The 72,089-nt window shown below is 36.1% G+C and overlaps 2 protein-coding genes and 3 pseudogenes across 2 annotated transcripts; 1 reads left to right on the top strand and 4 right to left on the bottom strand.

Annotated features, from left to right (window-relative positions):
* Positions 1-13,793: 13,793 nt before the first annotated feature.
* Positions 13,794-14,496, bottom strand: LOC124993422 (adenylate kinase 4, mitochondrial-like; annotated as a pseudogene).
* A 438-nt stretch (positions 14,497-14,934) lies between these two features.
* On the top strand, positions 14,935-15,691 carry LOC124993800 (cardiolipin synthase (CMP-forming)-like; annotated as a pseudogene).
* A 3,475-nt stretch (positions 15,692-19,166) lies between these two features.
* On the bottom strand, positions 19,167-20,093 carry LOC124993019 (olfactory receptor 5H8-like). The gene has a single exon (XM_047564497.1). The coding sequence runs from the start codon at positions 20,091-20,093 to the stop codon at positions 19,167-19,169; it is 927 nt and encodes a 308-aa protein (XP_047420453.1).
* A 7,584-nt stretch (positions 20,094-27,677) lies between these two features.
* On the bottom strand, positions 27,678-36,561 carry LOC124993713 (sarcolemmal membrane-associated protein-like; annotated as a pseudogene).
* Positions 36,562-62,468: 25,907 nt separating this feature from the next.
* Positions 62,469-63,401, bottom strand: LOC124993017 (olfactory receptor 5AC1-like). Its single transcript, XM_047564495.1, has one exon. It carries the CDS (start codon positions 63,390-63,392, stop codon positions 62,469-62,471), a length of 924 nt encoding a protein of 307 aa, XP_047420451.1. The 5' UTR covers positions 63,393-63,401.
* Between the last annotated feature and the right edge of the window lie 8,688 nt (positions 63,402-72,089).

Here is a 72,089-nt window from a genome sequence, read left to right on the forward strand (position 1 = left end):
AGAATAGCTAAAGCAATCCTCAGTAGAAAGAGCGAAGCAGGAAGTATCGCAATACAAGATCTTCAACTCTACTACAAAGCAATAGTAACAAAAACGGCATGGTATTGGTACCAAAATAGACAGGTAGATCAATGGTACAGAATAGAGGACATGGACACAAACCCAAATAACTACAATTTTGTCATACTAGACCAAGGGTCCAAAAATATGCAATGGAGAAATGATAGCCTCTTCAACAAATGGTGCTGGGAAAACTGGAAAACCATATGCAACAGAATGAAATTAAACCCCTATCTCTCACCTGCACAAAACTCAACTCAAAATGGATCAAGGACCTCAGAATCAGACCAGAGACCCTGCATCTTATAGAAGAAAATGTAGGTTCAAATCTTCAACTTGTTGGCTTAGGATCAGACTTCCTTAACAGGACTCCCATAGCACAAGAAATAAAAGCAAGAATCAACAACTGGGATAGATTCAAACTAAAAAGCTTTCTCTCAGCAAAGGAAACTATCAGCAATGTGAAGAAAGAGCCTACAGAGTGGGAGAATATCTTTGCCACTCATACTTCAGATGGAGCGCTAATTTCCAGAATCTATAAGGAACTCAAAAAACTCTACACCAAGAATACAAATACTCCAATCAACAAATGGGCTAAGGAAATGAACAGACACTTCACAGAAGAAGATGTACAAGTAATCAACAGATATATGAAAAAATGTTCAACATCTCTAGTAAGAAGGGAAATGCAAATCAAAACCACCCTAAGATTTCATCTCACCCCAATTAGAATGGCGATTATCAAGAACACAAGCAACAACAGGTGTTGGCGAGGATGTGGGGAAAAAGGAACACTCATACATTGCTTGGTGGGGTTGCAAATTAGTGCAGCCACTCTGGAAAGCAGTATGGAGATTCCTCAGAAAGCTTGGAATGGAACCACCATTTGACCCAGCTATCCCACTCCTTGGCCTATACCCAAAGGACTTAAAATCCACATACTACAGAGATACAGTCACATCAATGTTCATTGCTGCTCAATTCACCATAGCCAGATTGTGGAACCAACCTAGATGTCCTTCAGTTGATGAATAGTTAAAGAAACTGTGTTATATATATTCACTGGAATATTATTCCACAATAAAGAATGATAAAATTATGGCATTTGCAGGCAAATGGATGAAATTGGAGAATATCATGCTAAGTGAGATAAGCCAATCTCAAAAAAGTAAAGGACAAATGATCTCGCTGATAAGCGGATGAGGACATATAATGGGGAGTGGGAGGGGTTAGCATTAGCGTTAGGGTTAGGTTTAGGGTTAGGGATATGGAGTGTGGTAAGAATGAAGTAAAGAAGGACTGTATAGAGGGAAAAGAGGGATGGGAGGGGTGGGGGGGAAGGGAAAAAAATAATGAATCAAACATCTTTGTCTTATGTAAACGTATGATTACACAAATGGTATGCCTTGACTCCATGTACAAATGGAGAAACAACATGTATCCCATTTGTATACAATAATAATTTTTAAAAAAGAAAAAAAAAACCCTAGTCTTCAAAAGACACAATCTAGAAAATAACTACCTTCAAGAAATGCTTGAAATAATAAGAGTGAGAAAAATATATATGTGTTCAAATGTTCATGGACCATTCAGCACACAAGAGTTTAAAAAAAGAGAGAGAGGCACAGGATGGAAAATTAAAGGACTGTTTCCATTGCAATGATTGAACAATTATCTACAATATTATATGCTGGTTGTCAGTTCCCATTTGTCTTTATTGCCATTTTTTCTTGAGGTATATATTGCATGCAAGGGTATTATCCAGGTGCAGTCAGGTCCTTCTTTTTGTGGAACTTGTCATTGTTGCCAGGTCTCAGCTTCCCTTCTAATAGTATGAGTTGGGACAGGTTGGAGGGTGCTGTCCACTCCACTCAGAGTGAGGGATCACAGTAGAGTTCTGTGAAAGGGGTTCCAAGAGACAGAACTCCTAGAGGTAGGGTTTGAGTCTAGCTAGACCCCTGGTGCTTTCTGGGATGATGTTTGGTGAAGTTTTTAAATCATCATACCTCCAAAGCCCAGTTGCCTCTGGTTTTTACTATGCATCTGTACCACTTGAATCTCCCCTGGGTTCCACTTAAGTGGCAAAGGAGCCTGTCCTTTGCCTGCCCCCACTTCCATGGCTCTTGTATCTCAGCCACCTGTGCTCTTTCAAAGTGCACACACACCTCCCTCACCCTATCAAGTCCTCTGTCGTACCCAGCTGGTACTGAGAACCATGAGACTCAAAGTGTGAAAGACACCCAGGATCTCTCGGGTTTGAGTGTCTTGAGTTCCCCTGGATACAATACTCTGCACACCAGAATTTCACCTGATTTTCTAGTCACACTTTGGTTCACGTGGTGGGCCACTACTAGGTCAGGTTTTCTGACCCAGTTGGAATTACACAAGTCTAGGTGCTTATGTTTGAACCCACACCTGTAAGCCACCATAGAACAGTGGAAAATGACGGTGATGACCTTGCTCTCTGTACATCACTGGGAGACACAAAGCATCCCTCTCCCATGAAAGTAAAATGCTTCACCCACTGGATCATCTCAACAATGTCTCCAATCACTATCCTCTCTGCTTCAAGATGCAACTTGATGCCACATGAAATGCAAACTCTCTTTGTATTTCTCTACAACCTGCCTGTGGTAGATCTGCATCAGCAACTTCCAGTGCTAACAGTGGGTTTTTCTTTTCTTTATTTTTAAAAATTTTATTCTATGGAAACTTCTGGGCCATTCTGAGAATCCAATATTAAATCCCAGTAGGATTTCTTTTTTTTTTTTTTTCTTTTTTTTTTTAACTGACCTGAAAGGAATGCTCTTTGTCCTCTTTTCCTTGTCCCCTGCCTTCAAGCAGTTTGGAATGTAACCTTCTCTACCTGGTCATTTTTTCTTGAACAGGTTTTTGATTGCTGCTGCGATTGCCTGAGAACATCAGACTCATACAAACTTTGTAGGATTCTGACACTAATCTCACTAGGCTTAAATCACCAGGTTAGCAGGATTGCACTCCTTGCTGAGTTCAGGGGGAGAAGCTGGACTTCTAGAAGCCATTCACACCTTTGTCTCCTTCCTCCATCTCCAAAGCATTGGTGCTTGTATTTGTGCCTTCTTCTGTCATACACCTTTTCTTGACAATGACTCTCTGTCACCCTCTTCCACTTCTCTAAAACCTCTTGTGCCCACTCAGATAATCCAGGTTAATGTCTCTCTTTTTATGCATAAATGTGAATCAATTTATGAATGTACAGTGAAAATTGAATCATGGAAGTCAAAATACTTGGAAACCATGATCTAAATAGCTATGGTTTCATGTCCAATCAGCTGCAGATATTTAGGTAGTTTTCTTAGTCCCAATTTTGGGGTGGAGCTATGTTTATGATTAGGGAATGGAGGGTATACCAGAAAACATGAATATTCATTAGAATGTAAGTGCGAAAACATTTAGAAAAATATATAGAAATGTACATTTTTTTCCACGTGGAATAGTTCATTGTTAGTCACATGCACACTTTTCTTAAAGGAAGCATGCAACAGTAATTTATATTTATGTGCATGAAAGTGAATCTCTTTATATTATGCAGTGAAAAATGAATCATGAAAGCAAAATGCCCATAAACATCCACCTAAGTATTATGGTTTCAAGCACAATCAGCTACAGGTGTTGGGGTAAGTGTAGGTTTATCACAGAATTTTTCTTGGGGCTAGAACTAAGGTTAAGGAATGAAAAGATAATCAGGAAACATGAATATTCATAAATATATTCAAGTGAAAATATGTAGGAAACATGCAAATGTACACTTTTTTTGCCAAGGTGAATAGTTCAATGTTGTTCATAAGAAAACATTATTTTTATATTTAAGTGATGGAATGATGAAGATTTGGACCTGATTTTTCTTCTATTAGGTTCAGGGTTTCTGGTCTAATTCCTAGGTCCTTGATCCACTTTGAGTTGATCTTTGTGCAGGGGGTGAGAGATAGGGATTTAATTTCATTTTGCTGCATATGAATTTCCAGTTTTCTCAGCCCCATTTGTTGAAGAAACTATCTTTTCTCCAATGTATATTTTTGATGCCTTTGTCTAGTATGAGATTACTGTATTTATGTGGGTTTCTCTGTATCCTCTATTCTGTACCATTGATCTACATGCCTATTTTGATGCCAATACCATGCCACTTTTGTTATCATAGTTCTGTAGTATAGTTTAAAGTCAGTATTGTGATGCCTCCTGCTTCACTCTTCTTGCTAAGCATTGTTTTGGCTATTCTGGGTCTCTTATTTTTACAAGTGAATTTCATAATTGCTTTTTCTATTTCTATGAGTAATGTCAGTAGGATTTTAATTTGAACTGCATTAAATCTGTATAATGCTTTTGGTACTATGGCCATTTTAATTACCTCCACCAACTAAATAGTAGGCTCCAAAGGAGAGTTTGCCATTTTCCTCATATTTGCATCCTCAGAGCCTAGCATGTCTCTTTTTTTCACAGCTTTATTGAGATGTAATTTATCTCCCATAAATTCACCCTTTTAAAATGTCCAAGTCAATGAATTTTAGTAAATTCATAGTTGTGCAACCATCACCATAGTTTAATTGTAGAATATTTTCATCACCCTTAAAAGAAACCCCATACTCATTAGGCAGCAGTCCCTTCTCACCCCTCCCTCCCTCAAGACCCTGGAAAACATTAATTCACTTTATGTCTTCATGGATTCACCTATTCTGGCCAATATATATAAATGGAGCCATAGAGCATGTAGCCTTTGTGTCTGTTATTCACTTAGCATGATATTTCCAGGACCTCATTCCTTTTAAAACTGAATAATATTTCATTGTATAGATAAACAACATTTTTGTTCATCACTTTATTTTATGGACACATGGGTTTTTCTAGCTTTCTCACTGTAAAGAATCATGCCACACTAATATTTATGTAAAAGTGTTTGTGTGGACATGTGTTTTCAATTCCTTTGAGAATAGATTTGCTGGGTCATACTGACCCTACGCTTAACATTTTAAGAAACTGTCAGACTGTTTTTCAAAATGGCTGCAGCATTTTTCAGTCTCACAAATATTACATGAAGGTGTTAATTTTTCTATAACATTACCAATACTTGTTTTCTTTATAAATTTTAGTCATCCTAGTGTTTCTAAAGTGGTATCTCATTGTGGGTGTGATTTGCATTTCATTTAATTATAATAAATAGTTATATAATGAAAAACATAGGTATATACATACATATATACATATATATATGATAACTGTTTCTCTGGACAGCCCTAATACAAAATTCCATGTTCATTAAATTTAGTGATTTGTTTTATCCTCTTCAATAGTATAGGGAAATAGCATGATGTAATTATTAGCTATTGTCTTCAAATAACTCTCACGTATAGATACTTTCTCAAAATTATTAAACTGTGTAATTTTGACAACTGGATCATATGCTATACAGAGAATGAGACTGAGGGTCCAAATATTGATCAACAATGATAATATTTTAGAAATTCATAAAGATCTCTCTTTAATATACTGAAATGTGCTCATAGAGTTTGATTGACTCTCACTGCCCTCAATATTCCTTTGAAAGAAAAAAATTATAAAATATCTGACAATACTTTCTCTTGAAACATGTCATGCCCTTTCAATCCCTCATGCACCTACCCAAAATATGGAAGAAAATACAAAGAAAAGAGTACAAACTTAGAATATCTGCACAGTGCTGATGAATTAGAGAATGTGTGGTGTTGGAAAGTATAGTTGGACAGGTCCTTAATATATTTGATATTATAAGATTTTTTTAGCTGATTTTTTTAATGGTAAAATAATATTTTTATTTCTAGACTACATGGCCACCCCATAGACTGCATCTTTGGAATAGGGGTGGGGGGGACTGTTTGTTTTCCCATCATTGTAAAGCTGTCAGACTTAATCTAGATACAGCTACTGCAATATTTTCCTCAATCCCACAAGGCTCTGTTCCCTTTAAAGACTATTTATAAATCTGCTTGGATCACTCACAGGAGAAAAACACTGTCACCATCAATATTTAGCAGCATGTTCAAAATTCATTTTGTTGTCTTGAATAAAAAGCTTAACTATTCTATCAGTCCAGTAATTCCATATGGTCTTATTTCTTCTATACACAAAATATGATCTTTCAACATTTCTGTAGGTTAGTTTTTGAGGATTACAAAAGATTTGATGGCAGGTGGGGGGGTAATTTTTTCACAATAAAAGGAGCAGAGCAAGCCCATGAGAATCAGATCAGCATTTAAATAAGACCCTCTGCATTGCTCAGTTCCTGATGCATGAAGAGATTCAAAGTAGTCCCTATCTCTCAGTTCATAGAGAAATTTGAGAGGGATAAATGCAGCAACTACCTGCATTATTTAATAATTTATATTTAATGTCCTAGGAAGAGAGAAAACAGATGTAAGAAAACAAAGTTGGTAGATAACAAATCCTTTCATTCCAGGATGTCTGTCAGCACAGGAGGAACTCCATGGAGCATGGCAGAACATGGATGAAAGCCATTACTCTTAGCATAAAAAACGAATTGTGGACACAGTCACTCAAGAGAGAAGCAACCACTAAGAGCAATAAAGCTTTAATTCCGAGTTTCAAGATGGTGGACTAGAGGGCGGCTGCATTTCATGTTGCTCCAGGACGCAGGATTCAAAAGAGGAGATAGGGAGAGACTTGGGACCAACTCAAAGCCGCTGGGTGAGTCTCTCCCATTTGGGAGGCATCACAGATGGGGCGGTAGTCCCGGAACGCAGGGAACTTTGTGAAGTAGAGTTGCTTGGCGAGACACCCCTCCCCCCGCTGGAGCGGTAAACATGGAAAACTGGGATCATCGTAGAGGAGGTGGCTCAGCACAGTGCTTGGACTCGGAGCAACCACTGGGGCTCCGGGCGGCTGCCTGAGGAGGAGCTGCATGGCGAGCTGTTTGGACTCAGAGCGATAGCTTCTGAACACCGGGGGGTTACCCGGAGGAAGAGGAGAAGCACGGCAGGTCGCTTGATCTAAGAGTGACTGCATAAGAGCCACAGGCGGTTGCCAGAGGAGGAGGTGAGTGGTGAGTTGTTTGGACTCAAAGCGACCGCTCCTGAACATCGGTGGCCTGCCTGGAGGAGGAGCATGGTGGGTCACTTGGTCTCCGAGCGACCACTCCTGAATACCCAGGGGGCTACCCCAAGGAGAAGGAGGAACAGGGTGGGTCACTTGGACTCAGAGTGACTGCCTAGGGCTACAGGCGGTTGGCGGGAGGAGGAGACATGAAGTGGACTCCTAGTGACTGCGTCAGAAACCAGGTGGCTGTCGGGAGAAGGAGGTGTGTGGTGGGTCTCTGGGTCTCGGAGCGATTATACGGGGCTCCAGGTGGTGGCTCAGAGGAGGGGCCGCATAGCCAGGCGATTAGGTGCAGAGCAGGGTCCCAGGACCTAGGCGGCTTCTTGCTGGAAGAGCCCCATGAGACACGACTAGGGGCAGAGCGAAGGTTCCAGGACTGCGGGCAGATTCTCTGAGGAGAGGCAGCCTAAGGAGACTCGTCTGCAAAGGGTGAGGCTCCCAGTCCCAGGAGGTAGGTTCGGGCCCCTGGGAATGTTGCAGAGGAAGACAGCCCTGCCCAGGTGGTAGTTGTAGATTGAGGGGAACATCTAGGAGGGGAACTGACCAGCGAGACCTCCCCACCGGGTGAGTCTTCCCTGCTGGGTGAGGATTTCCCACAAGGACGGTAAAATCAGAGACACAGGAACAAACAGGCCATGCCTCAGCCCCCAGCCTAGTTCCCCTTTGGATGACCATTGGTCAACAAGTGGAAGCACCTCTGCCCACTAACAGGGAAAATACCCCACCTGAGGGTCACCAACCCTAGAGAGGCAGCTTCCTTGTGGAGCGTCGCATTATCAACTTCCTCCAAGACTGCAGGCTACTGAAGGATGAGAGGGGATATACTAGCAATCTTCAGGGATATTATAAGTCAATAGAGGAAATCTGCAATATCTTAATGACACACTGATTCCTGAACAATATGAGAACACAAGGGAAGAAAATGCCCCAAACAAATCTAGATGTTACATCAATAAAATCCAATGACAGCATGACAGATGAAATGACAGAAAGGGAGTTCAGAATGTACATAATTAAAATGATCAGGGAAGCAAATGATGAGATGAAAGAGCAAATGCAGGCATTGAATGATGAGATGAAAGAGCAAATGCAGGCATTGAATGATGAGATGAAAGAGCAAATGCAGGCATTGAATGATAGCACCAATCGACAGTTAAAAGAGCAAATTCAGAAAGCAAAAGATCATTTCAATAAAGAGTTAGAGATATTGAAAAAAAAAAAAAAACAGAAATCCTTGAAATGAAGGAAACAATAAACCACATTAAGAACTCCATAGAAAGCACAACAAATAGGATAGAACACCTGGAAGATAGAACCTCAGATATTGAAGACAAAATATTTAACCTCGAAAACAAAGTTGAACAAACAGAGAAGATGATAAGAAATCATGAACAGAATCTCCAAGAACTATGGGATATCATGAAAAATTTGAGAATTATTGGGATTGAGGAAGGCTTAGAGAAACAAACCAAAGGAATGAACAATCTATTCAATGAAATAATATCAGAAAATTTCCCAAATCTGCAGAATGAAATGGAAAATCAAGTTCAAGAGGCTTATAGGACTCCAAATACACAGAATTACAAGAGACCCACACCAAGGCACATTATAATGAAAATACCTAACATACAAAATAAAGACAGAATTGTAAAGGCTGTGAGAGAAAAGAACCAAATTACATTCAGGGGGAAACCAATACGGATATCAGCAGATTTTTCAATCCAGACCCTAAAAGCTAGAAGGGCCTCGAACAACATTTTTCAAGCTCTGAAAGAAAATGGATGCCAACCAAGAATCTTATACCCAGCAAAACTTACCTTCAAATTTGATGATGAAATAAAATCATTCCATGATAAACAAAAGCTAAAAGAATTTACAAAAAGAAAGCCAGCATTACAGAACATTCTCAGCAAAATATTCCATGAGGAAGAGATAAAAAATCAAAGAAGCAAATCAGCAAAGGGAGGAATTATCCTAAAGGAACTGTCAAATAAAGGAGGAACCAAGTTGTGTCAAAAAAATAAATAAATAAATAAAATTTAAAAAATGAACCAAATGACCGGGAACACAAATGATATCTCAATAATAACCCTGAATGTTAATGGCCTGAATTCATCAATCAAAAGACATAGACTGGCAGATTGGATTAAAAAGAAAGATCCAATAATATGTTGCCTGCAAGAGACTCACCTCATAGAAATAGATACCCATACACTAAAGGTGAAAGGACGGGGAAAAACATACCATGCACATGGACTCAGTAAAAAAGCTGGAGTATCCATCCTCATTTCAGATAATGTGAACTTCAAGCCAAAGTTAGTCATAAGGGATAAAGAAGGACATTTCATACTGCTTAAGGGAAACATAAATCAGCAAGATATAACAATCATAAACATCTATGCCCCAAACAGTGGCTCATCCATGTATGTTAAACAAATCCTTCTCAATTTTAGAAACCAAATAGACCTTAACACAATAATACTAGGTGATTTTAACATGTCTCTCTCACCACTGGACAGATCTTCCAAACAAAAATTGAACAAAGAAACCATAGATCTCGATAACACAATCAATAATTTAGACTTAACAGACATTTATAGAATATACCATCCAACCAAGAGCGAATACACTTTCTTCTCAGCAGCACATGGATCCTTCTCTAAAATAGACCATATATTATGCCACAAAGCTAATGTTAGCAAATACAAGAAGATAGTGACACTACCTTGTATTCTATCAAATCATAATGGATTGAAGTTAGAAAAAAATGAAAGAGTAAAAAACAGAAATTACTCCAACACCTGGAGATTAAACAATATGCTATTATATGATGAATGGATAACAGAAGATATTAGGAAGGAAATTAAAAAATTCTTAGCGGTAAATGAGAACAAAGAAACATCATATCAAAATCTCTGGGATACTATGAAAGCAGTACTTAGAGGAAAATTTATTTCATGGAGCACATTTAATAAAAGAAGTAAAACTCAACAAATAAACAACATAACACTACAGCTCAAAGCCCTAGAAACAGAACAACAGACCAACACGAAATGTAGTAGAAGACAGGAAATAGTTAAACTCAGAGCTGAAATCAATAAAATTGAAACAAAAGAAACAATACAAAAAATTGACAAAATAAATAGTTGGTTCTTCGAAAAAATAAACAAAATTGATAAACCTTTAGCCACACTAACAAAGAGAAGATGAGAGAAAACCCAAATCACCAAAATTCGGAATGAACAAGGAAATATCACAACAGACACGACTGAAATACAAAACATAATTAGAAGCTATTTTGAAAATCTATACTCCAACAAAATAGAAAATTTCGAAGACATCAACAGGTTTCTAGAGACATATGAATTGCCTAAACTAAATGAGGAGGACATACACAATTTAAATAGACCAATTTCAAGTAATGAAATAGAAGAAGTCATCAAAAGCCTACCAACAAAGAAAAGTCCAGGACCAGATGGGTTCTCAGCCGAGTTCTACAAAACCTTTAAAGAAGAGCTCATTTCAATACTTCTCAAACTATTCCATGAAATAGAAGAGGAGGGAACCCTCCCAAACTCATTCTATGAAGCCAATATCACCCTGATACCTAAATCAGACAGAGACACATCGAGGAAAGAAAATTTCAGACCAATATCCTTAATGAACATTGATGCAAAAATTCTCAACAAAATTTTAGCAAATCACATACAAAAACATATTAAAAAGATAGTGCACCATGATCAAGTGGGTTTCATCCCAGGGATGCAAGGTTGGTTCAACATCAGGAAATCAAAGTAATTCACCATATCAATAGATTTAAGTCAAGAATCACATGATTATTTCGATAGATGCAGAAAAAGCATTTGATAAAATACAGCACCCCTTCATGCTGAAAACACTAGAAAAAAATAGGGATAGTGGGAACATTCCTTAACATTGTAAAGGCCATCTACGCTAAGCCCATGGCTAATATTATTCTAAATGGTGAAAAACTGAAAGCATTCCCTCTAAAAACTGGAAAAAGGCAGGGATGCCCTCTTTCACCACTTCTATTCAATATCGTCCTTGAAACTCTAGCCAGAACAATTAGACAGACCAAAGGAATTAAAGGGATACAAATAGGAAAAGAAGAACTCAAACTATCCCTATTTGCTGATGATATGATTGTATACTTAGAGGAACCAGGAAATTCCACCAGAAAACTTTTAGATCTCATAAGTGAATTCAGTAAAGTAGCGGGATATAAGATCAATGCACATAAATCTAAGGCATTTTTATACATAAGCAATGAATCTTCAGAAAGAGAAATTAGGAAAACTACCCCATTCACAATAGCATCGAAAAAAATAAAATACTTGAGAATCAATCTCACAAAAGAGGTGAAAGACCTCTACAATGAGAACTACAGAACACTAAAGAAAGAAATTAAAGAAAACCTCAGAAGATGGAAAGATCTCCCATGTTCTTGGATAGGAAGAATTAATATTGTCAAAATGGCCATACTACCAAAAGTGCTATACAGATTCAATGCAATTCCAATTAAAATCCCAATGATGTACCTTACAGAAATAGAGCAAGCGATTATGAAATTCATCTGGAAGAATAAAAAACCCAGAATAGCTAAAGCAATCCTCAGTAGAAAGAGTGAAGCAGGGGGTATCGCAATACCCAATCTTCAACTCTACTACAAAGCAATAGTAACAAAAATGGCATGGTATTGGTACCAAAATAGAAAGGTGGATCAATGGTACAGAATAGAGGACACGGACACAAACCCAAATAAATACAATTTTCTCATACTAGACCAAGGGTCCAAAAATATGCAATGGAGAAAAGATAACCTCTTCAACAAAGGGTGCTGGGAGAATTGGAAATCCATATGCAACAGAATGAAACTAAACCCATATCTCTCACCATGCGCGAAACTAAACTCAAAATGGATTAAGGACCTCGGAATCAGACCAGAGACCGTGCATCTTATAGAGAAAAAGTAGGTCCAGAGCTTCAACATGTTGGCTTAGGACCAGACTTTCTCAACAGGACTCCCATAGCACAAGAAATAAAAGCAAGAATCAACAACTGGGATAGATTCAAACTAAAAAGCTTTCTCTTAGCAAAGGAATCTATCAGCAATGCGAAGAAAGAGCCTACAGAGTGGGAGAAAGTCTTTGCCAATCATACTTCAGATAAAGCACTAATCTCCAGAATCTATAAAGAACTCAAAAAACTCTACACAAAGAATGCAAATAATCCAATCGACAAATGGGCTAAGGGAAATGAATAGACACTTCACAGAAGAAGATGTACAAGTAATCAACAAACATATGGAAAAATGTACAACATCTCTAGTAATAAGGGAAATGCAAATCAAAACCACCCTAAGATTCCATCTCACCCCAATTAGAATGGCGATTATCAAGAATACAAGCAACAACAGGTGTTGGCAAGGATGTGGGGAGAAAGGTACACTCATACTTTGCTTGGTGGGGCTGCAAATTAGTGCAGGCACTCTGGAAAGCAGTGTGGAGATTCCTTAGAAAACTTGGCATGGAACCACCATTTGACCCAGCTATCCCACTCCTTGGCCTATATACCCAAAGGACTTAAAATTAGCATATTACAGAGATACAGCCACATCAATGTTCATAGCTGCTCAGTTCACAATAGCCAGATTGTGGAACCAACCTAAATGTCCTTCAATTGATGAATGGATAAAGAAAATGTGGTATATATATACAATGGAGTATTACTCAGCCATAAAGAATGATAAAATTATGGCATTTGCAGGCAAATGGATGAAACTGGAGAATATCATGCTAAGTGAGATAAGCCAATCTCAAAATACCAGAGGACGAATGATATCGCTAATAAGTGGATGATGACACATAATGGGGGGTGGGAGGGGTTAGTGTTAGGGTTAGAGTTAGGGTTAGGGAGGGGGGCAAGAATGGAGGAAGGAAGGACTGTATAGAGGGAAAAGGGGGGTGGGAGGGGTGGGGGAGAGTGAAAAAATAACAGAATGAATCAAACAGCATTACCCTATGTAGATTTATGATTACACAAATGGCATGCCTTTACGCCATGTACAAACAGAGAAACAACATGTATCCCATTTGTTTACAATAAAATAAAAAAAAAAAAGCTTTAATTCCACTGTTACCAGGGGGAACAAAGCTGAGAACTGTGGCAAAGACCAGATTAGAGCCCTCACATTCTCAGGTTTATTGGTTCTGTGTTTCAATACAGTCTTTGAAGGGGCGGGGAGAAACAGAGACCACCATCATCCCATGCAAAAATAAATAAATAAATAAAGGCTATTATAGCAACAGCTTGGCTGTCCAAACCCAGCTAGAGTGTAGGATAGACACCTGAAATCCAGCCTGCACTTGCTTGCTTGTGAAGGGCTTGACAGGTCAAGTCGCCTTCTTTTGAAAGACAGGAGGGCCTCTTCATGAGCTCTTTCTACTCACTAGTTTTCCTATCAGTTCGCCATTTAAACAGAAAAGATGCTGTAAGCTATCTCAGCTGACTTCTAATTTGGACAAAGCATCAATGCTACACACACGATTGAATGAATGACCAAATCTTCCTGGCTCTTCCACTGGGCAGGCTCAGTAGGCTTTTTTGGACTGAATGGGTATGATCTTATTGGAGAACAGTGTGTAAACATAAGGCCAGATTTTGTTAGTCTCCGTCCCAGAAAATTGGTGGAGCACACCCCCCCCCCCCCCCCCCCCCCCCCCCCCCCCCCCGCGCTCTTGTATAGTTCGATGACTGGTTTGACTGCATCTTTGTACCGTCTTAGCCTGGCAGCAACCGCTTCAGGCTTATCATCCTCCTGCTGGACTAGTGGCTCACCAGTGATGTCATCAATTCCATGCATATGAGGTGGTTGAAGTCCAAGTTATAGACCCTTCCACTAGGAGGGTGAATCCAACGTGGACTGAGAGGATCTTTAAGTGTTTCAAATGGAATGTTCAGACTGATCACTAGATCCAGGTCACAGATTTTGTCAAGGGCTTCAGTCTGTACTAATGTCCTTGGAAAATCATCCAGTAGCCAGTGTTGGCCGCTCCTGAGCTCCAGCTCTGACATCATTAGGAGTGTGATCACATGGTCTAGAACCAAAAGACCTTTCTCCAGGTACTGCCTTGCCACGTCACCAAATTCCGTGTTGGCTTTGAGGTTCTCCCGCAATAAGTGGTCACTGGAGAGATGCTGGAGGCCAAGGTTCTGGGCGATCCTCTGGCACATGGTGCCCTTGCCCGAGCCAGGCGGCCCTAGGATGACCGCGTGCAGGAGTTTGGAAGCCATGGCCTTCGCGAGGAGTTAGGTGGCCCAACAGGCATCCCAGACAGCGGCCCTGGAGGCAGCCCCGGGAACTTTGTTTCTTGGCCCCTGCCTCAGGCATCCTCTGCTCACGCGGGGACTTTAGCTGCATATTTAAAACAATTCTCAAAGTTTGATCTCACCTCAAAGGCATGAACATTGCTGAATCAGACACTTTAGAGATAAGAGTAAATCATTCTGTGTTTGCACAACTCTCTACATTATTCTGATGCACACAAAATAATTGAGACTCACAGTTTCAAAAGTGTCCCACACAAACACTCTCAAAACATCAATCGAGTTTGGAAGCAGCACCGGCCATGCTTCCCTGGCATTGCGGGGTCTCTATGGAGAAGCAGCTGGCCGGTGACCCCGGCTGCAGATCTCTCACCGCCTCTGTCTCCGCGGCACGGCTGCAGGGCCATGCTGGCCTCCCACTGGGCGCGTGGCTCGTGGGGAGCCCTGCGTGTGGCCACCTGGGTACTAGCTGTGCGGCCGGGTGAGGGGCGCTACCGCCGGGCCCTGCTGCCGGAGCTGCCAGGCTGAGCGCTGCTCGCTGCGCCCGGCCACGCTTGCCCTACGGCTGCCTGGAACCTGGCGAGCCCTGGACCTGCAGCAGGAGGGGACGCCGCCGCGGAGGCGAGCGCCGCCAGTCCGTATGAAAATCCATGGACAAACCCAAATATGTTATCAATGACAAGAATTGGCTTGGCCCCAGTTTGGGGATATTTGATTATTGAAGAAGATTTTAATGTTGCACTAGGAGTTTTTGCTTTAGCTGGGCTAACTGATTTGTTCCACTTACTTATATGATAATTTCAAGAGCCGTAATGTTGATGATTGCTGCTGTTTTTTATGTCAGATATAGAACTCTTCCAACACCGCGAACACTTAACTATTTCAATCCTTGTTATGCTACTGCAGGGTTAAAACCAGCATTCATCAGCAAGGTGAACACAGCAGTGCAGTTAATCTTGGTGGAAGCTTCTTTGGCAGCTCCAGTTTTCAATTATGCTGATAGCATTTATCTTCAGGTGCTTTGGTATTTTACAACTTTCACCACAGGCACATCAGCTTACAGTTATTATCATTATGGTCAGAAAACTGTTCAGGTGATAAAAGGCAGATGAGAGTCACTCATCACCATTAGCAGTGAAGCAATATACATCATCGGTGGCAATGCCAGTGAAAAACTATAGGATTTTCCCTATTTTTGGTGTTCAGCTTGTAAAAGGACTTGTCAGAACAAACCATGTCATCAAAATTGAAGTAATGTGCATTGAAAATAAGCTTGATCATGGGCATATGCAGAATTTCCAATGTATTTTTAAATATAAATAAAACTATAATTTAGAATTTTTAATCTTAAGATTCTTGATTATAAGAGATGAATTATTCCAATTATTGTCAGTCCTTTTTAATGTTTTTTAAAAATTCAGTTCAGAGCATGGAAACTGAAGTGTTGACAACTGTTTCTAGAACTTACATTGCTTTTAAAGCTGTAGTGAGTTCCCTGGGATTAAATACATATCTTATACAATTTGGCTATTCATTTTTATGTTTGATTTTTTTAGATCTGTGTACATTAACAGTTCATGAGGTTAATATTTGATCATTTATGATAATGAGAATAAAGTTAGCCTAGCTGTGAATGAAGTAAAGTTGTAAAGAGATATAAATGTGGTAAGTTTTGAAAATAAATAAGATCAAACAAAATAGAAGGTGTTGAAGCTCATGTTCAGTAGTCTTCCAACCTCTCAGGTGTCTAATAGTTTATGTATCAGGATAACAAGTAACAAAGACAGTTGAAATATGAGAACTTGTCCATTAGCCCTTTCATCTAAAAGCAGTGAGTTACATCATGCCTTCTAATTGTGTTTCTAACGTAACAATATTTGTATGATATTGGAACTATACTCATATACTGTGTAAATCATATGAAACTATATTTTTCAAAGGTTTTTTAAACTTTGGGAAATCTTTTGTTAAGATGTTAAAGAAGTAAAAGCTGGAAAAAAAACTGTACCTTCAAAAAAAACATAAATCAGTTAGGTTTGTATGCTGCCTGTACTCATATGCAAGAAATTCATGAATATGGCTCTGCCATATCTGGTTCAAAATCTAGATTTTGGGGAGAAGTTTATTTTGATTAATGTTTACTTGAGTTTGCTTAAATCTTAAAACTGTTTTTGTATGCTATAATTTTGCCCATAGTCTCCTGAACAGTAGTAGATTTTGCATGATGAGAGATGTAGCTATATAGAGAGAGAACTCTCAATTATTTTCAACATCCAAGGTAAAAAATGAAAGGATCATCACAATAAAGTCCTTTTACTTTTGTTTTCAGAATATCCATAAAATGATTTTAATCCAATATGAACAATATTCCATTCATCTAGCTGAATTTTGCTGAATGATGTCATCTTTTACATCTAAATGTATTAAGTTTTATGCGTGTCTTTTCATAATTTAAGGCAAAAGCCAAATGTTGAATATCTTGTCAAAAACCAGGAGTTGGAATAGTGTGGATTTTAATTCACTCTTAGTTGTTTACTGAAATAGCAAACATAGTGCCCATAAACTAGGAATAAATATACAACAGAATTGGGGATGGGATCACACCCAGGAACTAGTGATTTAGGTAAATTTCTGAAGGCATAAAGTAGTGGGATTACTTTGAAAAAGAGAGGAATCAGGAGACCTGAAATGTGCAATAGAATACTGCACAGGAATTCTTAGTTGGTGACAGGTTCATAACCATTTGTCCCTTACTCACCTAAAACAAAAGACTTGACAGGTCACATACCCTGCCCATGTATTCATCTTTAATATCTACCTTCTCCTCAAAGGAAAAAGCAAATTATAACAATAATCCTTACTGGTAGCAGAAGAAATAGAGTTGATAGTATTATCAGCTTTGTTTTTCTGGTATAACAGTAACTATACAAGCAAAACACTAGGTAATTCATAGAAAACCATCAAAACAATGGGAATATAATACAGCATTACAAATAAACAAGCTACACATATGCAATGACATGGGTACTCTGGGCAGGAAAGGAACAATAGCTTAAAGGTGATCGACTCCCTTATTTCCTGGGATTTGGTGGTATCTCTCCAGGAAACAAAAACAATGAATGCACTCTACTTTTGGGGTGTGGGCCTCCAGAAATACCAAACAATGACACTTAGTTTAAACACTTCTATGGGTTGTGTCATTTCAACCAAACATATAACTGGAATTTTATCATAGTCTATTCCAGGACTCAATCCAAGTGATAAAAACATATGTACTTCATTTTTAATGCACAATGCTTCATTTGTGAAGGAACATGAATTAACATAGAGCAGTCATTCCAGGCTCAAGGTTTTCCATGGATTCATTTTAAGACTGGGAAAGAGTGATGTATATTGTGATGCATATTTCTGAATTCTATGCATTTGTGCATTAACTTCATTTTAATTTTAAAAAATTTCACAAATACTTATTTAGGTTTTCTCACATGTAAGCCACTGTGCTATGCATGCAATAACGTAAAAAGAAGTAGATCTACAAATTGTAATCTATGAAGATCTTTGGGGCCCCCAATCATTTATCCAGGGGTGATTTTTGCCTAAGAATAAACAAACTGCTACATGTTTCCAGTGAGTGAACCATATACTCATTTAGGTAATCTGGAAATACTCCATGGAAGCTTTACATTAGAGATAGATCTAGGCACTATGGTACCACATTATCTTACCTTTATTAGATAGTTGCTAATATGCATTTAGAGCCTACTGTGTGAACTACAAATTTAAGTAATCTAAGTGTTATTGAATTTTTTCACACTTTGACATTTTGGGGCAGATTAAAATATTTCCTTACTATTCTGACACTTTTTTTAACCTTGACCGCACATAATTAATTCCTGAATCTATAACTTTTCTGAAATAGGAAGGGTCTTCAGATTGTTCAGAAAATAACAAACACTGCAAGAAAATTCCTTAGAAGGCAGATGAGACACAGAGGCAACTCACCTATTCCTTTTACCCAGAGAAGCACAATGAGCTAAGAACATCTTCTTATTGTTTATCCCTATCTTATCTGTTCTGATTCTCTTTTCGTTTTTCAGATTATATTCTATTTTTATCTGTGTAATATGTGAGTTGAATAGTTCCAAGAAATAAAAATTACCTTTTTACCTAAAAATTGGAATAAAAGACATTTTGATGGCTGGTACATTTGCTGAGATTTTCTTCTACCCTTCAAACATCAATCTGCCACCATTGTGGAATAACTGTGGCAAGAATTCCAAGCTATACAGCACTACTCTCTGTAAAAAGTCTTATATTCATGTCCTCTAGAGTATAACCACACATTTTTAATACTTCATGTGTTTATAATGTGGCAACATAGAAGCCTGTATATTTTATCACTCGTTTCTGCTTTAATTATTTGATGGTGATATAAAAATTGATTAAATTCCTTAAATGCTTAAGAATAGTATATAAAAATGTTTTAAGGAGCAAAGTAGGCACAAACCTTAATTCATTAACATTCTAGGAAGACTAAAATTTCAAAAACCTTTCAACACCATTGAAGACATCCACAATTGGACTCCATTATTTTTGTAACTGTTTTAATAAAAGGAGAACTGATACTAACATTAGAGCTAAACATTCCTTTTGAACATTTTTGTTATTGAATCTATGACCTGCTTGTTTCTCAGGCTGTATATGATGGGGTTTAGCACAGGAATTATGATACTGTAAAATATAGAGAAGAACATATCTTGATCATCTGCTTGTGAAGATGCAGGATGCACATACATGAAGAGAAGAGGGACATAGTATAAAGTCACAGAAAAGATATGGGCTCCACAGGTGGAGAAGGCTTTTCTCATGCCCTTTTCAGATTTCTTTCTCAAAATTGTAAAGAGAACTAGTGTATAAGAAACGAAAATAGTCACAATGCTGAATACTTGAATTGAACCAGAGAAAATAAAAAGCATTAGATAATTGATAGAAGGATCAGTACAAGAAATCTTCAACAATTGTATAACCTCACAGAAAAAGTGATGGACTATATTGGAATTGCAGAAGGTTAATCTGAATAAGAAGCTTTCATGAAGTAGTGAATGTAAAAAGCCACCTACAAATGACAAAACTAGTAGCCAAATGCACAGTCTATTGGTCATAATCACAGGATACAGTAAAGGTTGACATATAGCTACATAGCGATCATAAGCCATTGCTGCTAAGAGGAAACACTCTGTGGTTACACTGCTTGCAAATGAGAAAAATTGTACCATGCATTCAGTGAGAGATATGTTGCTCTTTTCTAAGAAGTCGAGCAGCATCTTTGGAGTCACTGTGGATGATATCCAAGCATCCACAAAGGCTAAATGCCCGAGCAGAAAGTACATGGGGATGTGAAGGTGAGGATCCTTCCAGATAAGGGAAATCAGACCAAGGTTCCCCACCATGGTGATGAGGTAGATCACAAAGAATACCAGGAACAGGGCGATTTTCCACTCTTCTCGGTGTGGAAGTCCTGTGAGAATAAACTCCGTCAGCAATGTTGCATTTTCTTTTCCCATATCTTCTTGGACCTTATCTGAAATGAAATGCAGTGAACATGAAGAACAAGCAAAAACATTCACAAAGAATTTTAAAGAGAAATATGCAGTATAAGTCTAGAATAAAACATAACTATGTAGCCCCAGCACTCTCACATGTTGGCACAGAAACTGACTTTCTTATTAAGACTCATAAAGTGGAAAGAGTAAAATTAAAAATAAATAAATGGGATGGCATCAAATTAAAAAGCTTCCTCACAGCAAAGGAAACAATCAAGAATGTGAAGAGAGAAACTTCAAATGAGAAAATCTATTCCAATGCTCCTCAGGGCATTAATATTCAAGATATACAATGAGCTCAAAAAACTTAATACCACACATACAAATCACCCAACCAATAAATGGGTCAATGAACTAAACAGACTCTTCTCAAAGAAGAAATTTGAAGGGTCAATAAATGGATGAAAAAAAGTTCACCATCTCCAGCCATTAGAGAAATGCAAATTAAAACTACACTGAGATTCCATCTCACTCCAGTCAGAATGACAATTATGAAGAATACAACTAACAATGAATATTGGTGAGGATGTGAGGGAAAAGGTACACTCATACATTGTTGATGGGACTGCATATTAGTACAACCACTCTGGAAAGAAGTATGGAGATTCCTCAAAAAAATAAAAAGGGAAACAATATATGACCCAGCTCTCCCTCTTCTTGGTATACATAGTATGGTGTTGCAGCCACAGCAAAGTTTATAGCAGCACAATTCACAATAGCTAACCTATGGAAATCAACTTAAGTTAGGTGCCCCTCAAGAGTTAACTGAATAGAAATATATGTGTGGTATATATACACAATGGAATATTAGTAAGTATAAAGAAGAATGACTTCATGACATTTGCTGGCAAATGGTTAGAATTGGAGACTATCATGCTAAGTGAAATAAGCTAGTCCCAAAAAATCAAAGGTCAAATGTTTTATCTGATACATAGGAGTTAATGCAAAATAAGGTGTGTGGGGTATGCGGGAAAGGATAAAAGAAAGAAAAGAAGTAAGAGCAGAGGAGTCAACAAAGGGGAATGAAATGAATGGTGGGCAGAAGGGATAGGGAAAGTCAGTTGAACGAATCTGGCCTAAGTTTCCTATGCACATAAATGAATATGTTACAGAGAATTCCACCATTATGTACATCCACAGATACTAATTTAAAAAAAAAAACTGTAAGTATAAACTGAGGAATGGGATATCTGGGTCACATGGTGGTTCTATTCCAAGTTTCTGAGGAATCTCCATATTACTTTCCACAGTTGTTGCACCAATTAGCACTCCCATCAGAAATGAATGAGTGTACCTTTTTCAACACATCCTTACCATTTATTTTTGCTTGTATTCTTGATAATTATCATTCTGACTGGAGTGAGATAAAACTTTAGAATAGTTTTGATTTTCATTTCTCTAGTTGTTAGAGATACTGAACATCCTTTCATATATTTGTTGATCAATTGTATATGATGCATCAAAATGCATTCTACTGTCATGTGTAACTAATTAGAACAAATTAAAAATATAAGTAAATAGCATAAATATCAATAGGGTACAGGGAAGAGGACAGGGGATGGGAGGAAGGGAGGGAAAGGGGAAGTACTGGGCACTGAATCAGAATAATTTATATTCCAGGCTTTTATAATTATGCATTGTATATTCTATTGCTATGTATAACTAAAAAGAACGAGTGATAAAAGGAAAAAATCATAAACATTTAAGAAATCCTTTCCTTTCTACATACAAGAAAATCATTTTTGAAATACAAAGAGTGAAAAATTGTAATTAGTTCATTTCAATAAATGTATCTGAAATAACATTTTCAGAGAAATTTAAATGCTTTCTAAACTTTTAACAAATTTATTAGGAACTATTGAATGTAGCTGGGAGTTCTGTGTCCTGGACATGGTTCAGGATCTAGAAAAAAATTGGTTTGAAGGTTGATCATAAATTAAATTGAATGCCATTGGAAGCAATTTGAGCTTTATTCTTCCCACAATGTATCTGTACTAGGATATTTTAAGATGTGGAATGAGGTCATAAATATTTTCGAAATAAATTCAGCGTTTCTTAGTATATAATGTGGCCATAAACAATGGACCCTGAAGTCAGGAATTCTACTTTGGAAGCTATTGCTACTGTCCAGAGAACACCAAAGCAAATAACACATTTCATTGAACCACATGAGTGTTTTTACAGAACATAGATTATGAGACATTACTGCAGACACTGAGTTAGTGATTAAAAAATCAGTTAAGAATCTATGCTTTAAAAATGTTCCTCTGATGATGCAAACCTAAGTGTATTGTCTGTTCCACGTGTGTACTGATTAGAAGAATGAAGAACAGATTCAAAAGTATTCAGGATGTAGAATCACCAGAACTCCATTACATTTTAGGTACTAAAGTGTAGTCAGTGAAGGAGAGAGCTGTGAATTGGCATCTAGGTAGGCAATCATAAAAAAAAAAAAAGATAACCTAAGTTCATTGACAAATTCATGAAAGAAGCATCCTCTCAACACCAGGTGATATATACCTACTGATATGGTTCCATTGTATACTAATTGAAGTAATGACCTGGTAGTCAAAGTCAAAATTATGGGAAATCTACTCACCAGAATATGTACACAAAGAAATGGCAAGAAGGAAGAAAATGTACAGAGGAAGGTATATTAAAGAGGTTATAATGTGGATAGATGTCACTTTTTACATGGCCACTTCCAAACCCCTTTTCCCACCACATGAATCTTTCCAGTGAGCAGTCTATTTTATATCCCAGAAGCCCAAATGGCCAGAAACCTACTTTACCATTACCCTATTCCCTAGTACGGGGTGACTCAGTCTAGATTTACCCAGTGAAATCCACAGGTATATGATTTGGAATATGGAAAGAAAAAGTATATGGCAAAAGAGAATTTGAGCTACAAAGTCAACAATATCAAGACTCCAGCAAAAACATCCTGCATCTACAGCAATGGCAAAGCAGTGTGAGTTTTAACATCTGTGGTCTATACTGGTAAGAGTGAGAGGTTCAGAGAGAGTTGGAACATGTTTTTTGCTATTGATTGTCTGACTGGTGTCCCTCTGATCCTGACCATTTGTCAACATGACTGTTCCAATCTCTAGCAATTCTTCCATGGAGCCTATTTTCATTTAATATAAACTCATTTCTTTTCCCAACTCAGAAACCTGAATTAAAGGACAGAAAAATTAGTGAACAGGAAAAAATACTAAACAGACAGATGTAAGAAGTAAGGGAAAATGGGAAAGCTGGGAATTATGCACATAAAGTGTAGAAAGATAATCAAGAAAAAATAAGTGAAGAATTGAGCTAAAAACCATAATAAACAATCTAGCAAGAGAAGGAATTAACAGATAATTTTGTGTGGAAATTAAGAAATTCTTAACAAATTTAGAACAGTTTTTGTTATATGATAGAATTAAGTTCAGACAACTAAAGTGCATAGGAAGCAAGTAGAACAACAGTGAAGAAAATGAGTGAGGTCATTCTAAGTGATTGGAGAACAGTCAGCATTTTCATCCTATATGCAAATATACTTTCCTATACACCATTTCTACAGAAGTTTTAAAAGAGAGAAAAGAGGAAGGAAAGAAGAGGAGATTTTTAACAGTATAAGTAGAATAAGAATTTCAGGTGAGTGAAAAGAAGGTAAGAGGAAAAAAGAAAAAGAATATAACTGAGATATATGTGTGCAAGTGTAAAATCCCACTATTGTATACAATCATAATGCACCTATTAAAAAGAAAAAATTTAAAACTATCAATTTTATAACATCAGAGAAGGGAGAGGAAGTATCTAACAAAGGCTGAACATGAAATAAAGGGAAAGGTTCAGAGATTTGTGGGAGGGTGTTTGTCTTTTCTCTGGAATTAATTCAAAGTTGTCAACCAAGGGAAGCTTGTCTTTCTTCTATTCAAAATGCCAGTTTTTTTTTTTTTCCCATAGAATTTGAGTACAAAAGAGAGATGTGATTTTAAACATTGCTAGAAAATTGGGTTTTTCATAAATATACTAGTATTATAAAATTTAAAAATTGCTTTATATTTAAATATGAGCATAAGATGACAGTTATAATTTAATGATTAAAAACATTTAATTAAATACTAGCTTCATGCCCAGAGAGTAGATTTTAGATATTCTCACCACCAATACTTACAGAAAAGTAACTCTATGATATGATTGAATACTGCCTTGCTTCACTTGGTCAATCACTTCACTACACACATGTATATGAAAACATCATGTGGTAAAAATCAAATATACACAATAAAATATTTGAAGTTTCTTAATCTTTGTTGTTACAGGGTGAAATAAACTTTCTCTAGAAATCCCACTCCTTTAAATTGAGAGCATTTTGGTCTCCCACCAGCGATTTTAGTAGTACATAAAGTGAGCATCTATAGGATCCTTGAAAAGGCAATATAAATAAAAAGTATCAATAATTACAGTATAAATGTACTTTGATTTGGAGTAGAATACTTTCCATGCAATTCCTTGTCACTCAATAATTCAAAATGATCAAATTCAATTATTGGGTGGGTATTTCTTAAATCACAAATGTTGAAAATATCATCATATTTCCTAAATACATATAAAGTACTCAACAAAATTTGTCACAAGCTGGTGATGGCTAAGAACTAATATTTAAGTGACACCTTGAATATTTTAATAAAAATGCATGATGAAGTAAACCCTATGGGTCATTTTATTAGTATTTTTAAAAATATTTCTTATATAAGAATCAGTAACATTATTTAAAGTTCCAGATCATGATATAAAGTCATTATTTTTTATTAACTAGATAATAAACATGTTACTGTAGAGAAGAAATCAGTCTTACAACATTTTTGCTTCTCCAAAAGTCAGCATAAATTTAAATATGAAAGAGTGCACTGTTTTCCATTTTTGACCCAGCTTTTTGTTATCTTTCAAATCCAATCCAAACTGTTACAAGTTACCCAGATTTTTACCTTTCCTATAAAGAATTGTAAAACTACAGATAACATTTCAGTCTTACAGATAACATTTCAGTCTTACCGATAAATTCAGACTGTGAAGTTCCTTTAAAAGTATTAAGTTTTGTAAAGAAAGAAAAAAAAAAGACAACACAAAATAGAAAATAATGAGTATAACATTTCTTTGCCTAATCATTCATTTCAGAGGTTTAATTTCACAACCTCAATAAAATTCTATTTTTGTAAGTTTACTTGCACACAAAAGTCAGCTAGTTATATAACTCTGTATTTTTTTTCCACAAGTACAAGAAGTGAAGATCTTTAAGTCCCTTAAGACTACCAGAGGGTTCCCTGTAGGACCAGTGAAGTTGTACTACTGTACGCTGTGGATTTGAGTATGTATGCTCCATAGGCCTAAGAATGCTATAATCATAAACATCAGGCATTATAAACAGTTCTAATTTTAATTTAAAAATTGCACTTTCTATATTTTACCTGACAGAGGATACTTAAAACATGTTTACAGAAACTACAGTTTATTTATAAGAAGTATCATTCTGAGTTCTTTGATTAGTATGTTTCAGTCTGAACTCATCAGAACATCATTTTAACAAGAGCAAGAATTGGATTCCCTTCAAGAGCCAACCTCAGATAAACTGCAGCTTAAATTTCAAACACATGCCTAGCTTCCCCCACTTTAATCTGCAACTTATTAGACAATTGTTAGAATGAGTAACTAGGAAAACAAAATATAAGTACTTCAATTGGATTTGATCCACATCTTGCTTCCCAAACAGCAATGACAATGAATTTCTTAGAAATATTTTTTAAATGCATAATTTGTTTAAGAAGTTCTGAGTTGGGGCTCTGAAATCTTTATTTCTTACAAGATGATGACAGTGTATGCTTGCCAATTATATGACCTTCATCATTTTAGGACCTAGTTCATGAGAGGGACTTGATCATTATATAAACAAATAATTGTAAATTGGTTGATATACAAAGGGAGAAGTAACAAAGAGGCAGGTGGTGCCAGGGAAGTCAACATCCTTCAAATTTTCAAGGACTGGGCTGTAAACTGTTCTTTTCTCAGTTTCAAAGGAAAGCAATTCATGGATTATGAGTATAGTAATCTCTAAATGTATTGAATTATGAAAATTTTGTTTCATTGATTATTGTAAACAAAATCTTCTAAATGTGATCTCAAACCAAGAGAGCTGACATTACTGAATTGGATAATAGATGAAACCGGTTTACAGGTTTTCACAAGCTCTCCAGGTGATTCTAATGCCCAATAATTTGTGCAACCACATTTTTTTTCACTGGGAAGTAATTTTATTAAATCATGCACATCACATATTTTGGTGCAAATAATTAAATCTGTACTCCAGAAATTCTATTGTAACTTATATCTTTACAAAATATATTTCAATTATTTACTTTAAAAAATGTAATTCTGAAGTTAAGCATTTCAGAACAATATTTGCAATAACCTATATACAAGAGGTACTGGGTAACACTGGCATGTTAGCATTCTGTGGTGGAGTGGCTTCCAGCAACAGAAAATGATGAACTATATGAGAGTATTTTCTACAAGTAATTTGTGACTAATGCCTCCATAAACCTAGTGATCTTCCCAACAGCAATCCCAAATAGCTTAAAATATAAACTTTAAGTATAAACAATAACTGGAAAACATCACAAGGCAAATTATATCCTAAACTCCTCTTTCGATATTTGTCTAGACCTGTGTTGTTCACAGAACACTCAGGACTATTCACTGACATTCCCTGACAGTCTTTATTAACTGAAAATTTTAACTATGTGACACTTTAGGATATTCTATAACCTAAATAGACATTATTGACATAACAATGGTGCTGCACAAAACCATAGCTAACCTTTGATTTCTGTGTTTTTAATTTGTAATACCAAGCAGTGTTTAGGTGCTTCACTGTGCGAAGAACACTATCAATTCTGGGAACAGTGCTTCTAATGAACAGAAAGTTCCAATTAATAACAAGAAAAAGAAAATAATCACTTGCATACCCAACCAGGAATCCTGTAGCTAAGTAACAGCTCACCTTGAACATGAATTAGCTCTGAAACATCATAACCAAACTGTCAATAAAAGCTTATCTGAGACATAATTCTTTCTTAAATGAAACATGCTTGGAGGAACAGATGATCCTCCTTGGGTAGTTATCAAATCAGAAAAATTAATTATCTGGCCCTCAGAATTTGGAGTAAGATACCCCCATAAATCTAATGGTATAAAAAATTTGTTGTAATAGGAAGCCTACTTTAGGCTGCCATAATATTCAGAATCTCAACATAACTTATTTAAAAATCACATGAAAAATTGCAAGCAAATTATTGTTTATGGTAGCATAAAGTTATAATTTTATATTCTCTCTATAGACAGGTACATTTTACATAATTTAAATAAATGACCCTACAGTCATACTCTTGTACTTCTGCAGTTTTAAGAGGCAAAAAAGAAGAAAATGGTTCTGTTTGTGCCCAGCATGAGTGTGATACCAGCTTCTAGAGGGAGGATGGTGTGTGGACTCAAGAAACGCTCTCATGGAGAAGCTCCGGCCAGACCTAAACAGGAAAGCAGGAGTAGGCCGATGAATACAGCTGGGACGGTTGAAATATGGAAGGATTATTTCCTTTCTCTCCCACCAGCTTCAGGTCGTCTGTACATTGTTTGAGCTCAGCTGTGATTGGTTGCTTTTTCTGCTCAGTCATTTCAAACTTCAACTTCAGTTCTGAGAGTACAGTCCATGTCTTTTCATACTCTTTCTGTACATCCTTGGTTTTCAGCCTTACTTAGAAGGGTTCTTAACTCTGCAGAATCCCCAAAATGCTGCTCTTTCAAGGATCCAGCTTGGTTCTCAGGTTCTTTCCTCATCATCTGCAGGATGCTGAGATCACTCCAAAGTTCTAAACACTGCTTCTGAGAATTGTACAGTTGTTTTTCTTGCTGCTGCAGTTCTGAGGATAGCAAACCTTTTCCTGTTTTAGAGAATGGCACTGGGTTTCCAATACATTGCACCCCTTTCTCAATGTCTCTACTTTACCTTGCAAACTTGTTTCTTTAGCTCTGCTGATCTTCACACTGTGGACAACAAAGCTGAAAACCCTTCTGCCGACATGTGATTTTTTTCCTCACACTCAAATGTTACTTTCTGTCAACACTCTCACTTAGCTTGTAACCTCTTTTTGTTTTGTTTTGTTTTATTTTATAGTAACTCTATATATTTTTTAATTTTTTTAATTTTTAAAGTTTTATTTGTTCTAATTAGTTGTACATGACAGTATAATGCATTTATACATTTTGATAGATCATACATAGAGTGTAATATCATTTTTCTGATTATACATATTAAGGATCACATGGGCCATGCACTCATACATGAACATGAGAGAATAATGACTGTTTCACTCTACTATCATTCCTTCCCACATACCCCTTTCCCTCCATTCCTTCCCTGCTACCTAATACAAAGTAACATTCTTGAAGAACCAGCATCACATGATTGTCATCAATTCTGCAAATGCCATAATTTAATTCTTCTGTAAGGTTGAGTAATATTCCACTGTGTGTAAGTACCACATTTTCTTTATCCAGTCATCTGTTGAAGGGATTATACATTGATTCCATACTTTAGCTATTGTGAATTGAGCTGCTATAAATATTGATGTGGCTGGGTCACTGTAGTATGCTGATTTTAAGACCTTTGGGTATAAACTGAGGAGTGGGCTAGATGGGTCAAATGGTTCCATTCCAAGTTTTCTGAGGAATACCCATACTTCTTTCCACAGTGGTTGCACCAATTTGCACTCCCACCAGCAATGAATGAATGTACCTTTATCCCATATCCTCACCAACACTTATTATTGCTTGTATTCTTGTTAATTGCCATTCTGACAGGAGTGAGATGAAATCTTAGAGCAGTTTTGATTTGCATTTCTCTAATGCTAGAGATGAACATTTTTTCACGTTTGTTGAATGATTATAGTTCTTCTCTGAAGTGTCTGCTCAGTTCCTTAGCCCATTTATTGATTGGGTTATCTGTTTTTCTATGTTGTTTTTTGAGTTCTTTATATATGTTGAAGATTAGTGATCTGTCTGAAGTGAATGTGGTAAAGATTTTCTCCCATTCTGTAGGCTTGCTCTTCAGGTTATTGATTGTTTCCTTTGCTGAGAAAAAAGCTTTTTAATTTGAATCCATCCCAAGTATTGATGCTTGATTTTACTTTTTGTGCTTTGGGAGTCTTGTTAAAGAAGTCAGCTCCTAGGCCAACATGATGAAGATTTAGGCTTACTTTTTATTCGATTAGGTGCAGGGTTTCTGCTCTAGTGGCTAAGTCTTTGGTCCACTTTGAGTTGAGGTTTGTGCAGGGTGAGAGCTAGAGGTTTAATTTCACTTTGTTACATGTGGATTGTCCCGACCCGCGGGACATCAACGGAGGACGGCAAACCTAAGAGAGAAGGAATGAAGGGACAAGAGACACAGGGAGTGACAGCAAGACAGGAATTCTGATCAAGCTGCAAATTTTTATTGTTTTTACGGGTATTTATGCCAAGGGAATGAGGGGTATGACGAGACGCAGGCTGGTTGGCTGTGTTCTTCTATTGGGCTCCTGATAGGGTGCAAGTTTGCGCCGGTGGGAAGGTGAAATCCCGGAAGAGAAGCAGGGACAGCGCCATAGGCACCATATCGTCAGAACTATCAGCCGGGAGGGGGGAGGGGCCATCAGCTGCAGGGTGTTTGCGCAGGGCGAGGCAATCGCAAAATGTTCCCTGGGCTGCTGCTTATCGTAAAGGTCAGAACATTCTCAGAATGAGAACTTCTTGGTCCCTGACAGTGGATTTCTTGTTTTCCCAGCACCATTTGTTGAATAGGCTGTCTTTTCTCCAATGAATGTTTTTGGCACACTTGACTAGTATGAGATAACTGTATTTATGTGAGTTTGCCTGTCTTCTGTTTTGTACCATTGGTCTACATGTTTGTTTGGGTGCCAATACCATGCCACTTTTGTTACTATTGCTTTGTAGAATAGTTTGAGGTCTGGTATTGTGATGCCTTCTGCTTTACTCTTCTTGCTACAGATTGCTTTCTCTATTCTGGGTTTCTTATTCTTCCAAATGAATTTTATGATTGCTTTTTCAGTTCCCATGAAGAATGTCATTGGGATTTTAATAGCAGTAGCATCAAATCTGTATAACTCTTTTGGAAGTATGGACATTTTGACAATATTAATTCTGCCTCTCCAAAAGCATAGGAAATCTTTCCATCTTTTAAGGTCTTCTTCGACTTCTTTCTTTAGTGTTCTGCAGTTTTAGTTGTAGAGGTCTTTCACCTTTTTTGTTAGATTTGATGTCCAATATTTTGTTTTTTTTTCTTGAGGCTATTGTGAACAGGGTAGTTTTCCTAATTTCTCTTGCAGTGGATTCATCACTTATGTATAGAAAGGCCTTTGATTTATGGGTATTGATTTTATATCCTGCTACTTTGTTGAATACATTTATGAGTTCTAGACATTTTCTGGTGGAATTTTTTGATCTTCTAAATATAGAATCATGTCATCAGCAAATAGTGATAGCTTGAGTTCTTCTTTTCCTATTCCTATCCCTTTAATTTCTTTCATCTGTCTAATTGCCCTGTCTAGAGTTTCAGGGATTATATTGAATAGCAGTAGTGAAAGAGGGCATCTTTGTCTTGTTCCTGTTTTTAGAGGAAATGCTTTCAATTTTTCTCCATTTAGAATGATGTTGGCCTCGGGCTTAGCACAGATAGCTTTTACAATGTTGAGGCATGTTCTTACTATTCCTAGTTTTTCTAGTGTTTTGAACATGAAGAGGTCCAGTTTTTGTCAAATGCTTTTTCTGCATCTATTGGTATAATCATATGGTTCTTGCCTTTAAGTCTATTGATATGATATATTACATTTGTTCATTTCCATATGTTGAACCAACCTTGCATCCCTGGGATGAACACCACTTGACCATGGTGTGCTATCTTTTTAACATGTTTCTGTATGCTGCTTGCCAGAATTTTGTTAAGAATTTTTGCACCTATGTTCATCAGGGATATTGGTCTACAATTTACTTCCCTTGATATGTCTTTGATTTTGGTATAAGGGTGATACTAGCCTCTTAGAATGAGTTGGAAGGGTTTCCTTCTTTCTGTTTGAGGGAATAATTTAAGGAGGACTGGTGTTAGTTCTTCTTTGAAGGTCTGGTAGAACTCAGCTGGAATCCATCTGGTCCTGGGCTTTTCTTGGTTGATAGGACTTCGATGGTGTCTTCAATCTCACTACTTGAAATTAATGTGTTTTCTATGTCCTCTGGGTTCAATTTGGGTAGGTCATAGTTCTCTAAAAATTTGTCAGTGTCTTCTGTGTCTTGTTGATGTATGATTCCTTTCAACAGTCTGAAAGTCCTTCTTTATTCCTCCTGATTAACATTGGTTTGAAGTCCACTTCATCTGTTATGAGAACAGAAATCCCTGCTTGATTATGCAGTTCACGTGAGTGATATTTTTCCCAACCTTTCACCTTCAGTCCATGAATGTCTTTTCCTAGGAGGTCAGTCTCTTGAAGCATATGGTTGGGTCTTTTTTTTTTTTTTTTTTAATCCAATCTCCCAGTCTGTCTTTTGATTGATGAGTTTAGGCCATTAATATTCAGGGTTATTATTGAGATATGATTTGTATTTCCGGTCATTCTGGCTTATTTTTGGTTTGTAACTTGACTTATTTTCTCCTTTGATTGAACTTTTCTTCATGTAGTTCCCCCTTTGCTGATTTTCATTGTCATTTTCATTTCCTTCTCTTGGAATATTTTGCTGAGGATGTTCTCTAGTGCAGGTTTTCTAGTTGTGAATTCTTCTAGCTTTTGTTTATCATGGAATGTTTTTATTTCATCTTCATATCTGAAACTTAATTTTCCTAGATATATAATTCTTGGTTGGTATCCATTTTCTTTCAGAGCTTGATATATGTTATTCCAGGACCTCCTGGCATTGAGGGTCTGGCTCAAGATATCAGCTGAAATCCAAATTGGTTTCCCCTTATATGCAATTTGATTTTTTTCTTTTTCATCCTCTAGCCTTTAAATGCTACCCTTATTTTGTATGTTACTCATTCTCATTATAAAGTGCCTTGGTGTGGGTCTGCTGTAATTTTGTACATTTGGTATACTGTAAGCCTCTTGTAGTTGATTTTCCATGTCATTCTTTAGATTTGGTAAGTTTTCTGATATTATATCTTTGAAAAAAAAGTGCATTCCTTTGGTTTGTATCTCCATGCATTTGTCTATTCTGATAAATCTTAAATTGATAAATCTGATAAATCTTTTGATATTATCCCATATTTCCTGGAAGTTCTCTTCATGTTTCTTACCATCCTCTCTAGGTGGTCAACTTTATTTTCAAGAGTGTATATATTTCGTCTTCATTGTCTCAGGTTCTTTCTTCTAAATGATCTAGTCCATTGGTGATACTTTCCATTAAGTTTTTAATTTGGTTTATTGGTTCCTTCATTTTGAGAATTTCTGCTTGATTCCTTTTTATAAACTCTGCCTCTTTATTAAAGTGGTCTTTTACTTCCTGTATTTTCTCTCTGATATCCTTTATTTCAAAGAGCAATCTAACTATGTATTTTCTGAACTCCTACTCTAATAATTTCTTCTGTGTTATTTATGAATTCTATTGTTGGAAATTCTTGGTTTGTTTGAGGTACTTTGCTCCTTGTTTTCCATGTTGTTTGTGCATCTTCTCATTTAGTGGTATGGATATGAGACAGTACAGTTTCTATCCTGTAGTTTTATAGTGTCCCTGAAGACTTTCAGGACCTCATCTTTAATGGGTATACCAATATCAAGAGCACCCAATGCAAATGATGTACAACTTTAAACACATGGCTCCTATTGAGGCATCTGTAGTTTTGTCACAATAAAAAGAAAAACTTTTGTAATAAATGTAGATTTCTATGTTCCCTTCATGTTTTCACACATATATTCTTATGAATATCCATGTTTGTTGATATACATTTTCTAACCCTAACTCTAGCCCCACCTTAAATTTGGTATTAGGCTTACCCTTGCCTTCCACCTGCAGTTGAATTTACATGAAAACATAGATACAAAAATGAGTGTTTTGGGGGCTTTGGCTTACATGCTTGAATTTGCACTGTACATTCATAAATAGATTCATGTGTTTGCATCTGTATTATTGATATTTGCATATGTCCTATTGAAAAATATGTTCTTACCACCAACATTGAATCATTCATCATTGAATAAATGTACATTTCTAAGATTTCTCGCAGTTTTCACATGTACATTTTCGTGAATATTCATGTTTCCTTTTACACATTTCCATTCCCTAAGCCTAACCCTAGCCCCACCCTCTATGTGGTACTAAGCTTCCCCTGGCCCACCTACTGTGGTTAAATTTATATGAAAACATAAACACATACATGGATGTTTTGAGGCGTTTGGCTACCCATGCTTAAATTGGCACTGCCATAAATAGATTCTCATATATACATATGTATTGTTAACAATTGCATACCTCCTAATGAAAAAAAAAGGTTTTCATACAACCAACACTTAACCATTTCCCATGGCAATGAATATACATTTCTACATGTTTTCACACACATATTCTTATGAGTATTCACATTTCCTCCTATACCTTTTTATTCCCCAACCCTAACCCTATCCCCATCCTAAATTCTGTACTAAGGTTATACCTTCCCCACCTCCTCCAGCTGTTTTACATGAAAACATAAATACATAGAAGGATATTTTCATGCATTTTGCCTTCCATGGTTGAATTTCATGGTACAGTCTTAAACAGGTTCACATGTATGCACCTGTATTGTTTACATTAGAATAACTCCAATTTAAAAAAAGTGTTCATATGACCAACATTTAGCCAATACCCATTGCAATAAATGTACATTTCTATTTGTTTTCCTACATGTTTTCACACATACATTCTTATGAATATTCACATTTCCTCATATACCCTTTAATTCCTTTACCCTAACCCTGGCTTCGCCCTCAATTCTGTCCTAATCCTGCACTTGCCCCACCACCTGCAACTGAATTTACTTGAACCATAGATACATAGATGGATGATTTGTGGTATTTTGGCTTCCAAGGTTGAATTTTCACTGTATACTGATGAACAGATTCACGTATATACATATCTATTGTTTACTTTGGAGGCCTCCTATAAAATCTGTGTTCATCCAAAAAATATTGAACCATTCTCCATTGAAATAAATGCACATTTCTTTATGTTCTCCTACAGGTCTCCACACATACATTCTTATAATTATTCATGTTTCCTGCCAGACATAACTTTTCATTCCCTAACCCTAACCCTAGCCCCACCTTAAATTCGTTACTAAGGCTACCATTGAGCCATCATCTGCAGCTGAATTTACATTAAAATATAGATACCACGATGAAGGTTTTCTGTCATTTGGTTTACATGCTTGAAATTGCACCGTATTGTCTTAAACACATTCATGTGTATGCATCTGTATTATTTACATTTTTATATTTTCTATTGAAAAAAGTGTACATAGCACCAATATTGAACAATTCCCCATTGCTATAAATATACATTTCTATTTGTTATCCTACATGCTTTCACACATACATTCTTATGAATATTCATGTTTCCTGTTATATTTTCTCATTCCCTAATCCTAATCCTAGCCCCCACCCTAAATTCTGTACTAAGCCTTCCCTGCACCATCAACTGCAGATGAATTTATATGAAATCATAGACACATACATGGATGTTTTCAAGCATTTTGGCTTCCATGTTTGAATTTCACAGTAGAGTCTTAAAGAGATTCATGTGTATGTATATGTATTATTTACATTTCTATGACTCTAATTAAAAAGATGTGTTCATATGACCAACATTAAACCAATTCCCACTGCAATAAATATACATTTCTATTTGTTTTCCTACATGTTTACACACATGCATTCTTATGAATATTCAGGTTTCCTGATATACCCTTTCATTCCTTAACCTTAACTCTTTTCTCACCCTAAGTTCAATACTAAGCCTACATTTTCCCCAGCACCTATAGTTGAATCTAGATGAAACCATAGATATATAAATGGATGATTTGTGGTATTCTGGCTTCCATGCTTGAATTTTCACTGCATAATCATGAAAAGATTCTGTGTATACATATGTATTATTGACATTTGCAGACCTCATACTGTGAAAAAAAGTATTCATATAACAAACATTGAACTTTTCCCCATTGCAATGCATGTATATTTTTATGTTTTCCTACAGATTACCCCACATGCATTCTTATGATAATTCATTCTTCCTCACATAGCTTTTATTCCCTAACCTAGCCAACCCTAAATTCAGTACTAAGCCTACATTTGTTTAACCACCTGCAGCTGAATTTACATGAAATCATAGATTCATAGAAGGATGTGTTCTGGGGTTTCAATTTCCATGTTTCAATATCCACCATATAAACAAATTCATGTGTATGCATAAGTATTGTTTACATTTGCATACCACCTATTAAAAAAGTGTTCATAGAACAACATTGAAGCATTCACCATTGCAATAAATGTACATTTCCATGTATTCCTACATGTTTTCACACTTATATTCTTATGAATATTCATGTTTCCTGTTATATCTTCTCATTCTCTAACATTAACCCTAGCCCCACCCTAAATCTGGTAATAGGCCTCCCCTTGCCCCACCAGCTATGGCTGAATTTACATGAAACTGTAGATACATAGATGGATGTGTTGGGTTTTATGCATGAATATTCACTCTAGAGTCATAAAGAGATTTTGATGTATGTATATGTATTATTTACCTTTGTATATATCCTATTGAAAAAAATGTGTTCATATGACCAATATTGAACCATTCCCCATTGCAATAAACATACATTCCTATGTGTTTTCCTACATGTTTTCACACATATACTCTTATGATCATTCATGTTTCCTGATATAATTCATTTCTAAGCTTCCCCTTACCCCACCAACTGCAACTGAATTTACATGAACACATAGACACATACATGGATGTTTTCAGGCATTTAGGCTTCTATGCTTGATTTTCCACTGTATAGTCATAAGCAGATTCACAGATATGAATATATATTCTTTCATTTACATATCTCCTATTGAAAATAATATGTTCATATGACCAACATTGAACTGTTCCCCATGGCAATAAATGTACATTTCTATATGTGATTCTACATGTTTTTCCATGCACTTTCTTATAAATATTCATGTTTCCTGATAGCTTTTCATTCCCTAACCCTAGCCCACTCCCAATTTCAGTATTACGCCTACAATTGCCCATCCAACTGTAGCTGAATATGCATGAAAACATTGTTGCAGAGATATAAGTTTTCAGGCCTTTTGCCTTCCATGCTCGAATTTATACTGTACAGGCTTAAAGGGATTCACATGTATGCATATGATATTTACCTTTGCATACATTCTATTGAAAAAAATGTGTTTACCACCAACATTGAACCATAACCCATTGCAATATTCTAAGAAATGAACATTTCTATATGTTTACCTACATGTTTTTAAACACATATTGTTAAGTATATTATTATTTCCTTTTTTTTTTTTTTTTTTTTTTTTTTTTTTTTTGCGGTGCTGGGGATCAAACCCAGGGCCTTGTGCTTGCAAGACAAGCACTCTACCAACTGAGCTATCTCCCCAGCCCTCCTTTTAATTTCCTAACACTAATCCTAGCCCCACACTAAATTCTGTACTAAACCTATCATTGCCCCACAACCTTAACCTGAATTCACATGAAACCATAGATAAATGGATGGTATTTTGGCTTCTATGTTTGAATTTTCACTGTACAGTTGAATTTTGTACGCCCTCTATGGAAAAAGATGTGTTCATATGACCAACATTGAACCATTCCCCTTTGCAAAAAATTTACATTTCCAGATGTTTTCCTACATCTTTTCAAAGGTAAATTCTTATCAATATTCATGTTTCCTGAAATACGTTTTCATTTCTTAACCCTAATCTTAACTCCACCCTCAATTTGTTCCTCAGCCTCTCCCTTACCTCTCAACTGCAGCTGAATTTACCTGAAAACATAGGTCCATACATGAATGTTTTGATTTTGGCTTCCATAATTGAATTTTCACTATTGTCATGAACAGATTCCCATGTGTGCATATGTATTGTTTACATTTCCATACATCCTATTGAAAAAATGTGTTCATATGACCATCATTGAACCATTTCCAATTGCAAGAAAAGAACATTTCTATATTTTCCTACATAAATTCACACATAAATTTTATGAATATTCATGTTTCCCAATGTAATTTTTCATACTCTAAACCTAACCCTAGCCCAAAACTTAATTCCATATTTAGTATCACCTTACCCCACCAAATGCAGTTGAATTTACATGAAACCGTAGAAACATAGATGGGAGTTTTGGGGCATTTTAGCTTCCAAACTTGAATTTTCACTGTATGGTTATAAACACAACAAATGTATGCATATATATTGTTTTCAGACCTCCTATTGAAAAAATTATGTTCACATGACCAACATTAAACCATTCCCCAGTGCATTAAATGTACATTTCCATGTTTTCTGACATGTTTTCACACATACATTCTTATTAATAGTCATGTTTCTTGATATACCTTTTCATTCCCTAACCCTAACCCTAGACCCACCCTAAATTCGGTACTGAGTCCTATTTGCCTCACTAACTGCTGCTGAATTTAAATGAAAATGTAGAAACATAGATAAATCATTTTGGGCATTTTACATCCAGGCTTGAATTTTCACTGCATATTCTGAAGCACATTCACATGTATGCATATATATATCATTTACATTTGCTATGTGGACATTTACTACCTTCACCAATCATCCCTTCTTTGGATGTCCTTTTGGGCTCCACACCCTTTGCAGTGTACAGGGGTTGTGATTATTTATCCCCTCCTCATTTGTATTGTTTTACAGGCTGTCGGTTGCACTAGTTTGGGACCAGAGTTGGTAGAAATGACTCTCAGCTTCCCTGCTCACAGGGATATGACAGTACAGAATAGGAAATTCCATTTTCTGGAGTTTACTCTGGACAGATTAGATCAACACATTCACAGGTGAGTTTTTAGTAACATATCCCAAAAACCACTTGCAGGGTGAAACAACCAACCATCATGAGTGAAGATGCATGGGAGGTGCCGGGAGGTGCCACATAGTCCATTGCCCATGAATTGGCAGAGTCCCAGTCCCCTAATGCACACACGTGCTCCTCTTCAGTTTCCTGACCGCCTTCATCTGATCTCCTGAGATTCCAGAAACTACAATAGAGGAATCTCCCATCTTTTTTACAGCTTTGATCCAAATTTTGCCACAGGCCTTCTTCTCTGTGTCTGCTTCTATGGCATTCTGCCAACACCACACTGAGCCACAAGGTAGATTCTGGCAGGTACAGCATAGTATTGTTTGCTTTGATCCCCAGGATCAAAATACAGAAACACATTTCCAAAGTAGCATTCCCAGGTATGACCTCAAGCAGATGATTCCTGGCACTGTACCCTACTTGTAAATTGAGAAATGTGGAATAATTCTTACGTACCAGCCTGCTATACAACTCCCAGATCAGCTCTGTTTAGATTTCCTTTCTGTTCTGCAGCTATTTCCATACCAATTTGTCTACTGTAACTTTCTCTCTTTCCCTTCAAGTTACCCCATCCTTCTGCTGTACTGTGGCTCTACTGTTGTAGTCTTAGCATTTATGCACTTTCTCAAACTCTGTTGCAAAATCAGAATCTCTAGAGACCTCCAGGTCTCTGACTCCCAATATTGAACTTCAGTTTATACCTTCATAAACCCACTTTGCTGCCTAGCTTTTTGGTTTTTTTGTTGTTGTTGTTGTTTTTGGTTTTGGCTTTTTTGTTTTGTTTTGTTATTTGAATTCCAATGACAGAGAAGCTGGAAATTTCTGCTTATAATTTACTCTACCATTTTTTTCCCCTAAAACATGAATTTAATAAGGTTGAACATCTACATTACCTTCAGGAACTGCCCAAATAAGGATGTTTTTATGAAACTACCTCAAACTTCAGTCATAAACTTACTCTACCAGTTTTAACAGCAATCCAATGAGAAATTACAATAGGCTAAGGTTAGAGTGAGGACCAAAGCAGAAGAAGACAATGAACTCCTATGGGAGGTAGCACATAACAGTGTTTCAAAAATTTCAATGCTTATAAAATTCCTGGAGAGTTTGTTAAAATACAGATTCTGTTTCAGTAGTTACGACATAGGGTTTGGGAATCTTTATTTCAAACGCTGTGACACCTATGGACACCTGACACAGGCAAGTGATTTTGTAGTCTGGATCATGGAGAAATAAAATGTTTTAAATGTGATTGACCTACAAAGAGTGAGGCAGGGAGGTGACAGAAGTGACCAGGGAGACAGTCACGGGGCTTAAAAAGTGATGTCCGGGACTTCATTGTTTACTCTGAGAGGAAAATTGTGAAGAATATTTAACATGATATCCACATGCTCAGATGTTCTATTTGAGAATGAGCAGTTAATATAATAAATATCAGGAAAGAAAACTGTTTACTTATGGTGGTAGTTAGATTTGATTTCTGAACAGTGATATGTAAATACCTGCAAGGTAAAATTTATTGTTATTGTATTAATAACCAGTCTCAAGAATGGAGCATGTATTTTCTTTTGGAAGACTCATTAATCAATTATCTGATTAGAATTTTGCCAATTAAAAGGAAGCAAGTAGTGAAAACCAGCATATAGAAAAGCATGAATGATGTGAATATTTTGCAGAAAGGTAGAGTGAATAACATGAGGCACAGAAGTAGCTACTGAGCTAATCAAAATTTGATTGAAATTGACTGTTCTTTTAAAAAGCATGTAATCATTTCTTAAATCACTTTGTTGCCTATTTTTGACTACAAAAGTTCTATACATTACTATTTCCAGAAGGATAATCATTTAGAGTGCATTGATTTTCATAAATAAAATGTGAAATCTCATTGAGACTTTAATTTGCATTTAACACATGTTCTTTGACATGCATATATATCTTCAAATCTTTGTCCATTTTTAATAGGTGTATTAAATTTGTTTCATATAGGCTTGAGAGTTTGTCATGCATCCGTCATACATACAAATCTCTTAACAGATAGAGAATTTGCAAATATCTGTACTTTGATTTCCTTTTCTTATAGAAGAAATTACATGAAGTCATTAAAACAACCTATCTGTGCTGATTGGCCCAGTAAAGAAGTAGCAACTGCTATGCCTGGCTACCTGAAAAAAATTCTATGGAAAACATTGTCAGCTGTATCACATATATTTCTTAGGCCCTTTTGAGTAGAACAACAGTATTTTTATAGAAGGAACAATGTTTGATTTTAAACTTGGGAAAAAATACCATTTCAATTTCAAATTAATCAGAGGTTGTTGAAGTAGCAGGAAATTCTCTCTGGAGAGAACTGTATGAACAAGAGTATATGGCAGAGAGAGTAAAGTGTGCCCAGAAGGCTATTAATAACACATTTTTACTGTAACTCTTTCCCTTAGAATTTTGGAGGAAGTGGTTCCAGATTGATGCCAATAATGTGATGTTTTAGAAAGACATCACGTTATTCAGAGTAAGCAAACACAAGACATTATCTACATACCTGCAATCTGTATATTCACAAGAACAAATATACACATCTATATTTATTCATATTTACATTTACACATTTAATTCTAGATATAATTTCAACACACACACACACACACATATATATATATATGATCTAGTCTTGAGATGATTTATTAAAAGTTAAGAAGTTTATGATTTAATTAGAGTTATGTACATGAAAAATCATCTGGCAGCAAAGTCTGAGAAGTAAAATTGTATAAGCAGGATAGATGAGATAAGTCACTATAGTTTGGCAGAGCACAGAGGAGAGTAGCTTTTAGAGTGAGACTGTGATTGGTATCACTAGGAATATGTATAAAAATTCAGTATAGAAGGAAATGGAAGGTGGAAATGAAAATTGCTCACTCTTTATATTTACAAAGCATGGAGTATGAGGAAAGCTAGCATTCAGGGAATTTTCCAGTCCCAAATGTCCTAGCTTGTCATTTTCATGTCTTTCATACCCGCCCATTGGATGTTATGACATCCTACTTTCTAAACACTATTTGACCTTTGTTAATAATCATTTAAACTTATTCATCTTCAGCAATGCATTCTAATAAATTTTAAGATGTTAATTATTGGCTTTTTTGACTTGCTTCTCTTTTTATTTTCTAGATGCTTTAGACCATTTCTTCCTATTCTGCCATTTTCCTTTTCTTCTGTACATAGATGGATGTCTTCTGATGTTTTGGCTTCCATGCATCCATTTGCACTGTACAGTCATAAACATATTCATATGGATGCATATGTGTTATTTACACTTTCATACATCCTATTGAAAAATTTTTCAAATGACAAACAGTGAACCATTCCCCATTAACATCAATGGGCATTTCTATATGTTCTCCTGCATGCCTACACAAATACATTCTAATGTATATTCAAGTTTCCTGATTTACCATTTATTTCCAAAACCCTAACCCCAACCTAAACTTGAAAATAAACCTCCACATCTTCCCCCACCTGCAGCTGAATTTACATGAAACTGTAGATACATAGGTGAATATTTTCATGCATTTTGACTTCCATGCTTAAATTTGCACTGTATAGTCATAAACAGATTAACCTATATGCATATGTATTATATACATATGTATACCTCCTATTGAATAAAATGTGTTTATACTCTCTATATTAAACCATTCCCCATTGTTATAAATGTACATTTCTATATGCTTCATACATGTTTTCACACATACATTCTTATGATTGTTCATGTTTCTTGATATATCTGCTCTTTCCCTATCCCTACCCTAGCCTCGCAATAAATTTGGTGCTAAGGCTCTCCTTTCCCTATCAACTGCAGCTGAATTTAGGAGAAACCATAGATACACTGAGAGATGTTTTCAGATATATTGGCTTCCATGCTTCAATTTGTACTGTAGTGATAAGCACATTCACATGGATGCATATGGATTATTTATATTTTCATAAATCTTATTGAAAAAAAGATTTCAAATGACCAACATTGAACCATTCCCCATTGTTATCAATGTTAATTTCTATATGTATTCTACATGTTTTCACATTTACACTTATGAATATTCATGATGACATGATTATATATTTAGAGGAACCTGGAAATTCCACCAGAAAACTTTTAGAACTCATAAGTGAATTCAGTAAAGTAGCAGGTTACAAGATCAATGCTCATAAATCCAATGCATTTTTATACATAAGTGATGAATCTTCAGAAAGAGAAATTAGGAAAACTATCCCATTCACAATAGCATTGAACAAAATAAAATACTTGGGAATCAATCTCACAAAAGAGGTGAAAGACCTCTACAATGAGAACTACAGAACACTAAAGAAAGAAATTCAAGAAAACCTCAGAAGATGGAAAGATCTCCCATGTTCTTGGATAGGAAGAATTAATATTGTCAAAATGGCCATACTACCTAAAGCGCTATACAGATTCAATGCAATTCCAATTAAAATTCCAATGATGTACCTTACAGAAATAGAGCAAGCAATTGTAAAATTCATCTGGAAGAATAAAAAACCCAGAATAGCTAAAGCAATCCTTGGCAGAAAGAGTGAAGCAGGGGGTATCGCAATACCAGATCTTCAACTCTATTACAAAGCAATAGTAACAAAAACGGCATGGTATTGGTACCAAAATAGACAGGTAGATCAATGGTACAGAATAGAGGACATGGACACAAACCCAAATAAATACAATTTTCTCATACTAGACAAAGGGTTCAAAAATATGTAATGGAGAAAAGATAGCCTCTTCAACAAATGGTGCTGGGAAAACTGGAAAACCATATGCAACAGAATGAAAGTAAACCCCTATCTCTCACCCTACACAAAACTCAACTCAAAATGGATCAAGGACCTCGGAATCAGACCAGAGACCTTGCATCTTATAGAAGAAAAAGTAGGTCCAAACCTTCAACTTGTTGGCTTAGGATCAGACTTCCTTAACAGGACTCCCATAGCACAAGAAATAAAAGCAAGAATCAACAACTGGGATAGATTCAAACTAAAAAGCTTTCTCTCAGCAAAGGAAACTATCAGTAAAGTGAAGAGAGAGCCTACAGAGTGGGAGTATATCTTTGCCACTCATACTACAGATAGAGCACTAATCTCCAGAATCTATAAAGAACTCAAAAAACTCTACACCAAGAATGCAAATAATCCAATCAAAAATGGGCTAAGGAAATGAACAGACACTTCACAGAAGAAGATCTACAAGCAATCAACAAACATATGGAAAAATGTTCAACATCTCTAGTAATAAGAGAAATGCAAATCAAAACAACCCTAAGATTTCATCTCACCCCAATTAGAATGTCGATTATCAAGAACACAAGCAACAATAGGTGTTGGCGAGGATGTGGGGAAAAAAGTACACTCATACATTGCTGGTGGGGCTGCAAATTAGTGCAGCCACTTTGGAAAGCAGTATGGAGATTCCTCAGAAAACTTGGAATGGAACCACCATTTGATCCAGCTATCCCACTCCTTGGCCTATACCCAAAGGACTTAAAATCAGCATACTACAGAGATACAGCCACATCAATGTTCATTGCTGCTCAATTCACCATAGCCAGATTGTGGAGCCAACCTAGATGTCCTTCAGTTGATGAATGGATAAAGAAACTGTGGCATATATATACAATGGAATATTACTCCACAATGAAGAATGATAAAATTATGGCATTTGCAGGCAAATGGATGAAATTGGAGAATATCATGCTAAGTGAGATAAGCCAATCTCAAAAATCTAAAAGAGGAATGATCTCACTGATAAGCGGATGAGGACATATAATGGGGGTGGGAGGTGTTAGCGTTAGGGTTAGGTTTAGGGTTAGGGATAAGGGGGGTGGTAAGAATGGAGGAAGGAAGGACTGTATAGAGGGAAAATTGGGGTAGGAGGGGTGAGGGGAAGGGAAAAAAATAACAGAATGAATCAAACAACATTGCCCTATGTAAATTTATGATTACACAAATGGTATGCCTTTACTCCATGTACAAATAGAGAAACAACATGTATCCCATTTGTTTACAATAATAAAAAATAAATAAAAATTTTTAAAAAGGCCTTCAAAGAAGACTCATTCCAATACTCCTCAAAGTATTTTATGAAATAGAAAAGGAGGGAACCATTCTAAACTGATTCTATGAAGCTAGGATCACCCTGATAACAAAACCAGACAAAGACACTTCAAGAAAAGGAAATTTCAGACCAAAACTCCTGATGAACATTAATGCAAAAGTTCTTCACAAAATTCTGGCAAATCACATACAAAAACATATTGAAAAGATAGTGTTCTACAATCAAGAGGGTTTTATCCCAGGGATGCAAGGTTGATTCAACATATGGAAATCAATAAATGTAATTCATCACATTGATATACTTAAAGTTAAGAATCATATGATTATTTCAATAGATACAGAAAAAGCATTTGACAAAATACAGTACCTCTTCATGCTCGAAACACTAGAAAAAATAGGGATAGTAGTAACATACGTCAAATTGTAAAGGCAATCTATGTTAAGCCCAAGGTCAACATCATTCTAAATGGAGAAAAACTGAAAGGATTCCCCCTAAAAACTGGAACAAGGCAGGGATGTCCTTTTTCGCCTCTTCTATTCAACTTCATCCTTGAAACTCTCAGCAGAGCAATTAGACAGACCAAAAAAAATTAAAGGGATACGAATAGGAAAAGAAGAACTCAAACTATCACTATTTGCTGATGACATAATTCTATATTTATAGAATCCAAAAAAATCCCACCAGAAATTTTTAGAAATAATAAATGAATTCAGGAAAGAAGCAGGATATAAAATCAGAATGCATAAATCTAATACATTTCTATTCATAAGTGATGACTATTCTGAAAGAGAAATTAGGAAAACCACTCCATTCACAATAGCCTCAAAAAATAAAATAAATACTTGGGAATCAATCTAACAAAAGAGATAAAAGACCTCTACAATGAAAACTACAGAACACTAAAAAAGAAAGTAAAGAAAACCTTAGAAGATGAAAAGATCTCCCATGTTCTTAGATAGGCAGAATTAATATTGTCAAAATGTTTATACTAACAAAAGCACTATACAGATTTAATGCAATTTCAATTAAAATTCCAATTATGTACCTCATAGAAATAGAGAAAGCAATCATGAAATTCATTTGGAAGAATTAGTCACCTGCATAGCCAAAACAATCTTGAGCAGGAAGAATGAAGCAGGAGGTATCACAATACCAGACCTTAAACTATACTATAGAACAATGGTTAAAAAAAAAAAAAAAAAACAGCATGTTATTGACACCAAAATAGTTAGACCAATGGTACAGAATAGGGGACACAGAGACAGACCCACGTAAGTACAGTTATCTCATACTAGACAAAGGTGACAAAAACATACAATAGAGGAGAAGATAGCCTAGTAAAATTGGAAATCCAAATGCAGCAATATGAAATTAAACCCCTATCTCTCACCCTGCACAAAACTCAACTCAAAATGGATCAAGGACCTACGAGTTAGACCAGAGAGAGACCCTGCACCAAATAGAAGAAATAGTAGGTCAAAATCTTCATCATGTCAATTTAGGACCAGAGACTTCCTTAATAAAACTCCCAAAGCACTGGAAATAAAAGCAAGAATCAATAAATGGGATGAATTCAAACTAAAAATCTTTTTATTAGCAAAGGAAACAATCAATAATGTGAAGAGAGAGCCTACAGAGTGGGAGAAAATCTTTACCATGAGCACTTCAGGTAGAGCTCTAATCTCTACAATTTATAAAGAACTCAAAAAACTTAACATCAAAAATGCAAATAATCCAATCAATAAATGAGCTAAGGAACTAAGCAGACACTTCACAAAAGAATATCTACAAGCAATCAACAGATATATGAAAAAATGTTCAACATCTCTAGCAATTAGAGAAATGCAAATCAAAATTACCCTAAGATTTCATCTCACCCCAATTAGAATGGCTATTATCAATACAAGCAACAATAGATGTTGGTGAAGATGGGGGGAAAAAGGCACACTCATACATTGCAGTGGAATTGCAAATTGGTGCAGCCACTCTGCAAAGCATTGTGGAGATTCCTTAGAAAACTTGGAATGGAACCACCATTTGACCAGCTATCCCACTCCTTAGCCTATACCCAAAGGACTTAAAATCAGCATACCACAGTGATGTAGCCACATCAATGTTCATAGCAGCTCAATTAACAATTGAGATTGTGAACCAACCTAGTAGCTTTTCAATTGACGAATGGATAAAGAAACTGGTATATATACACAGTGGAATGTTTCTCAGTCATAAAGAAGAATAAAATTATGGCATTTGCAGATAAACGAATGGAGTTAGACAATATCATTCTAAGTGAAATAAGCCATTCCCAAAAAACCAAGGACTGAATGTTTTATCTGAAAGCAGATGATGATACCTAACAGGGGTGGGGAGGGTTATTGGAAGAATGGAGGAACAATGGATTGTGTAGAGGGAAATGAGGAGTGGGGAGGGGGTGGAATAAGACAAACATCATTACCCTATATACATGTATGATTACACAAATGGTGTGACTGTACATCATGTACAACCAGAGAAATGAAAATTTGTACCCCATTTGTTTATAATTAATCAAAAAATAAAATTAAATTAAAATAAACAAAAGTGCACTTCTGTGTTATCCTACCTATTTTCACATACACATTCTTAAGAACATTCATGCTTCATGATTTACCTTTCCTTCCCTAATCCTATCCTTAGCCCCTTCCTTGTTTGAGTCCAAAGCCTACCCTTGCCCCACCTGCAGATGAATTTACATGAAACCATACTTAGCAGAAAGTTTTCTAGTGTTTTGACTTCCATGCTTGGATTTTCACTGTATAGATGTAAACAGATTCACATGCATGCATATGTATTATTTTCATTTACATACCTTCTACTGAAAAACATGAGTTCATAGGACCAACACTGAACCACTCCCCAGTGCAATAAATATCCATTTCTATTTGTTTTCATACATGTTCTCACATGTACATTTTTATGAATATTCATGTTTCCTGATATAGATTTTCTTTCCCTAAGCCTAAACCAGGCCCATCATAAATTTGGTACTAACCCTCACATTCCTTAACCACCTGCAGCTGAATTTATATGAAATCACAGAAGCATAGATGGATGTTTTTGTGCTTTCGGGTTTCCGTACTTAAAATTTCTCTGTATAGCGATAAACAGATTCACATGTATGCATATGTATTATTTACATTTGGGTACCTCCTGTAGAAAAAAAATGTATTCATACAACCAATTTGAACCATTCCCCATTGCAATAAATGTACATTTATATTAGTTTTTCTAATGTTTTCACCTGTGAATTCTAATGAATATTCATGTTCCATGATACAGCTTTTCATTCCCTAAGCCTAACACTAGCTCCACCCTAAATTCAGTATTAAGCATCCCTTTCCCCACCACCTGCAGCTGAATTCACTTGAAACCATAGATACAAAGCAGAATTTTGACTTCCATTCTTGAATTTTCACTGTATAATCATAAACAGATTCACATGTATGCATATATATTATGCCTATATCCTGTAAAAGTATTTGTGCATACAGCCAAAATTGAACCAATCCCCATTGTAATAAGTATAGATTTCTATGTGTTTTTCTATGTGTTTTCACACGTACATTCTAATGAATATTCATGTTTCCTGATAGAGCTTTTCATTGTCTAACCCCAACCTCAGCCCAAATAAATTCGGTTCTAAGCCTCCCCTTTCCCACCACTTGCAGATGAATTCTTATGAAACTATACACACATAGATGAATGTTTTAGGGCGTTTTGGCTCAAATGCTTGAATTTTCATTGTGTAGTCATTAACAGATTCTCAGGTGGCACAAATATTTTTCCTCCATGTTTTCCCTCAAAAATCCTTATGATTATTCATGTTTACTGATACACATTTTCATTCACTAACCCTAACCCTACGCCAACCCTAAACTCAGTACTAAGCCTACAGTTGCCCTAACAACTATAGCTGAATTTACATGAAACCACAGATACATAGATGGATGTTTTGGGGTATTTAATCTTCCATATTTGAATTTTCACTATAAACAGATTCTCTCATGTATTTATATATATATACATTCTTTACATTTGTCTACATCCTATTAAAAAAAATGTGGGGGCGGGCCAAGATGGCGGACTAGAGGGCGGCTGCATTTCACGCTGCTCCAGGACGCAAGATTCAAAAGAGGAGATAGTGAGATACTTGGGACCAACTCAAAACTGCCGGGTGAGTCTCTCCTGTTGGGGAGGCGTCCCGGATGGGGCGGTAGCCCCGGAACGCAGGGAATTTGTGAAGTGGAGTTGCTCGGCGAGACGCCCCTCCCCCCACTGGAGCGGTAAACACGGACAACTGGGATCATCGTAGAGGAGGCGGCTCAGCACAGCGCTTGGACTCGAGCAGCCGCTGGGGCTCCGGGCGGCTGCCTGGGGAGGAGCTGGGTGGCGAGCTGTTTGGACCCAGAACAACCGCTTCTGAACACCAGGGGGTTGCCCGGAGGAAGAGGAGGAACGCGGCTGGACGCTTGGTCTGGGAGTGACTGCATCAGAACCACAGGCGGTTGCCAGAGGAGGAGCTGCGTGGTGAACTGTTTGAACTCAGAGCGAGCGCTCCTGAGTGCCGGGAGGTTGCCCGGAGGAGGAGGAGGAGCACGGCGAGTTGCTTGACCTGGGAGTGACTGCATCAGAGCCGCGGGCGGTTGCCAGAGGAGGAGCTGTGTGAGGAGCTGTTTGAACTCGGAGCAGCTGCTCCAGAACACTGGTGGCCTGCCTGGAGGAGGAGAGCGGTTGGACGCTTAGTCTGGGAGTTACTGCATCAGAACCACAGGCGGTTGCCAGAGGAGGAGGCGAGTGGTGAGTTGATTGGACTAAAAGCGACCGCTCCTGAACACTGGTGGCCTGCCTGGAGGAGGAACGTGGTGAGTCACCTGGTCTCAGAGCCACCGCTCCTGAACACCCGGGGGGCTACCCCAAGGAGGAGGAGGAGGAACAGGGCGGGTCACTTGGACTTGGAGTGACTGCCTAGGGCTACGGGTGGTTGGCGGGAGGAGGAGACCCGAAGTGAGTTGCTTGGACTCCTAGTGACTGCGTCGGAAACCGGGCGGCTGTCCGGAGGAGGAGGTGTGTGGCGGGTCTCTGGGTATCAGAGCTATTGTACGGGGCTCCAGGTGGTGGCTCAGGGGAGGGGCTGCATAGCCAGGTGATTGGTGCAGAGCAGGGTCCCAGGAGCTAGGTGGCTTCTTGCTGGAAGAGCCGCACAGAGACACGCCTAGGGCGGAGCAAAGTTTCCAGGGCTGCGGGCAGATTCTCTGGGAGAGGCAGCCTAAGGAGACTCGCCTGCGAAGGGTGAGGCTCCCAGGCCCAGGATGTAGGTCCGGGCCCCTGGGAACGTTGCAGAGGAAGACAGCCCAGCCCAGGTGGTAGTTGTAGATTGAGGGGAACCTCTGGGAGGGCAACTGACCAGCGAGACGTCCCCACCGAGTGACTCTTCCCGGCTGGGGGAGGTTTTCCGACAGGGACGGTAAAGCCAGAGACATAGGCAAAAACAGGCCTTGCCTCAGCCCACAGTCTAGTTCCCCATTGGATGCCCATTGGTCAACAAGTGGAGGCACCTCTGCCCACTAGCAGGGAATATATGCCACCTGAGGGTTACCACCCCTAGAGAGGCAGCTTCTTCGTGGAACTCTGCATTATCAACCTCCTCTAAGACTTCAGGCTACTAAAGGATAAGAGGGGATATACTAGCAATCTTCAGGGACATTATAAGTTGATAGAGGAAATCTGCAATATCTTAATGACCCACTGATTCCTGAATAATATGAGAAAACAAGGGAAGAAAATGCCCCAAACAAATCTAGATGTTACATCAATAAAATCCAATTTCAGCATGACAGAAGAAATGACAGAAAGGGAGTTCAGAATGTACATAATTAAAATGATTAGGGAAGCAAACGATGAGATGAAAGAGCAAATGCAGGCATTGAATGATCGCACCAATCGACAATTAACAGAGCAAATTCAGGAAGCAAAAGATCATTTCAATAAAGAGTTAGAGATATTGAAAAAAAAAAAAACAAACAGAAATCCTTGAAATGAAGGAAACAATAAACCAGATTAAGAACTCCATAGAAAGCATAACCAATAGGATAGAACACCTGGAAGACAGAACTTCAGATATTGAAGACAAAATATTTAACCTCGAAAACAAAGTTGAACAAAGAGAGAAGATGGTGAGAAATCATGAACAGAATCTCCAAGAACTATGGGATATCATGAAAAGGCCAAATTTGAGAATTATTGGGATTGAGGAAGGCTTAGAGAAACAAACCAAAGGAATGAAAAATCTATTTGAAGAAATAATATCAGAAAATTTCCCAAATCTGAAGAATGAAATGGAAAATCAAGTCCAAGAGGCTTATAGGACTCCAAATACACAAAATTACAACAGACCCACACCAAGGCACATTATAATGAAAATACCTAACATACAAAATAAAGACAGAATTTTAAAGGCTGTGAGAGAAAAGAACCAAATTACATTCAGGGGGAAGCCAATACAGATATCAGCAGATTTTTCAATCCAGACGCTAAAAGCTAGAAGGGCCTGGAACAACATTTTTCAAGCTCTGAAAGAAAATGGATGCCAACCAAGAATCTTATACCCAGCAAAACTTACCTTCAAATTTGATGATGAAATAAGATCATTCCATGATAAACAAAAGCTAAAAGAATTTACAAAAAGAAAGCCAGCATTACAGAACATTCTCAGCAAAATATTTCATGAGGAAGAGATAAAAAACAAAGAAGCAAATCAGCAAAGGGAGGAATTATCCTAAAGGAACTGTCAAATAAAGGAGGAACCAAGATGTGTAAAAAATTTTAAATATGAACCAAATGACTGGGAATACAAATCATATCTCAATAATAACCCTGAATGTTAATGGCCTGAATTCATCAATCAAAAGACATAGACTGGCAGATTGGATTAAAAGAAAGATCCAACAATATGTTGCCTGCAAGAGACTCACCTCATAGAAAGAGATACCCATAGACTAAAGGTGAAAGGATGGGGAAAAACATACCATGCACATGGGCTCAGTAAAAAAGCTGGAGTATCCATCCTCATTTCAGATAATGTGGACTTCAAGCCAATGTTAGTTAGAAGGGATAAAGAAGGACATTTCATACTGCTTAAGGGAAGCATAAATCAGCAAGATATAACAATCATAAACATCTATGCCCCAAACAGTGGCTCATCCATGTATGTTAAACAAATCCTTCTCAATTTTAGAAACCAAATAGACCATAACACAATAATACTAGGTGATTTTAACACGCCTCTCTCACCACTGGACAGATCTTCCAAACAAAAATTGAACAAAGAAACCATAGATCTCAATAACACAATCGATAATTTAGACTTAACAGACATTTATAGAATATACCATCCAACCAAGAGTGAATACACTTTCTTCTCAGCAGCACATGGATCCTTCTCTAAAATAGACCATATATTATGCCACAAAGCTAATGTCAGCAAATACAAGAAGATAGAGACACTACCTTGTATTCTATCAGATCATAATGGATTGAAGTTACAAATTAATGAAAGAGTAAAAACAGAAACTACTCCAACACCTGGAGATTAAACAATATGCTACTATATGATGAATGGATAACAGAAGATATTAGGAAGGAAATTAAAAAATTCTTAGAGGTAAACGAGAACAAAGAAACATCATATCAAAATCTCTGGGACACTATGAAAGCGGTACTTAGAGGAAGATTTATTTCATGGAGCGCATTTAATAAAAGAAGTAAAACTCAAAAAATAAATGACCTAACACTACAGCTCAAAGCCCTAGAAAAAGAAGAACAGACGAACACCAAAAGTAGTAGAAGACAGGAAATAGTTAAACTGAGAGCTGAAATCAACGAAATTGAAACGAAAGAAACAATACAAAAAATTGACAATATAAATAGTTGGTTCTTCGAAAAAATAAACAAAATTGATAAACCTTTAGCCACACTAACAAAGAGAAGACGAGAGAAAACCCAAATCACTAAAATTCGGAATGAACAAGGAAATATCACAACAGACACGACTGAAATACAAAACATAATTAGAAGCTATTTTGAAAATCTATACTCCAACAAAATAGAAAATTTCAAAGACATCAACAGGTTTCTAGAGACATATGAATTGCCTAAACTGAACGAGGAGGACATACACAATTTAAATAGACCAATTTCAAGTAATGAAATAGAAGAAGTCATCAAAAGCCTTCCAACAAAGAAAAGTCCAGGACCAGATGGGTTCTCAGCCGAGTTCTACAAAACTTTTAAAGAAGAGCTCATTCCAATACTTCTCAAAGTATTCCAGAAAATAGAAGAGGAGGGAACTCTCCCAAACTCATTCTATGAAGCCAATATTACCCTGATTCCTAAACCAGACAGAGACACATCGAGGAAAGAAAATTTCAGACCAATATCCTTAATGAACATCGACGCAAAAATTCTCAACAAAATTTTAGCAAATCACATACAAAACATATTAAAAAGATAGTGCACCATGATCAAGTGGGTTTCATCCCAGGGATGCAAGGTTGGTTCAACATCAGGAAATCAATAAATGTCATTCACCATATCAATAGACTTAAAGTCAAGAATCACATGATTATTTCAACAGATGCAGAAAAAGCATTTGATAAAATACAGCACCCCTTCATGCTCAAAACACTAGAAAAAATAGGGATAGTGGGAACATTCCTTAATATTGTAAAGGCCATCTATGCTAAACCCATGGCTAATATCATTCTAAATGGTGAAAAACTGAAAGCATTCCCTCTAAAAACTGGAACAAGGCAGGGATGCCCTCTTTCACCACTTCTATTCAATATCGTCCTTGAAACTCTAGCCAGAGCAATTAGACAGACCAAAGAAATTAAAGGAATACGAATAGGAAAAGAAGAACTCAAACTATCCCTATTTGCTGATGATATGATTCTATACTTAGAGGAACCAGGAAATTCCACCAGAAAACTGTTAGATCTCATAAGTGAATTCAGTAAAGTAGCGGGATATAAGATCAATGCACATAAATCTAAGGCATTTCTATACATAAGCAATGAATCTTCAGAAAGAGAAATTAGGAAAACTACCCCATTCACAATAGCTTCGAAAAAAATAAAATACTTGGAAATCAATCTCACAAAAGAGGTGAAAGACCTCTACAATGAGAACTACAGAACACTAAAGAAAGAAATTCAAGAAAACCTTAGAAGATGGAAAGATCTCCCATGTTCCTGGATAGGAAGAATTAATATTGTCAAAATGGCCATACTACCAAAAGTGCTATACAGATTCAATGCAATTCCAATTAAAATCCCAATGATGTACCTTAAAGAAATAGAGCAAGCAATTATGAAATTCATCTGGAAGAATAAAAAACCCAGAATAGCTAAAGCAATCCTTGACAGAAAGAGTGAAGCAGGGGGTATCGCAATACCAGATCTTCAACTCTACTACAAAGCAATAGTAACAAAAACGGCATGGTATTGGTACCAAAATAGAAAGGTGGATCAATGGTACAGAATAGAGGACACGGACACAAACCCAAATAAATACAATTTTCTCATACTAGACAAAGGGGCCAAAAATATGCAATGGGGAAAAGATAGCCTCTTCAACAAATGGTGCTGGGAGAATTGGAAATCCATATGCAACAGAATGAAACTAAACCCATATCTCTCACCATGCACGAAACTAAACTCAAAATGGATTAAGGATCTCGGAATCAGACCAGAGACCTTGCATCTTATAGAAGAAAAAGTAGGTCCAGAGCTTCAACATGTCGGCTTAGGACCAGACTTCCTCAACAGGACTCCCATAGCACAAGAAATAAAAGCAAAAATTAATAACTGGGATAGATTCAAACTAAAAAGCTTTCTCTCAGCAAAGGAAACTATCAGCAATGCGAAGAAAGAGCCTACAGAGTGGGAGAAAATCTTTGCCAATCATACTTCAGATAGAGCGCTAATCTCCAGAATCTATAAAGGACTCAAAAAACTCTACACCAAGAATGTAAATAATCCAACTGACAAATGGGCTAAGGAAATGAATAGACACTTCACAGAAGAAGATATACAAGCAATCAACAAACATATGGAAAAATGTTCAACATCTCTAGTAATAAGAGAAATGCAAATCAAAACCACCCTAAGATTCCATCTCACCCCAATTAGAATGGCAATTATCAAGAATACAAGCAGCAACAGGTGTTGGCAAGGATGTGGGGAGAAAGGTACACTCTTACATTGCTGGTGGGGCTGCAAATTAGTGCAGCCACTCTGGAAAGCAGTGTGGAGATTCCTTAGAAAACTTGGCATGGAACCACCATTTGACCCAGCTATCCCACTCCTTGGCCTATACTCAAAGGTCTTAAAATCAGCATATTACAGAGATACAGCCACATCAATGTTCATAGCTGCTCAGTTCACAATAGCCAGATTGTGGAACCAACCTAGATGTCCTTCAATTGATGAATGGATAAAGAAAATGTGGTATATATATACAATGGAATATTACTCAGCCATAAAGAACGATAAAATTATGGCATTTGCAGGCAAATGGATGAAACTGGAGAATATCATGCTAAGTGAGAGAAGCCAATCTCAAAAAACCAAAGGAAGAATGATATCGCTAATAAGTGGATGATGACACATAATGGGGGGTGGGAAGGGTTAGTGTTGGGGTTGGAGTTATGTTTAGGGAGGTGGGCAGGAATGGAGGAAGGAAGGACTGTATAGATGGAGAGGAAGGGTGGGAGGGGAGGGGGGGAAGGGAAAAAATGGCAGAATGAATCAAACAACATTACCCTATGTAGATGTATGATTACACAAATGGTATGCCTTTACGCCATGTACAGACAAACAACATGTATCCCATTTGTTTACAATAAAAAAAAAAAAATGTGTTATATGAACAACATTGAACCAATCCCCATTGCAATATATGTACATTTTTATGTTTTTGTACTTGTTTTTACACGTATGCTCTTATGAATATTCATTATTCCTGATATAGCTTTTCATTCCTAACCTTTACATTTGCCGCCATAAATTCAGGATTAAGACTACTCTTGCCCCAGCAACTGAAGGTGAATTTACATGAAACCATAGATATGTAAAAGGAAGTTTTCCAGTGTTTTGGCCTCCATGCTTGAATTTTCACTATATATTCATAAACAGATTCACATGCATTATATATATTTTTCTTTTTGCATACCACCTAATAAAAAATTTGTGCTCATACAATCAACATAGAACCATTCCCCATTGCAATTAGCGTCCATTTCTATTGGTTTTCCTACAGGTTTCCACACTAACATTCTTTTGAATATTCATGTTCCCTGATCTACTTTTTCTCTCCCTAATCCTAACCCTATCCCCCACTAATTTCAGTACTAAGGCTACCCTTGATCTCCCACATGCAGTTGAATTTATATGAAACCATAGATACATAGATGGATGTTTGGGGGTGTTTTGGATTCAATTCTTGAATTCTCACTTTATTGTCACTAACAGATTTATATGTGTACATTGTATTATTTACATTTGAATACTTCCTATTGAAAAAAGTGTTCATAGGACCAACATGAACCACTCCCCATTGTAATAAATTTACATTTTGATATGTTTCTTTACAAGTTTTCACACATATATTCTTAGGATTATTCATGTTTACTGATATAACTTTTAATTCCCTATCCTTAACCCTAACCCAAGGCTAAATTCTGTACTAACCCTAACCTTGCCACAATTTCAACTGAGTTTACATGAAACCATAGGTACATAGATGGATGTTAGGGGCATTTTGGCTTCCATGCTTTAATTTTAACTGTATAGTTATGAACAGATTCACATGTATGCATATGTATTGTTTACATTGACTACCTGCTATTAAAAATAATGTGTTCAATGACCAATATTAACCTTTACCCATTGCAATACATGTACATTTCTGTTATCCTACCTATTTTCATACATACGTTCTTATGAATATTCATGTTTCCTGATATGTCTTTTCCTTCCCTAACCATAACCCTAGTCCCACCATAAATTTGGTACTGAAACTACCCTCTCCCCACAACCAGCACCTGAACTTACTTGAAATCATAGATACAAGAATGGAAGTTTTCAGCTCTTTTGGCTCTCACGCTTTAATTTTCACTGTATAGTCATAAAGAAATTTTCGTGTATGCATATGTATTGTTTACATTTGCATACATTGTATTGAAAAGAGTTTTCAATCCACCAACAATGAACCATACCCCATTGCAATAAATGTACATTTCTATGTTTTCCTACATGCTTTCACATATACATTCCTGTCAATATTCATATTTCCTGATATAGCTCTTCTTTCCCTAACACTAACCTTAGCCCCACAATAAAATTGGTACTAAGCCTACACTTGCCCTACTACCTGCAGTTGAAATCACAGGATACCATAGATCCATCAGTGATTGTTTTGGGGCATTTTGACATCTCTGCTTAAATTTTCACTGCATAGTAATAAACATATTCACAAGTATGCATATGCATTATTTCCATTTGCATGCATTCTATTGAAAAAGCATTCATACCATCAAAAATGAAACATTCTCCATTGCATTCAATGTACATTTTTATATGTTTTCCTACATGTTTTCACACATACATTCTTAAGAATATCATGTTTCCTGATACATCTTTTCATTCCATAACCCTATCTCTAGCCCCACCCTAAATTCAGTATGAAGCATAACCTTGCCCCACCACCTGCTGCTGAATTTATATGAAACCATGCATACATACATGGATGTTTGGGGGCTTTGTGTCATGCATGCTTGAATTTTCACTGTATATAAAGATGTTCTCGGGTATGCCCCACATGTATTGTTTACACTTTAATGCCTCATAATGAAAAAAATGTGTTCATGCAACCAACATTGAAGCATTCCTTGTTGCAATAAATGTACATTTATATTAGATTTTATACTTGTTTTCACATGTACATTCTGATGAGTTTTCATATTTCATGATATACTTTTTCAATCCCTAACCCTAACCCTAGTTCTGTCCTACATTCGGTATTATGCCTATCCTTGCCGCATTACTTCAGATGAATTTACATGGAACCATAAAAACATAGATGGATATTTTCGGGCATTTTGGCTTCCATGCTTGAATTTTCACTGTATACTAACATAACAGATTCACCTTTATTCGTATGTATTATTTACATTTACATACCTTCTGTTGAGAAAATATGTTTGACTGATCAACATTGAACCATTCCCTATTGCAAAAATTGTACATTTGTATACATTTTCCTACATGTTTTTGCATATACATTCTTATGAATATTCATATTTCATGATATAATTTTTCATTGCCTATCCCTGACCCTAGCCCCTCCCTAAATTCAGTACGGAGCCGACCCTTACCAAGTCTACACTTACCCCACCGCCTACAGCTAAATTTACATGAAACCATAGATACTTAGAAGGAAGTTTTGTGGCATTTTGTCTTTCAAGCTTGAATTTTTGTTACTTAAGTCATAAACAGATTTATGTGTATTCATTATGTTATTTACATTTGCAAACCTCCTATAGAAAAAAATCTGCTCATATGACCAACATTGAGCCATTCCCCATTACAACAAATGTATGTTTATGTTTTCCTACAAGTTTTCACACATACATTCTTATGAATATTCATGCTTCCTATTATACCTTTCCACTGCTTAAACCTATCTCTTGTCCCACTCAAAATTCAGTGCTAAGAAACTCTTACTCAAACATTTACAGCTGATTTTTCATGAAACCACACATGCATAGATGGATGTTTACAGGTTTATTGGCTTCCATGACTCAATTTTCACTGTGTCATCATAAATAGATGCATATTTATGCAAGTAAATATGATTTAGAGCTGCATTCCTCATATTTAAAAAAAAGTTTCAATGAAGCATTCCCCATGGCAAAATGTGTACATTCCTACATGTTTTACTACAAGTTTTCACAGTTACTTTCTTATGAATATTTATGTTTCCTGATATAATGTCTCATTCCACAACCATAAACCTAACCCCACCCAAAATTCGGTGCTAAGCAAATCCTTACATGAAAAGTTCCTCTGATTTTACATGATATACAGATGGACGTTGATTGGCATTTTCGTGTCCATAACTCAAATTTCATTGTATAATCATAAACAGATTCATGTTTATGCATATAAATATAATTTACTGTTGCTTCCCTCATATTTAAAAAAGTTCTTCAAAAGAATAACATTGAACCATTCCCTGTTGCAAAAAAAATGTATTTTTCTATATGTTTTCCTACCTCTTTTCATGTGAACATTCTTATGAATATTCATGTCTCCTGATATAACTTTTCTTTCCCTAACCCTAACCCTAGACCCACCCAAAACTCAGTAGAAACTCTGCCCTTGTGCCAACAGCTACAGGTACATTTATATGAAACAATAGATACAGAGATCAATGTTTTCAGGCGTTTTGGCTCCCAAGCTTGAATTTGCACTATATAGTCATATATAGATTCTTGTGTATGAATGTGTATTATTTACACTTGAATACCTCCCATTGAAAAAAATATGTTCCTATGACCAACATTGAACTATTCCCCATTGCAATAGACACATTTCTATGTGTTTTCCTACATGTTTTCACGTGTACATTGTTATAAATATTCATGTTTCCTGGTATTCCTTCTCATTTCCTAACCCTAACCCTAAACCCATCTGAAAGTCATTGCTGAGCAAACACTTACCCTACTTGGAAGGCATGGCAGAGGAAAGCTACTCAGTTCATGGCAACCATGATTCAGAGAGAAGGGTAAGAAAGTACCAGGGAGATATATTCCCCAAGCCCATGCTTCCAGTGACCTAGTTCCTCCAGTCATGTCCAACTTGCCTGGAGATTTTACCACCACCCAGAAGTCTACCCAAATTATTAATCCATCAAATGGATTAATCCACTGATGAAATCAGAGTTCTCATAATCCAGTCTTTTCACCTCTAAATATTTCTGCCTCAGACACAGCTTTTTGGAGACATTCTAAAAACACACACCCACACATACACATACACACACATACATATGTGATAGGACTGTAGTATTTCATTGAGCACTGAGAGGAGAATATGGAGATATTTATGAAACACCCTCTGACCCTACAGAGTGGGCAAGCTGCTCAATTTTCCAGCCAAAATCAGTTCCTGTTGGAATTTATGATCTGGCCTCACTTCTTTGGGATAGGACCTGGCCACCCTCCAAGACTCTTCTCTCTCTCTGCTCCCATTCCTATTGTCATCCCCCAGGGGTCTCTAGTATGTCCTCCACCTACGTGATCTAACCTGCCACTCTGATGCAGTCTCCCCATTCTTTGAACAAGTGACTGCTTTTCATCTGCAGGAATTTCCAGGACTTTATCATGCATTGTGAAGGAGAGCAGCCTCCACAGCTAAATACAAGGATCTCCTGCCTACACATTCTATGAAACCAAGTTTATTTTTAGGTAGTCAGGAAAAAAGGAAGCACAGACAGAATTATTTCTGTCTGATTCAGTAATTTGGAATCTAGAAAATAATTATGTTCTTTTCTACCTATGATGGTCAGAATAACTGATCACCCACAGATGTCCTCATCCTAAACCCCCATAACCTGGGAATACATTAGGCTGCGTAGAAAGGGGAAATTAATGTTTGCAGTGCCATTAATATTGTTAATAAATAAACTTGAAATATGCAGATTGTCCTTAAGTATCTGGGACAGTCCAGTGTTAGCACATGGAGCAGTAGACAAGAAGAAAGTGGCAGAAGGGTTAGGATCAAACAAAGATGTGATAACAAAAGAGAGGCACAAGGAGATGCACCAGGGCTGGTTCAGAGGACAGATTAAGGGTCCATGAGTCAAAGTGTGTGATTGGCTAGTAGACTCCTGAAAAGAAAATAAATTCTTTCTTAGAACCTACAGAAAAGAATGCATCCCTGCCCATGCTGATTTGAGCCCAGTGAGATCCATGTCAAAACTCTGCACTCCAGAAATGTAATATAATAAACTTGTGATGTTTAAATCAATAAATATTTGGTAATCTGTAACAGTAGCAACAGAAAACACACTACCTCATATGTGTCTAATTTGCTTCTCCCATTTCATAATCAGGATCCTCTCCAAGGTGAAATTAAAACACACGACCCTGATCCCCCCAACCACTGCCATCTAATCTTCACATCATAATCTCTCTACCACAGGAGGTGAACATCTTCCACCAACACTGCAGTATCAAATCCTGTTTCTAACAGAGTGACAAGTTTAAAACCAAGAAAGGCATAAATAGAAAGACCAGAATTCAGTTCCCCAAACTCAGTGAAAGACATAACTAGGAAGACATAAATTTATAAAGTCTATCCCTAAGATTGTTTTGGTTAAAAGAAAAACAAAAAAGGTCAAGAGTTAGCCTTTCTCACCCAGGAAACCATGGAAACAAACATGTTTAAGTAGCAAATTAAATTTCTGTGTTGAACGTATATACAGATATTTTCTCCATTAACTACAGAACTACATGTAGCTATCTTACTCGGGGAGGAAATGAGGAGAACAGCCTGCTTTATATGATCCTGGCTGAAGAAGGCATATAGCATGTAATACTCTGATCTCCAGGTCACACCATAAATAAGAAGAGATTAATATTGATATAATGAAGATATAGGGGTCACAGAGAGTCTAAATGCTGGCATGTAACAATTGTATATCCAAGATGAATCTGTCTGCATGGTACATTAAAAAAAAAAAAATTAGTAAGTTCTGCAATGAAGCTTGACTAGTAAAAGAAGACAGGAGCTTCCAGAGAGATTCTGCAACCACAGGGAGTGACCTGCTGGGATTGGACCCCATAAAACCCAAGGCACAGTACTGATGCAGTGAGATACCCATTCTGAGGAAATGACCCCCATAGGATTGTGTCTGAAGCCAGCCTGACCCACCTTGGGCTTCTAGTTAAAGTAATCAACGAATAGCTATGTCTTCGATCATTTTTTTTAACACCGAGGATGAAAAGAATATGTCATATATGGGATGAAATATGTCCTTTAATTGTACATATTGACAAGGTCACACAAAATAAACATCAGGAGATTAAAGAGTACACTACAGCAAGAAAGCTGAAAAAAAACAAACACAGTTTTTCTACTGGAAAAAATATCAATTTCACTTATTTAACTGACAGATGATCAAACATAGCTGCTATTTTAGACAATTCACAATTCTACAAAAAAAAAAAACTGCATTGAACAACTGGTTTCTAAGCAAGTTTACTCAATAAAATTCAAAGTAAAAGTGTTGAAAGAACTCAGAACTGTTTATATGTACCATGTCAAATATGACTTTAAATTACTTTAAGTATCTTAGTTATTTTTATATATTTTAATGAATGTCATAAAAATGCAAGCTGCTTTTCAATATCATAGTTAAATAGAATTATTCATTCTAAATTACTCAAAAGGATATATTTTGCTATATTTACTCTAACAAATTTATTTTTATTTATGTATTGTCTTTGCAATGACAATGATCTATTAAAGTAAGAATTGGAAAAATATCTTGTTCAAGAATTAGGAAGGCATAAGTACTCTGTAAATGAAGACTTTAAACAGGCTGAGTTTTAAAAGAATGCTACGTTCCAAAGAGTATAAAATATGTGTATCTGGAAACAAAAGAGTACATTCATTCATCTTACAAAGACTTTGTAATGCAGTGATTTCACTTTTATTTTTGAGTATGGATTTAAAACAACTATAATTTAGATCTCTTCTTTACATGCAATGGTCATAATAACTTATAAATAAGTCAAACATATCTAACCAAAATTTATCATTCATTCTTTGAATAATATGTTTTAAGTTCATACTATGTTCCAAAAAATTACAATATATGGTGATTTATTTTTTAAAACTGTAAAACAGAAAGAATAAGGAAAGCTTCCTGGACAATATTTATTTCTTCATCACCTTTCTCAGTGCACCTAACACTTCCTTGTTTCTCAGGCTATAAATAAAGGGGTTTAGCAGGGGAATTATAATGGTGTAGAACAGTGAATACATTTTATTTTGATATTTATCTGGACCTGACCCAGGGCGCACATACATGAAGAAGAGAGTGCCATAGAACAAAGAGACAGAGAGCAGATGGGCCCCGCAGGTGGACAAGGCTTTGCTTCTGCCCCTCTCAGACTTCTTTTTCAGGATGGCAAACAGGACACGGGCATAAGAGACTATGATACTCAGAAGGGAAAACTCTTGTATGGAGGTGGCAAAAATAAAAATTACTAATGCATTGACAGATGGGTCAGTGCAAGAAATTGTATACAGTGGTAAGATTTCACAGTAGAAGTGGTCTATTATGTTGGACCTACAGAAAGTCAATCTATGTAATAATCCTACATGAATTATGGGGTGTAGAAAACCAATTACATATGACATACTTATCAACCAAGTGCAGAGTCTGTTTGACATGACCACTGGATAAAGCAAGGGATTGCAAATGGCTGCATAGCGGTCATAGGCCATCACTGACAGCAGAAAAATTTCTGTGGTTGCACTGTAACAAAAAAAATAATACTGGGTGAAGCATTCAATCAGAGATATCTTATGACTCGTAGACAAAAAATTGATAAGCATCTTGGGGGTCACAGAGGATGAAGTGCACGCATCAGCCAAGGCTAAACCACTGAGGAAGAAGTACATGGGGGTGTGTAGGTGGGGGTCCTTCCAGATGAGAGCAATCAGGCCAAGGTTGCCCACCATGGTGATGAGGTAGATCACAAGGAACACCAGGAACAGGGGCACCTGCAGCCCTGGACTGTCTGTAAGTCCTGTGAGGACAAATTCAGTCACCTGTGTCTCATTTGTCTCCATCATATCCACTCAGGCTAATCACTGCAATGAGAGCAGTTAAAAGCATTAATCAAGCCTTATACAAAATGATAAGGAGTGCAGTTGGAATTTGTTTCTGATGTAGTTTACTCATGAAAATGGATGCAATAAAATATGAAGTTACAGTGCTTCAGTTTTTAAAATTATATTTAAAAATAAATATTTCACATATATAATTGTGAAGTAAGGTTTCTTAAATGCATATAGTTACTAAAACAATGGTGGAAGAGGCTGTAAACACTGAGCGATTTGGTCTAAAACATGTTATTCACAAATACCTTAAAATTAAAAATATGAACAATGAAATATTTTATGGAATTAAGAGTAAAAAGCATTTGCTGGGCATGGAGGCACAAGCCTGTAATCCCAGCTGAGGCAGGAATATCATGAGTGAGTTCAAAGCCAGCCTCAGCAACAGCGAGGCACTAAGCAACTCAGTGAGACCTTGTCTAAATAAAATACAAAAAAGGACTGGGGATGTGGCTCAGTGTTTGAGTGTCCCTGAGTTCAATCCCCAGTAACCCCCCCCCCCAAAAAAGGAATAAAAACCACAATTTACATAAAATCTATGAAAACCATACTCTGGTTCAGAGTCTAAATGTTCATCTCTCTTTCCAGGAACTCTTTCATGTCCTTCTAACAAACAAAACAAGTAATCTCTTTTGGTAGTATTGATATCTCATTCTTTCCTCCAAGACATAAATGAACTAAACAATAGGACAGTGAGTTCAGTTCCTATTTCCATTCTTTTCAGTCTGTTAACTTTATGTCACTTGATTACATGTTCCTCAAAAATCATCCCAGAGAGCTAATTAAACTCTATAAATTTACCTTTTAAATTCCTCAAAACTTTCCACATTTCTAATACAATTTTTAATAGTTTTCCCCAAAATGCCTTTCATAAGTGAACACAATAACTTACTTATTTGTTCAATAAATATTTATTTAGTAGTTCTTAAGTTAGAGCACTGTTATCCCTGGGTCAGACACACAGACTTGTAACTCTAGACTAAACTTGCAATGCTAAAATAAGTGCTATTTTAAGAAAAATGGAAACTAAGAACACTTATCAATTTCTTTGTAGACTTTGGATACTTTTATATGTATCATTAAAGGTATCAATGTACACATTAATCATCCCTTTACTAAGAACATTTTAATATTTCACAGGAACAAGATGCTAAAAGCAATTGTAAGGATTTTCATTCCCTCTTTTTTTGACACTGTAAATGGTACTATCACATTTAAAGTAGAATGAAACATTATAGAAGACACCCTAGTCGAAAGAACAGCCAGCTTTCTCAATATGTGTTTTAAATCTAAATGTCAAAAATTATAACTTTTATTTAAATACCAAATCAAATAAGGAGAAATGATTAAACATAACAAAGGACAATAATGAACATAAAGATAGGCAAGGCGGAAAAAAAGAGAAAAAAACACAAAATGTGGACCATATCCATGAGTTAAATAAACCAGGAAAGTAAATGAGAAGAAAAGAGCCCACAGAAACCCAGGGTGGGGTCCAAGTCAGAATAACCAATGTGTGTCATACCTACACATATTTTTACTTCTATGACTTATTCACCAGCTTTGTATAAATGCAGCTAACACTTGATTCCCTAAGTTTGTGATTGCCTAAAATTAATGTCTCAAAGGCCCCTCCCTGTAACTCAAAAAGACACAAATATGAGGTTGTTGAAAATACAGTTCTGAGAATAATAATCTCAGAATAGTAAAATATGCAAAAGTGAGATATTTTATACAGAAAAGTACCTGCCTGCCCATCCTTATGAAGAGGACTTATTCTGTGGACACCAGTTCTTCATATTCAATGGGAGTAAAAAAAGAAATTTCATTTGAGATTTTTATTAGACAGTAAAATGTACCAACAAAGAATCCAGGAATGTTTGCAGTGATCATTGAGAAAATGTGATGCTCTCGAATCTCCAACAGTATTAGAATATTCTTATTTTGTATTACATTATCCTTACTTTATATCTACCAAGAATACAATGATGATGTTTTCTGTAGATGTGGAGAATTCTTTTCTGCATATTTCTAGGAACTGATATCTAAAACAAGAACTATATAAGGAGGAAGACATAGACCCCTCTCATTTTACACCCAAAATCCTTGTGATCCCAGTTACTAGAAAATCTTCTTGATTCTGTGAGGTTTCTAAAGCAAAATTCAGAGTGAAATTTATTTTTTTAAGGACAGAAATAAAATAATCCGTGTTTCATTGTATAGCTTACTATTATCATGAATGAGAACAATGTTAATGAAAATATTTAAGATTTTAGATTTTGTGTCTTGTTTTCTACTCCAACCTGGCTTTAAGGTTTATATCTGTAATTCTTTGGATTTTTAAAGGTGCATGTCTAATCATCAGTCATGAGACAGTGATTCTTCCTTTCTACTCAGTAAACAACACAGAAAAATGTTTAAACGTACAGACTCAGAAACTCAATCATGAACTCAAATTTGCATTCCACAAATATATAGCTGTATTTTTATCAGGATTCAGAGGAATTGATTAAAATATTTGTTTAGCTTTTTAATTCAGAGCTGTTCTCTGTTCCATGTGATAGATAAATCATCTGGAATAATTTTTATTTTAATATTTTAAGAGTTCATTAGAAACCACTGATGCTGAAATAATATAACTTTACATGAAATAAAATGACAATGACATAAAGCATTTTGCTCTCACCCAATTCCAACAAGATATATGGATGCCATAAGATTTACATTTTCATGAAGAGCTCTTAAGTTGTAAGAACAAAGATACAATTGCTCCTTCCCCATTTGGATTGTTTTGTTTTGTTTTCAGAAATGCCATTTGGAGTAACTGGTATTTATTTCTCTCTGTCTTCGAACCTGATTGTGATTTTTAATGCTGAAAGTCCCTCAATGCCACCTAAAGATTCCCTATAGGATAAGGTCAATCTATTGGGCATTGTAGACTAATCAACAAATGACTTCTGATACCCATTACCCATTTTCAACTATTATTTTTACATCTTTTTCTTTCTTCTGAAAACAAAAGCATTACAGATTAATTGTACAAAAATTTGAAAATTTAAAAGTGTACAAACACAATGAAAGGCAGTAATCTCACAAATCACTGGTAAATAGTTTTTTTTTTTTCAGATTTATTTATTATACCTTTTACCCATGTGTGTATTTTTATTGTTTTTACATACACTTTTAAGAAACAAAATTTTGATACTGCTGTTCATAATTTTTCACAAAATAGTCTTTACTTGCTAATACAGACTTTACATGTTTAAATCGTTATTTGCAAAATGTGATTTTTCCCCAATCTAGTGATTTTTCATAAAAATCTGCAAATTAACTAATTTGCACATAATTTGTCAAAGTATGTGCACCTTCTTGAGATACTTGCTACAAATTTGCAGTGTACCCTCTGGAGAAATTGTACCAATTTATATTGCATATATCCCAAATTTTACATCAGCAAAAGAAATGAAAATTGTGTGTATGTGAATGGGCAAGTATATAAGGAGCAGGAAGGGAGAAAGATAGATATATCTATATAACTACACATATATGTGTTTATAAAGATAATATACATGATATGAAAAGAAATTAAGAAAATTGCCCCATTTCAATCACATCAGAAAATTTTTAAGAATAAATGTAACCAAGTAGTAAAATCTGAACACTGAAAAACATAAAACATTGGAGTAATTGAAGAGGACACAAATAAATAAATAATATTTGATGCTCATGGATGAGAAGAATTAATATTATACTGATACTGATATGTTTATATCTATATCTATGCAGAGATGCTTATGGTTCAACTTTGCAAGAAACATGACTGATTTCATTTTAAAAACTATAAACCTTTACTCAGTAGTATATGAAAATTCTTAATTTTACCATTTAGAAAGGATTGACCTCATAAAGTGTTTGTCTTTACAAATTAGTATATGAATTTGATGCAATTTCAAACAAAATGATATGGAGATAATTTAACTATAGAAAATTTTAATTTATCTGGAAGGAAGATGGACTCAAATAAATAAATAAAATCCAACTTTTTTTAGAAATAAAGGGAGCAGAGGTTTTTATGCAAGATTTTTCAATATATCATAAAGTTAGCTTTAATAATTGCAACTATGCTTTCACTCATCAAGGAATGCCTTGGGTGCAAATTCACTAAAATATGAGCACCTGCTTCTAGACATTACAAAGTGGAATAAGAGCATACAATTTTGAAATATAAAGTGCATTTCCTCTAACACTTTGGTCAGACAACTTAATTTTTCTAAATTTTGTTGTCCTCATTGGTGAAATAAAGTTAGCAATGTACACTTAACGAGGTCGTTGCAACAGTCATGTGAAAGGGTAAATGTCCAACCCTTATTACTGTAGTTGACAGATAGTAAGGGTCATAAAATGGGTAAAGCTGATTATATCTTTTTAGTTATTTTAGTTATCCATAAGGAAATCTGATAAGATCCTTGTAAGGGAATAGAATTTTGGGTGAGCAAAATTGAGAAATATGCTTTCCTACTGACAATTTGTGGCAGTGACAATTAAACTCTGTATATAAAATGACTTTAACAAACAGATAAGGTCATCTGCAAGATATAAAAAATAGTGGGCTGGGGAGATAGTTCAGTTGGTAGAGTGCTTGGGTTCAATCCCCAGCACCGCTAAAAAAAAAAAAACAAAAAAAAAACATATGTATAGATAGATAGATAGATAGATATAGATATAGATAGATATAATAGTGACTTAGGTGGTACAAAGGAGACATTTTTTTCCAGATGGAAAAAAAAAATGGGGTTTTAAAGAAAAACTTTTACATTTCAATAAAACTTATGCCCCCAGTGACCTACTTCCTCCAAGTATGCCCAACCTGCCTACAATTTTCACCACCTCCCTGTAGTGCATTCACATTATTAATACATCAGCTGGATTAATCCACTTATAAAGTCAGAGCCATCACGATCCAATCTTTTACCCTCTGAATATTCCTGCATTGCTTAACACAGGAATTTATGGGGAACATTCTAGATTACAGCTTTTTATATATTTTCTTCATCCATTCAGCATTGATGCACACCTATGTTGCTTACATAGCTTTCTTGTTGAGGAAAATGCTGAAACAAGCAGGAAAATGAGGATATCCCTTGGCCATACTAAATTCATTTTTATATACATTCAGAAGTCATGTTGCTATATCATATAATAATTCTACATTTAACAATTCTGTATTATTTTCCAAAGTGACTATATTAATTTACATTTCTATGAAGAGTGTACAAGGGTACTCACTGTCTTTTGGATAATAGACACTCTTGCTGGTGTGAAGTGATATAATATTGATTTAACCTGAAATCTCCTGATAATTAGAGTTGTTGAGCACTTTTTCATATATTTATTGGACATTTTATTCAAAATAGAATTTGCATAATTTCCAAAGCATTGAGGAAGGAAAAAAAGGAATTTTAGGCCACAAAGCAACTCTTAGCAAATATTTTTTTTTCAATCTTCTTTTTTTTCTTTAATCTATTTTTGTTGTAAACAAATGGGATACATCTTGTTTCTCTGTTTGTACATGAAGTAGAGGCATACCATTTGTGTAATCATACATTTACATAGGATAATGGTGTTTGATTCGTTCTGTTATTTTTTCCTTCCCCCCACCCCTCCCACTCCTCTTTTTCCTCTATAAAGTCCCTCTTTCCTCCATTCTTTCCCCCTCCCACCCCCATTATGTGTCATCATCCGCTTATCAGAGAGATCATTCATCCTTTGGTTTTATGAGATTGGCTTATCTCACTTAGCATGATATTCTCCAATTTCATCCATTTGCCTGCAAATACCATAATTTTATTATTCTTTATGGCTGAGAAATATTCCATTGTATATATATACCACAGTTTCTTTATCCATTCATCAATCGAAGGGCATCTAGGTTGGTTCCATAGTCTGGCTATTATGAATTGAGCAGTTATGAACATTGATATGGCTGCATCTCTATAATATGCTGATTTTAAGTCCTTTGGGTATAGGTCAAGGAGTGGAATAGCTGGGTAAAATGGTGGTTTCATTCCAAGTTTTCTAAGGAATCTCCGCACTGCTTTCCAGAGTGGCCGCAATAATTTGCAACCCCACCAGCAATGTATGAGTGTACCTTTTTCCCCACATCCTTGCCAGCACCTATTGTTGCTTGTATTCTTGATGATTGCCATTCTAATTGGGGTGAGATGGAATCTTAGGGTAGTTTTGATTTGCATTTCTCTTATTACTAGAGATGTTGAACATTTCTTTCATTTATCTGTTGAAGAGTCTGCAACTCTTAGCAAAGCAACTCTTAGCAACTATTTAAAAATTTATATATTCCTTGCATCTTATCATATCATAATGGAATGAAATTAGTAGTCAACATGACAAAACCCTACAAAAACTATACTGAAACATAAAGATTGAACATACACTTTTGAATGATGAATGGGTGATATAAGAAATCAAGGAATAATTTTAAAATTCTTAAACTCAGAACCTCTGGGACACTATGAAGGCAGTTCTGAAAAGAATATTTACAGCCATGAATGCCTGCATAAGAAAATCAGAAAGATACCGAACAAACAACCTAATGATACATCTCAAGGCCCTTGAAAAAGAACAAATAAATTCCAAAACCAGTAAAAGGAAAGAAATAATTAAAGTCAGAGCTGAAATCAGTGAATTTGAGAATTAATGCAAAAGATAAGTGAAACAAAGAATTGGTTCTTTGAAAAGATGAACAAGATAGATAAGACCTTAGCCAAATTAAAAAAATAGAAAAAGAGATAAAATCCAAATTAATAAAATTAGAGTTGAAAAAGGAGAAATCACCACAGATATCACAGTAATCCAGCAGTTCATTAGGGACTATTTTGAAAACTTATACTCCAATAAATTGTAAAACTTTGAAGAAATGGATACATTTCTAGACAAGTACAATCTGACAAAACTGAATCAAGGGGACATAGAAAACCTAAATAGATAAATAACAAGCAATGAGATAGAAGCACTAATATAAAGCCTTCCAAAAAAAATAAAAACCAAGGACCATATGAATTCTCAGCTGAATTCTACAAACCTTTAAAGAACAACTAATGCCAACTATATTATTCCATAAAATAGAAAGGGATGAAACACTTCCAAATTCATTCTATGAAGCCAGTATCATACAGAACTGGGATAACAAAATCAGATAAGAACACTTCAAGGAAAGAAAACTACAGGTCAATATCCCTGATGAAGTTAGATCAAAAATACTTAATAAAATATTATAAAATTTTATTCCACAACATATTAGGAAGATTGCACACCATGACCAAATTACTTTTATTCTGAATGCAAGCATGGCTTAATATATGCAAATCAATAACTGTAATTCATTACACAAATAGAATAAGAAAAGAAGTACTTAGTCATCTTAACAGATGCAGAGAAAGCCCTTGACAGAATTCAGCACCAATTCTTGATAAAGGACTGATGACACTTGGATCTAAGGAACCTATCTCAGCATCATAAATGCTATATATGAAAAATCCAAAGCCAACCTCATGGTATACTGGGGGAAACTGAAAGCATTTCCTTTAAAATCTGTGATAAGGCAAGGATGCCCACCCTCACCTCTCCTATTTAACATAGTCCTAGAAATTCTAACCAGAACAATTAGGCAAAAGAAGGAAATAAAAGGGATAAAAATAGAAAAGGAAGGAGTCAAATTATCGCTGTTTGCAGATGATATGATTCTTTACTGAGAAGATTTAAAAAACCTCCACCAAAAGATTTCTAGAACTAACAAATAAATTTGGCAAAGTAGCAGTTACAAAATCAATATACAAAAATCAATAACTTTCCAATATACCAACAATGAATCTGCTGAGAAATAAATCAGGAAAACAATTCCATTCACAATAGTCTCAAAAAAATAAAATACCTAGAAATAAATCTATTCAAGGAATTGAAAGGTCTCTAAAATGAAAAACTATAGAACATCAAAGAAAAACATTGAAGAAAACCCTAGAAGATGAAAAGATCTCCCATGTTCATGGATAGGCAGAATTAATATTGTTAAAATGACCATACTGCCAAAAGCAAAACACAGTTTCAATGCAATCTTCATCCAAATACCAATGACAGTCTTCATAGATCTAGAAAAAAACAAAACAGTTCTAAAATTCATTTGTAAGAACAAAAGACCAGAAGAGTCAAAGCATCTTAGAATGAGTTTGGAAGGATTCCCATCTTTTCTATTTCTATTTCTATTTCATTTGAGGAATATTGGTGTTAATTCTTCTTTGAAGGTCTTATAGAATGTGGCTGAGAATCTGTCTGGTTCAGGGATTTTTCTTGACTGGTAGGCTTTTGATAGTGTCTTCTATTTCATTGCTTGAAATTGATCTGTTTAAATAATGTATGTTCTCCTGATTTAGTTTTGGGAGTTCATATGTCTCTAGAAATTTGTCAATGTCTTCAAGATTTTCTATTTTATTGGGGTATAAATTTTCAAAATAGTTTCTAATTATCTTCTGTATGTCAGTAGTGTTCATTGTGATCGTTTCTTTTTCATCATGTATTTTAGTAATTTGAGTTTTCTCTATCTCATACTAGACAAAGGCACCAGAAACATACATTGGAGAA

The sequence above is a fragment of the Sciurus carolinensis genome, chromosome 9 (genome assembly GCF_902686445.1).
Source record: "Sciurus carolinensis chromosome 9, mSciCar1.2, whole genome shotgun sequence".
In the NCBI taxonomy this organism is placed as follows: Eukaryota; Metazoa; Chordata; class Mammalia; order Rodentia; family Sciuridae; genus Sciurus; species Sciurus carolinensis.

What these genes read in the sequence shown, in the direction of transcription:
- LOC124993019 (XM_047564497.1), bottom strand. Translation starts at nt 20,093, where the DNA reads ATGGGAAAAGAAAATGCAACATTGCTGACGGAGTTTATTCTCACAGGA.
- LOC124993017 (XM_047564495.1), bottom strand. Translation starts at nt 63,392, where the DNA reads ATGATGGAGACAAATGAGACACAGGTGACTGAATTTGTCCTCACAGGA.